Source organism: Lytechinus variegatus, chromosome 16 (genome assembly GCF_018143015.1).
Source record: "Lytechinus variegatus isolate NC3 chromosome 16, Lvar_3.0, whole genome shotgun sequence".
In the NCBI taxonomy this organism is placed as follows: domain Eukaryota; kingdom Metazoa; phylum Echinodermata; class Echinoidea; order Temnopleuroida; family Toxopneustidae; genus Lytechinus; species Lytechinus variegatus.
In genome coordinates this window covers 27,283,579-27,355,667 of record NC_054755.1, presented here as the reverse complement: position 1 = coordinate 27,355,667, position 72,089 = coordinate 27,283,579, and the positions used below count along the sequence as shown (strand labels likewise).

The 72,089-nt window shown below is 36.1% G+C and overlaps 3 protein-coding genes across 4 annotated transcripts in view; 1 reads left to right on the top strand and 2 right to left on the bottom strand.

Moving 5' to 3' along the window:
- Positions 1 to 3,816, bottom strand: part of LOC121429850 (guanidinobutyrase-like) — a 7,157-nt gene extending 3,341 nt beyond the window's left edge. Inside the window, exons 1-3 of the mRNA XM_041627095.1 lie at positions 3,458 to 3,816; positions 1,043 to 1,165; positions 1 to 54 (exon numbers count right to left, since the gene is read on the bottom strand). The exon at positions 1 to 54 is cut by the window's left edge and continues 131 nt beyond it. Coding sequence (XP_041483029.1) covers positions 1 to 54; positions 1,043 to 1,165; positions 3,458 to 3,686 — 406 coding nt within the window. The 5' untranslated portion in view covers positions 3,687 to 3,816. The remainder of the gene's footprint in view (positions 55 to 1,042; positions 1,166 to 3,457) is intronic.
- Positions 3,817 to 15,746: 11,930 nt separating this feature from the next.
- On the top strand, positions 15,747 to 41,440 carry LOC121429440 (remodeling and spacing factor 1-like). 2 transcript variants are annotated; one of them, XM_041626436.1, is made up of 14 exons: positions 15,747 to 15,898; positions 22,264 to 22,355; positions 22,953 to 23,045; positions 23,528 to 23,659; positions 24,656 to 24,732; positions 25,795 to 25,943; positions 27,648 to 30,091; positions 31,144 to 31,248; positions 33,659 to 33,738; positions 34,320 to 34,380; positions 35,085 to 35,466; positions 36,769 to 36,985; positions 38,367 to 38,605; positions 39,616 to 41,440. In XM_041626436.1, the coding sequence occupies exons 1-14, from the start codon at positions 15,769 to 15,771 to the stop codon at positions 40,350 to 40,352; spliced, it is 4,938 nt and encodes a 1,645-aa protein (XP_041482370.1). In that variant the 5' UTR covers positions 15,747 to 15,768; the 3' UTR covers positions 40,353 to 41,440. The 2 variants fall into 2 exon arrangements, with proteins under 2 accessions (XP_041482370.1, XP_041482369.1); XM_041626435.1 differs by having other exon boundaries at positions 36,766 to 36,985.
- Positions 41,441 to 58,263: 16,823 nt separating this feature from the next.
- Positions 58,264 to 64,411, bottom strand: LOC121429931 (tumor necrosis factor-like). The gene is made up of 4 exons (XM_041627191.1): positions 63,412 to 64,411; positions 61,794 to 61,959; positions 61,225 to 61,394; positions 58,264 to 60,643 (listed from the first exon to the last, which is right to left on the bottom strand). The coding sequence occupies exons 1-4, from the start codon at positions 63,751 to 63,753 to the stop codon at positions 60,413 to 60,415; spliced, it is 909 nt and encodes a 302-aa protein (XP_041483125.1). The 5' UTR covers positions 63,754 to 64,411; the 3' UTR covers positions 58,264 to 60,412.
- Between the last annotated feature and the right edge of the window lie 7,678 nt (positions 64,412 to 72,089).

Genomic DNA, 72,089 nt, shown 5'->3' with positions numbered 1-72,089 from the left:
TAAGAGTGACGTCCCCGATGTCGGCGACCTGAAGTGACTCAAACGGGGCAGCACCTGTCATATAACGGAAGCATTGCATTTTTCTTCTCTTCACAAAAGAGTAGCTCTTTCAAAATACTCTTTAAAAGTGTCTTGCACATTATATTTAAAACACACATTTACTACAACTGGTAAAGTCTGTCTAAACATGGAGCAAACTAATCAACATTCCAAAAATACATCTGTTTAAAAAAATATTTTTCATTTCCTTGATTCTTTGTGAAAAATTGAAAGTTTAATTATACTCTCTTTCTCTTAATACATTTCAACTTCTTAAAAACTGATTTAAAGGGGAAGTTCACCCTGACAAAAAGTTTATTGTAAAAATAGCAGAAAAATAATAAAAAATATTGCCGAAGGTTTGAGAAAAATTCATCAAATAATTAAAAAGTTATTAGAATTTCAATTATTTGATTTGTGACATCATATGCGAGCAGCTTTCCTCATAGCGAATGGTAAAAAATCAATGAAATGTCATTTTCTCAGAAAATCGAAAATGGTTTTCACTGTACCTTTTGTATCAATAGACAAATCGTTTCACACCCGATCATCAATAGAAAACAAAATTAAGTCATCAGGAACCATGCAAAATTTAAAATACATGCATATTACATTACATAACACATGGGGCAGCTGCTCGTTTATGACGTCACAAATCCAAAACTTTGAACTCCAATAACTTTCTTACTCTTTAACGGATTTTCCTCAAACCTTCACCAATATTTTTTACTATTTTTTTCTGCTATTTTTACAATAAAGTTTTCTTCAGGGTGAACTTCCCCTTTAAAAGACTTCTTACCAGTACCCAATTAACTTTGCACAACAGAAAAAGGAAACTTGGCTAGGAGTCGCAAAGGTTTGCAATCAATTACAAAATAGGCAATGACCAAACAAAATTAATGGTTAATGTGCACTTGGAACAAAACTCGGCACAAAAAAACAATCAAAATTATTATTTCACATCTGCAATCCATGGCAAACCTAATATGGGGCTTATCCTCACCAATACTGCTGTTGTTTCTCAAAAGAGCCGACTCTGTGCGGATCTGTCTTGGTCCGAACCTGGTTCCTGATTTATTTGATGTTCCAATATCCAGTGGAATCCCAACAAAACAGGCATCCAGTCCTAATAATACAAAGAAATGTATCAAATCATTTCTTGGGCAGATATACTTTGTAAATCAATGAATTACTTCTAATTAGGCCTTCATCAGGTATAGAGCAATGTTCAATGAGGAGATATAGAACACTTCAGTTGATTCTGCTATCAATTGCTTGCAGTCTCTTAAAGCCTGTGTATAGTTTTGGTAAATCCACCAAAATGCACCCATCACTATTCCAATTCATTGCTAGCTAATATATGAATGGATATGCCCTATAACAATTATGATGTGGAGGATATGAAATGAAAATGTGTTTTACAGGATAAATTTTGCGATTTTACATGGAAATTTAACTTGATCGGGTCACCCGATCAAATTAAAATATCTGTGTGTTTTTGTCTTTCAATTAAATCCTATTCCAAATCATGGAATGGGCTGAAACTTTAAAGATATGTTCTTTGTCTGTAACTTTTGGATATCTAATCACTAAATTTATAAGATAAGTGCTTTAATGCCCATTTTTTTAAATTTAAAACAAGCATCGCCGAGAGAGGGTGCTATATATCCAAGATTTGAATATTTGAAATTTTCTCAGAGAAGTGCAGTTGGAAAAATATCTAACGGTCGCTACGCTTCAGTAAGACTGTCATAATTAGATGATATTCGATTATCAATCACATTATTGACCCCTTACCAAAGCTATACACAGGCTTTAAAGATAAATTCCAGTTTTGGTAACGACCTCAAAATGACTTTTTACAGAATCTAATTCAATGACCACTGAAGTGTCTGTTTGTATGAATAAAAAATATGTACCAAAGGATTCTGGAAGAAATTGTGTAATTGCTGAGAAATAAGCAAAATAAGCGCGGATTCGGTCACTTCCGTCGGGTCTTTATTCCAGCAATATTAATACACTGTCCCACATGTGCCTATCTGTGTTGGTGATCTTCAGTGTGAACATTTTTCAGCGTAGATTTCAAGATTTCACAAAGTTCAGTTTATGTTACTCTACCAGATCTAGATCCTCGATGATACACTGACAATTAAGCCTTGTTTTACAGACTTTCTCATGAAATCAGTGTTCACTGCAACTACTGGAATTTCTCTTTAAGGATTATGACAATTTCAAAATGAATTCATACAAATGACCAATCATATGCAGGAGCATGTATACATGAATTAAAGAATATGTACCAAATTTAGGGTAATAACACTTGTTCACTGCTACCACCCTGCCTGTGGGGAATCTACAGGTAGGACTATGGTATGCCAATGTTGTACAGAGCACACACTTTAAAAAATCAATAAAATATCACTTTTGTGACCAAAATTACTAATTTCCATACAGTTGCAATTGATTTTTCATTAGTAACTTGGGAATAATTTTTGTATTCATCAGAGCACTCAAAAACTTTAATTTTGGGCATATTTTTGTGTACGCCCTCCAGTGGTGGAAAGTAATATGGCAAGAAAATTTTCATTTTTTTATCTCTATTTTTAATTAAGAAACAATTATTTAAAGAATCAAATTTAAATAAGAGCCAAGTTGTATGAATAATAGGGGTAATGAAAACTGTCAGTGTAAAAAATCAAGCATTTGCCCCACAGAAAAAGAGAAAATAAACCAAACATTGCCACCCTTAATTTGCCACACATGGAGATATAACTGAAAACAAGGTTATATTATAACCTTGTTCATTGAATGAGTGGGTAATAAAGGATCCGATTTGCAAATAAATTGTATAATTACTGGGATATTAGCATACTCTGCAGTGCATGAAAGTCATGCATCACAACGTTTGGTCTTTTTCCAAGCAACAACAGTTTGTTTCACACAGTCAGACTTTCCCAATTACGCATACTCCAAATATTTTCAAGACATTCTTGAATCTTTGGCCAAGTAACCAATATTGACATTTTTCAGTTGTTAAATTGATTTCCTTGAATTCCGGGTATAATAAAATTAGACCGCAACCAGACACGTCTGTATGGTAAATATGTAAATATGTAAATAGTCTACCTTGAAACTGTGTAGAGCGGACCAGACATTGAGGCTTGTCTTACTAAAAGTAAGAGTAAGACAAGCCTCAATGACATTGTCTGGTCTGCTCAACACAGTTGCAAGGTAGACTATTTACATAGTCTCAAGACTCTTAATTTAATTTTGACAATGAATACCAAAAAACTTGACTTTGTACACAGTGCAACGTTAGTTAAATGGACCAGACATGACAATCATATTATTTTGATAAGCAATTTGACTTAATGCATAATAAAAAAGTTAAAAAAAACTACAGTACGCTTTACGGTACCTTCAGAATTATTTTGATATGGGAGTCTCATCATTGTGGCTATTCCACCAGGCCGCGGCATCACATTTCCAGACAGCGGTTCGTTGAAATTTCCCATGCCGGTAGATGTCCGCATACACGCAGGATGGTGCGTGGACAGGGGCTGGGTCAACTGTTGTTGAAATACAACCGTTTTCGAGGCAGATGGGATCATTTGCACCCCTAGTTTTCTGATATGCCTTGAAAGCATTGTCGAGACGCAATCTTGTATTGTTTTAAGAATGAAAAAGATAACACTAGGTGTAAAATCAGTAATTAAAGCCACAGACAGTAGACAGCTTTGTAAACTCGCATCAGCGTAAGTGGGCGTGACCAATAAAATGGACCCTGGATCGATCAATTACCGTACGCCCGGAATTAAAGCTACCGGAAATTATGAGAGGAGATAAGTGCAGATAATGATGTGTGGACCCGGGGCGTGGTTCAGGCGATCCCTGATAATATAATAAGTATATTTGAATAGAAAATAAGATGATATTTGATAAAGATTTATTAGAATGAGGGTTAATTAAGGTTGAACATATCATTGACAATGGACATGTTAAACCAGTCGCATACTTTTTGAACCTTGGTATGGGAAGTGATCTTTTGTTTACAATATAGGTGAAATATATCATGCAATTCCAAGTGATTGGAGAAATGATTTAGGTTCGATACAATTTTGTGAGATATACTTAATTAACTATAATATAAACTTGCTTCTTTTGGGGAGGGAAATTAGCTTTAACGAGGTACCATCAAGAAAAATATATGAAAATTTTATTAAAGAACTGCAAAAGTCATATGATTTACAGATAAGAGATGGACAAAATAATTATAATTATACAGAGAAAGAAATTGGTGAATGTTTTTTTAGACCAAGAGTAACATTATTAATTGGAAGACAGAAGGAATTTCAATTTAAGCTTCTGCGTGGGGCAATTTACACTAAAGTTAATTTGTTTAGATTTGGATTTGTTGAAGATAATCTCTGTTCGTACTGTAAACGTGAAACGGAAAAATATTCACATGTATTTTTGTCTTGCTTAAACAAACTGATATGGGAAACTTTGATTCAGCGCTTTGAATTAGATGAAATAAAGGACTTGAATTGGCGGTATATATTTGTTGGTTTGTCAGGCAATACAAATAGAATAAAAAGTTGTAATACTATTATCTTTATGGGAAAATATATATTATTTATATTTAGAAAGGAGGGGGTTTTACCAACCATTGATGATATACATAAACTTATTTTAGAATATAAGGATCAAGAAAAGAAAATAGCTATTAAAATGGGGAAATAGGGCGGCACAGGCTTGCAAAAATGGGAAACATTAAAATTGTGACAAGGTTAAGTTGTAAGTCTTTATTTACTTTCATAATTCAGCTTTTCGTTCACACACTGACCCACTATTTTTTGATAGCAAATTGCTGAAGATAAGCGACCTATACTTATTTCATTTAGGACAATTTATGTTTAAATTTGACAAAAACACACTTCCACGTGTATTTGATTCTATGTTTCCTCTTAATCGGTCTTTTCATAATTACCCTACTAGGCAATCTAACGAATTTCATTTACCCCGTTTTAGAACTTTATTGGCAAAGAGTACATTTATGTTCGATGGTCCTAGATTTTGGAACTCCCTCGACATTAACATAAAAAATTGCCCTTCCATACATTCTTTTAAAAGAAAATTGAAAAACTTCTTACTTCAATCCTACCGAGGTCTTCATTACTAATTCCCGCTCGTTATCATCTCCTCTCAGACTTCAAGTTATGTTTTTGTCTTTATCATTTTGTTTTATCCTCTCTTTTCGGTCGTAATTTGTCCTGATTCTATTTTACGTTTATTCTACTTTTGTCGTCCTGTTTTGTTTTTTCTTTTTATTTTTATTATTTTTTCGTTTTGTCTTGTTCTGTGAGTTATCCTGTTCTTTTTCATCTATTCTGTAAATCTTCGTAGGCAAATAGCAACCATTGCGTCTCTCTCTCTCTCTCTCCTCTATTCTCTTCCTTTAGGGGGGTTCACATTATACAAGCGATGCTTTTGAGTGAATCCCCCATTTCCACAGATACTTTTCTTTCCAAAGTATAATTTTTTCTATAAAATATTTTGTATTTTTTTATATGTTATCATTAATGTATTGTAAATATTTGTTAAAATGTATGAAAATGATTTGTATATTTGCTATTTCTGTTGGAAATAAAATCTGAATCTGAAATCTGAATCTGAAAAATATACGTTATGCTTCTCCCGTGAGCTTGTTATATTCAAAATTTTTCATCGAATTATTTTGTACTTTTATGATTTATTTATATGATGAGTGTGAGCAGATCTTCTGGACAGTGGTGTGATGTGTGTGTGTGGGGCGGGGGAGGGAGGGGAAGTTTGGTGTTTAAACATTTTATAATAACTGATTTCAGTTTTTTGTTAAAGATTTATATGACTCATGATTTTATTAAGTTAGTGAAAAAAAGTGAAAATATGAAGTGTAAGTATTATATATGATTTGAAATGTTAAATTGAAATGTTATGTAAATTTTTGTTCATGAAATCAGAATAAAAACATAAAAAAAAGATCCCCACAAGGGTATATTAATTGCCCGGGATTAATTGCCTATTCGTCTACAGCCAACTCGTCTACTCACCAAATGGTCTAATTTCATTAAGTCTAATCATAGACCTACTAGGTCCATGGTCTAATCATACCGTCCATCTACATTTCGTCTTACAACCATTTGGTCCAATAACCATTGGGTCCAATCATGATCACTTCTTCTAATCACCATTTCGCCTTTGACCATTTCGTCTCATATAACCAGTTGGTCTATAATATCCATTTCATTTTCATTCATTTTGCACAATAACACTTAGTCCAATTAGACCAAATGGTATGGCTATTGGACCAACTGGTTATTAGACAAAATGGGTGACTGGACGACCGAAATGGCAATTAGACCATGCGGATAGTGGACAAACTGATATGGGAGACCAAATGATAGAAGACGAGTTGGCAATTGGACGAATCGGTATTAGAATAAATTGAAATTACACCCACACTGGGGCCGGTGTTTTCAGTTGGTTAAAAATTTATTGTCCCTTGTGTTTTTGGATCATCGAGGTAAAATACAGATTCTTTGATTTCTATTATAAGCCGATGTGCAAACGTATTAGGCCTATATTTGGAAAATATTTCAAATCCTTAATGACAGTACAGGCCTAGCGTAACTGAGGATTAAAAAATGATGAAGAAAAAAAAAGATTGAGGGAGCCATGCTATATGGGGTAAAAGTTCGTAAATGCTGCGAGAGAGCAAAATTTTATTTAGCAACTATATATTTTCCGAAAAATATGTGAAATTTTAAATGTCATAATTAACTTTCTTAAAGGCTGGCGGCCAGCAGTAGCGGATCCAGGGTGGGTGGCACATCCGGCCCGTGCCGCGCCCCCCCTTGAGAGTCAATACTTTTAATGTGAATATAGTGCCCCCCTTTTTTTTTGGCTTGTCAAATCTTCGTTACGGAAAAGTATGCCCCCGGCCCTTGAAAATCCTGGATCACCGCCCCTGCCTGCCAGGTACCCATTCACTACACTTAATTTGGTTACAATACTGGGGCAAGTGAAGCATTCTTTCTGAAGGAAATAGTTTAATGCAGTGTTTGAGATTCGAATTATTGACTCTCGAAAAGCTAGAGGCAAGTTTTGGAATAAAGCGTTGTAACATTATAGTGCCAAATGATCTCGATATTGAATAACTTACACTGCAAATTTCTCGATAATCCTAAAGTACACTTATCTATGGCAACTAATGAGCAGTGGCGTACCGTGGGTCACTGCGGCATTGGGGGGAACCAGCAAAAATTTTGAGTCACTATGAGCGCAGTTGCCAGGTATACTGATCTAATAGAGACATTTTAAGGACAGTGCCATTACATGGATATGTCTCTCACTGGTCAAATAATGCGAGCGCTAAGCGCAAGCTTAAAATATTTGATATTCAGACATAAAAAAGGATATTATAATCAATCTTTTGTAATTATGATACGTACGTGTCTCGCTAAATAATGCGAGCGCGAAGCGCGAGATAAAATTTTTGTAAATATTGACCCCCAAACAGGAAGATTTTAAGGACTATATTTTAGGAATCCATTAAGAGTATACCCATCTCACCATAGTCATCTAATGCGAGTGCCAATAAGCGCTTGCTGATTTTGCTAGAATTCCATCTAAACATGAACATAAAGCACTTCTGATCATGATTAACATACCCATCTCACTAATCAAAATCTTGCGAGCTGAAAATTTAAGAAATGCAAACCTGAAGAGGGGCATTTTAAGCATGTTAAGGCTTGTTTGTAGGAATTAACGAAGACCATACGTAGTTCACTAACCAAATGATGCGAGCACGAAGCGCGAGCTGAAAATTTTTGATATTCAGATTAAAAAAAAGGGACATTTTAAGGACTGATTCTAGGAATTAATGGAGAGCAGACATATTTCACAAATCCACTACTGCGAACGTTAGCACAGACAGGAAATGTTTTATATTAAGACCTTAAAATGGGGCAATCACTTTAAGTAGTCATGAAAAAGAAGCATACTATAATTGCATAAAACAATAATAGCTCGAAGTGCGAGAAAATATATTTGGCAGTTTGGTGTATATTGACTTGAAAACGGGAGGTTTTAGTACAACAGGATTATTATATCTCGGTAAACAGACAATGCGATCACAAGGAACAATGAAGACATATGCCCTGAGCAAATTATGTTTCATAAAGTTATGAAAAAAATGTTTCTTATGTAATATAACATAACATAATTATTATATAATATTATAATGAACAATAATGTCTTCTTTCCCACTACGTTTCTTTTCCTTTCTCCCTCTTTTTCTCCTTTTCCCCGGTTTTTTTTTGGTCAGTCGATGGGGGGGGGGGGACGTGCCCCCAGTGCCCCCGTAGTTACGCCACTGCTAATGAGTCCCGTTAAATAGTTATAACAATTTTATCTCTAAATGCATGTACTGTTAGTATTAATTTATCAGTTAATTTATATCGTGATATTATAAGTGTATTTGTGGATTTGTATGCTTCACGTCTTGCGGCCAGTTAACTGAAATAATGTTCACCTTTTATTAAATCATTTAAATCTACCAGGAATTATGATAGTAGATATTCTAATAATATATTGTTACACTCTCTCACACACACATACACACTTTTTTTCTCCCCGCCCCCCCTCTCTCTCTCTCCTCCTCCTCATCATCTTTTTGTCTTTTATTTATTCCCATCTCTTCAATGCTAATTTCTGGTTCGACAGAATTCATTGTTTTTATGTTATTATTTGGCCGCATGTATATTTTCAATTTCAATTTTGGTTTATCATGATGGGGATAAATGTCGTTACATTACATGCACCCCCAACATGATAAACAACCTTTCTATGCATGTGTTTTGATATTTCGTATGATGTAGAATTTTTGCAAATTGAGTCTTTTTTGTTTTGATATTGATTGTGTTTTTATGTAAATGATTGTAAAGGGTAATGCAATTCGGCAATCAGCTGCTATAAAAACCCTTGTTGAAATAAATAAATAAAAAAAATAAATAAATCACAATGACGTCACAGCAATCGTGCGACATGCATGCAGGCTACGATTTGAAAAAAAATTGACCTTTACTCCAGAATAAAGGCTTGCAATCATACAAAATTTTGGTATTAGTATAGGCCTACTATAAAATTTAATTTGAACTTCATAAAATATTCTATGTACTAAAGTTTTCAGAAAAAAAGTGAGATTTAATTGTTCAAAAATCGGATTGTAGTAGGCAAAATAGAAAAACATGTACCTTCTCTCATGATAGCGAACCATAAATCCACAGAAAACTTATCAAATTTACCTATTTTTTCATATTGCATGTTCATTTGTTGATTGGTTTTTAACGGCGCTTTCATTAAAAAAAAGAATATTTATGCTCCAATCAAAATCATTTTATCATATAAAAAAATGTTTTTATTTAATTATTTTCAGTAGATAAGGTCTTTAAGGCCGTTGATTGGATAGAAGAGATTTCGCAAGCACACGCAAGATTTGTCACACTAAAAATGTTTACACACTGTAAAAGATTTAAGTGCAAAATGGGGTAGGCCTATAAGTCGAAAAAATTATCAACAGCATAACGCATCGGTATCACAGCCCCGTCCTTCAAAGAGTTTGATACGATCAATCACAACTATGGACGGCCAGCAACGTCAGCATCTATTTTGCATGTTTGTTCAAAATATTTTCTAACTATTCATGCATTCAATGTTTTCTTGAAAATGTACTGTGCTTCTTTTTGTTTACAAAAGACATTGTGCAAAATTCCTATAGAAAAAAAATATGACACTGATGGATTTTTCGTAACTCTTTGTAAGATGGGGGCCCAGAGGCCATTGGCGGCGGAAGCCACCTAAATCTTAAGTGGGGGGACCGTCCCCCCACCTAAGATTTAGGGGGGGGCATGTCCCCCCCGCTTCCGCCGCCTATGCAGAGGCCAGATGAAGACCGAAAGGGCAATGCAATACACAGTTATTATAATTAGATAACAATAATGGCGATGTCCTATAAGCAGTAATATAAATAAAGCTCTGAGAAGTCTTCGTCATCATGATTTGTGAGATCGAGAAGAGGAGAATATAATCTCGGACAGAGGAACAATGCCTGAATAGCAAAAACAAAACAATAGTTAAATTGTTTTTACATTTCAGAGCCATGGGTTCTCTTGGTTACACTTCGTAATTCCGAAGCTTCGTAATTCCGAAGGTTCTTTATTCCGAAGGTTCGTAATTCCGAAACACGTAAATTGCCTATACCTCGATGTTCGTTAATCCGAAAACGAAAAAGGGTTCGTTAATCCGAACATTTGTGGCGTTATTCCGACGGTTCGTTATTCCGAAGGTTCGATAATCCGAAAACGAAATAAGGTTCGTTGTTCCGAAGGTTCGATAATCCGAAAACGAAATAAGGTTCGTTGTTCCGAAGGTTCGTTAATCCGAAAACAAAATAAGGTTCGTTGTTCCGAAGGTTCGTTAATCCGAAAACGAAATAAGGTTCGTTGTTCCGAAGGTTCGTTAATCCGAAAACGAAATAAGGTTCGTTTTTCCGAAGGTTCGTTAATCCGAAAACGAAATAAGGTTCGTTAATCCGAAAACAAAATAAGGTTCGTTAATCCGAAAAATGAAAACCGGGAAAGCAGAGGCAAGGGGAGGGGGGCGGGGACACTGTTGCCGTTCAATTGTTATGAAGATGGGGGTAAAGCCAAAAAATGAAACTCATACGTCAAAATGGACATTTTGGTGATATTTTCCCCTTAAGATTATCATCTGCTTGAAGTCATTGTGTGTTTGATAGTGATTAAGTAGAGAAAAACCTTTTTTGAAGTGATTTCTTATTATGGCAAAACGTATATTTAGGCTTTATTTTTTGGGAGAGAGTGTAATGAGCGAGCGGCTTGGTAAAACAAATTTAAAGATGAAGTTGTAAAACGTTCTTTGGGGTCAATTATTCATAAAATGGCATAATTGCGAGGTGTTGCGAGCGTGAATCACAAGCTAAAACTTTAGGGTATTTCAATAAAAAATGAAAATAAGTTTTTAAAAATCCGAGCAGATTTCTGCTGTCATTAAAAAGATGTGCATCTAACTAAAAAATTAACACGAGCGCAAAACGCAGCTTAAACATACTGACCAGAAAAGGAACCTGTTAAAGAAAGCATTTAGTGACCTCTTTAGGATGCATATTTCACCAATCGAATGAGAGTGCGAAGCGCAAGCTGAAAATTTGCAATATTCCAGCCTGAAAACTTAACTTGTATACTTTAAAAAGAATATTTTATTTTGAAAAAAAAACACGAAAAACGGCATATTTATTTTTGAAAAAGGAACTTTCCCATTTTGGAAAATATTCATTTCCCTGTTTTTTATTTCATTTTTGGGGTGCAAGTCCCCCCTGCCTCCCTCCCGGCGGATCCAACTTTCGTCAAGTAGGGGGGGGGGGGCAATATTTTTTTCAGCCACATTTTCCTCGATCGGCAGCTTAAAGTTGATTTTTGTTTGTTTCTTTGAAAGGGTAGTCCTAACAGTCAATAATTAGCTTTATACTTATCAAATAAAGTAAATATGTAATAGCATGATAAACCCTTTTTAAATAATGCGAGCGCGAGCTATATATTTTTTTTAATATGATGGGCAATATGTTTGTGATCTTCAAAACGAGATGCCTATGTAACTAAATTTAGATAATAACTGCGAGCAAGATCGCAAACAGAAATTTTAAATATATAAGCTCTGACCTGATATAAAGGGGACATTTAAAGAACTTTTTGCAGTTAGCCATGAAGACGATGCGTGTTTCAACCAGTGGCGGCGGAATATATTTTCCTGGGGGGGGGGGCAAAGCCAAAAAAAGGGGCCAATAGGGGCAATTTGGTGCAAACGTATATTTTCACCTTGAGATTATCATCTGTGTAAAGAGGTTGTGTGTTTTGTAGTAATTGAATTGAGCATAAAAATTTAAGTGATCACTGATTGATAAATTATATATTTACGTTTCATTTCTGCGAGCGTAGCGAGCAAGCGGTTTGGGGGGGGGGGAAAGAAATCGAATCTGAAGATGTAAAATTCGCCTTTTTGGTCAATTACTGTTAAAAGGGCATCCTTGTGAGATGTTGCGAGCGAATCACGTGCTCAAACTTTTGGAAATTTCATGTAGGCCTAGAATAATAATGATATAGATATTATTTACCCAGGGAAGCCACTTCAGTTCTGAAAACTGTTCTCCCAGCTATTATTTTTTTAAAGAATGCTTAGAATGTCCAGTTTTCAGGTTGGAAAATCGGAAAATTTTCGCTCACGTTTCTCGCTCGCATCAAGTATTGTTTATTGAGGAACTCATTCTATTCCTGGTTACAAAAAAATATAAAATGTCCAGTTTTCAGGTGGAATATCACAAATTTTAAGCTTGTGGTTCGCGCTCTCATTATTTAGTTCGTGAGATATATATTCTATTAGGTAAAAGGTTTTATGCAACGGGCCCCAGGTCAGTATATAAACAAATTACAGCTCGCCCTCGAGTTAATTCTTTAGAAAGATACACATCTTTCTCACGATTAAAAAAACTGCTCAGAATGTTTAAGTTCACGTCTTGTTACATGAAATGTCTACTCGTTTGAGCTTGCGATTCCCGCTTTCAACATCTCACAAGGATCATTATTATAGTATTATTTTTATTTTTATTACCAGCAGAAGCTGTTATTAAAAATGGCATCCCCTCCAATACAAATCCTATTATCTAGAGGTTACTCGCACGCGACCAACACACTTGATCCCCTGCATCTTTAGACCATTTGCTTAGGCAGCAATTGCTCAGATAAAATCGACATTAGCCTATATGCTTGATCAGGGCGCCTATTCTTAATGAAATACATGCTTTTGGCCACAACACATGCATGTATCATCGATCGTCATTGCATAATATCGTGTAATCTTGTAATGACAACACTGTTTTTGTTACCAAAATGAATAATTTTTCATTTTCGGAAATACGAACCTTATTTAATTTTCGGATTAACGAACCTTATTTCGTTTTCGGATTAACGAACCTTATTTCGTTTTCGGATTAACGAACCTTATTTCGTTTTCGGATTGACGAACCTTCGGAATTACGAACCTCATTTTGTTTTTGGATTAACGAACCTTCGGAATTACGAACCTTATTTCGTTTTCGGATTAACGAACCTTCGGAATTACGAACCTTATTTTGTTTTCGGATTGACGAACCTTCGGAATTACGAACCTTATTTCGTTTTCGGATTAACGAACCTTCGGAATTACGAACCTTCGGAATTACGAACCTTCGGAAATACGAACCTTCGGAATAACCGAACCTTCGGAATTACGAATGTATGCGGGTTCGGTTATTGTCTGCTATATATACTGAAATTGAGAGAACGAGAGATAAGGAGGGGGTGGGGGTAGTGCTAAAGTCTATATAAGTTTTACTAAAAATTTACCTGTTTATACAGAGTATAAAAGCCTAAACAAGTGAAGCGAGACCTGTAGCTTATGTTTATAGGAATTAAATCATGAGGATATGTAGAGCTAAATAATCGGAGCGCGAAGCGCGAGCTGAAATGTTTAGAAATGTTTGGAAAGACATATTACCTAAAAATGAGACATTGTAAGGACTTGCTGTGATTTGAACATCATTATCGATATATACCGGTATATATCTCACTAAACAAATAACTTAAGCTGCATATAGTTTCGGGTAATTTTGTCACGTACCCCTCAAGTTAAAAGTACTTGTAAGGCGCACGTAGCCCTATAGGTTGAAAACAGAGACTCCAACCCCAAGCACCTTCTGATCTGGAGATTCTCCCGCCTGGATCCCCAAGCAAACTGGAGATTTCAACTTGATTTGCGCGAAGCGCATATCACGAGCGCGAAGTTCCTTGTGGTCGGGGTGAATAATTACAGCTCTACGGGGTCCTAAATGCTCTCCCAATCTATCTCAGGCTTATTTTTTATGATGATGGCTCTAATTGAATAACAATTCAATCAATCAAATCGTACATTTTGGCTTTATAAAACTTCTTTTCATATATCATTACTCATGTATGCATATGAAATTGATAAGCATCTACAAAACCATACATTTTTGCGATAACTTTATTCGTTTTAACCAGTAAAGACATATATACTACCTCACCTTAAATTGACATTTCCATATCCATCTTGTCTCATATCTGGCATGTCCACTCTGGGACCTGTTTTTAAGGACTTGCACGTTACTTTTCCACATTGGCAACCACCATGGTAACAGGGCTAAGCAGCCAATCGTAATCAAGGTTTCCATGGTAGTTGTAATAATCATGATAATGGCAAAGTTACAACAGTTGCGAGTCCTTTAATTAAACGGGCCCCTGCCTGATGATTTTTGGAGCAAAAGATTGCTTAAAGTTGGTTATAAGCAATCCTAGAAACCAAAATGAATGAATTAACTCACTTTTTACATTCTAATGATTTAGTCATCAATTCATGATCAATATGCAACGTAGGGGGGCCTAGGAGGGATGATGGTATCTTGATAGCTCGCCATCGCTACATTAACGAGATTGCACACATCTTTGACGTTTTAAAATTACCATGCTTACCTTGAAATCGGCTTAATTGGATATGAAACTAATTCCAGTCTTTAAAAAGTACGTGTTTGGGCGGGAGAAAGATCATTTTAAAGGGGAAGAAAATACACATACGCGGAGAAACAGAGCCTGGGCGGGAGATATTAATTAAATCTCAAGTGGGAGAACTTTACGGGAGATTTGGGGAAAATGATCGGCTTTCGGCGGAAGATTTTCAGGCCAAATTGATGCGCCTATTTAATTCGACATCACATAAGAATAACATTAAATATTAAGACAAATTTGTGCCCCCGATTTTAAGATCGAATATTGACGCCCCTAAATCAATTAAGGTCAACCGAGCTGGTGCTCTCATATGCCACCCCTATAGATGGAGCCCTCGTGTGGAACATACAGGCTAGGCCTATATACTTCAAATCAAATCGGCGTCTCTTTCGCCATTCCTCTCAAATCAATGCTTTTTTCTCCCCTTTCTCATTTCTTTTACATTTTTTCCCTATTGTTGATCCGTCTTCAATCGATTCGTCGTCTTTTCCTTGTACGTTCTTTTTCCATTTCCCCTATTCGGCCCCTATTCCCCCATATTCCTTCTCTTTTTTTTTAAAGTTTCTCTCCCCTTCTTTCTCTAGTTAATTATATAAATGATAATGATATATAATGAAAATATATATGAACTTCTTAATAGAATTTGCTTTTATACTTTTTTTTATTTTATTTCTAATCCCTGCTAAAAACTTACTACTTATATGATTTATTCCATAGAAAAGAAAGTAGGCTACTGTTTCAGAAGAAGAAAATTGTATTTCTTCATGTGAAAGCACAAATGGCTTTAATACATGAAGTCTATAAAATGATGAGGCGCTCACAATTATTTCTAATTTTGTCTTTCATACTTTGAAACATCAAATATGTATTTAATTTAAATTTTCAATCAAAGAAATTATTCATAATATTCAAAATTTGATTTGAAAATATTCATTGATATTTAGTACATATCTTGATAACAAAACTATGCGATTGTACATTTTACTGTCTAAAACAAGACTAATTGTCTAATAAACATGCACAATAGCGATCTAAACGCTAGGTTCGATGAGCAATGGCGTCTGTGCACAAGTTCCCTGATTTCGCCGTAATATGCTCCTTTTTGGAGCGTTATGGCGAAATGTTGCAGCTTCCCGACCTCACAATACCTGAATTACAAGAAGCTATAGAAGAAACAAAATGTGGTAACTAATATATTTTGGCTTTTTAAAATGAAACAGGGCTATTTTATCGAGATTAAGATTCGAGATCATCCATTTTTTTCGCCTGACTGAGCTGTGGTTTGCTTGTCCTGTGTGATTGCACTTGCAGTGAATGCAGTGCAAGTGAGTGGACTGGTCATTGGTGTGGTGGCCTGCTGCCGTGCTGGTGATTGTCATAATGATTGATGGAGTTGGTTTTACTTTAGTTTAACTTTTGGTCAAAATATTAGAGAGTGATGGTTGCTTGCCTTAAAAATGAAATATTTTTTTGCCTTATAGTAAAGTAACGCGCCTGAATAAAGTTTGCATTCAATCATCGTCACACATTTTTTTTTTACCCTCAAAAAACTTTCAAAGACCAAAGTCAAATTCTTTATATTAAGAATTATATTTTTTATCTAACGTTTGGCCCAAACCATTCTAATAAATTTGAATTAGTTTAACGTATTTCCATATAATATGATGTCACAAAGATTCCATAATTTTCGGTAAAACATTGAAAAAAACTGCTCTAGAATTACGGTAGTCTTAATTTTGAAATGATGCAGTCGATGTACATGTATGTCATGATATATAGACGTCTACGTCTTGTGATTCAATTGAGTTCAATTCATTTTATTTCACATTACAAAAATATACAGTGACAATATATACCTGTTTTCTTATTTTTAACAAAACTGCTAACTGCCAAATTCTAATATTCAGGTTCATTGTAAAAAAAATCATTCATTTTTTTTCAAATCAACTTGCAACTTTTCCCCAATCAGTCAGATCTTTGCATGTCAATGCTTTGAAAAGTCACAGTCAAAGAGTTAGTTCTAACTATAGCTCAAAGAACAAAGGAGGTTTAAAGTACTTTAAACAAACAAAAAATAAATGCAGTTTTCTTTAACATGTATGTTTATTCAGTCCTTGGCTTGAAAATAAAAAATACATTGGAATCATTCCAAAGAAACTGATCCTCATTTAGGGACAGTGATTTTCCGTTTCAAAAAATGGCCTTTTCCGTTTCAGAAAATCACAAATTCCGTTTCAGCACGTCAGAAAACGGAAATTCCGTTTCCCCATAGACGTTGTACACACGGAAAAGTGACAATTCCGTTTACACATTGAATAGCAAAATCAAAGTGCATACACTCGCACTGGCCAAAATTTGTATCTGCTACTGTACCAACAACACAATAGAATCCGTTCTAATCGGATCTATGCTGATGTATTTAATGATTTTTCAAACTGATTTAGCATGCATACATCCTCACCTTTCACATAATTAGCATTATTTTACGGTGAAATTAAATTTCATCGATAATTTTATGGTTTTTTGGACATCGTTATCATCAGTCAACGACTTTCGCCAATCCGCCATCTTGGATTTTAAGACCACGATATCGTGCTGTTACATCTTCAAACGTAGAGGGCAGCAACACACGACCGTGCAGTTGAGCGATCTGAAGCGATGTGAAGCTCAACCCGGCCAGCCGGGTACGATCGCGGGGTACTATCGAGTGTGCTGATGTCGAGAGCAATCACGATGTGTGAATTGTCATGATTGTAGCGAAGTGAGATCGTGTTTTCTGGGGTTTTGTGGCCATTTAATATTCTAATTTTGTTGTTATTTTGGAGTAATTTCTGTTGCTATTCTGTGTATTTTGAGGGAAAATACGTTTTCCGTGATTTTCCGTTTGAAATGCCACTTTCCGTTTCAAAAGGCCTTTTCCGTGAATTCCGTCCGTTTTCCGCGATCGCGGAAAATCACTGTCCCTACTCATTTCATGTTAAAGGTAAAGGCAGTAGTTTTATGAGAAAGTCTTTTACTTCTTTTTTTATAAATTACCTTTTATTCATAAAAAAGGAGTCAATTACAAAAATGGGCCCAGGTTATCAGTTCTAAATGAATGTAAAACAGAGCAACATAAATTGAATACAGTATAGGTATACATAAACAAACATAAAACAAAAGATAATTATTTACCGGTACATATCAAACGCTTCAATTCATAAAAAAATTCATACTTGGAGTGATGAGAAGGGGGAAGGAGGGGATATGCTATCATGTGGTTTACCTTAAAGAGAAATGCCAGTAGTTTCAGTAAACACTGATTTCATGAGAAAGTCTGTAAAACCAGGCTTAATTGTCAGTATATCATCGAGGATCTAGATCTGGTACAGTTACATAAACTGAACTTTGTGAAATCTTGAAATCTACGCTGAAAAATGTTCACACTGAAGATCAACACAGATAGGCACACGTGGGACAGTGTATTATTATTGCTGGAATAAAGACCTGATGGAAGTGACCAAATCCATGCTTATTTGGCTTATTTCTCAGCAATTACACAATTTCTTCCAGAATCCTTGGGCACATATTTTTTATTCATACAAACAGACACTTGGGTGGTCATGATATTAGAATTAGATTCTGTAAAAAGTCATTTTGAGATCATTACCAGAACTGGAATTTATCTTTAAGTTGTTCTGATTTTAAAATGAGTTCATTCTCATTGTACTAACATATGTTATTACAAAAATATATTAATTATGCAATTATAAATATATGATCAGATAAGGTGTAAATTCACATAAGTAGGCCTAAATCTTGAGTTTATATAAAAAAGGTGTGATTTTGTTTTGCAAATTATATGATATATTACAGTCTGGCATACATAAATGAAACAAAAATGGTTGGAATGAAAAGAGATTACGGTGGGAAGAATGAGGAAGCAAGGGCTGATGGAAAAGACATGGTGTGGAATAGGATGGGAAAAAGAGAAGAAATAGGAAAAAGGGAGAAGGGAATTTAGATAAAGAGGTAGAGACGGGGTGAAGAATAAGGAAAAGGGAAAGAGAAATCAGTCCTTACGCCATAATAATCTGAACAGCATAATAATGACAGGAAAATTAGCAAATAATTATCTCTAGATGTCCAACAATCATATTGGGGAAATTCAGAATGAAAATAAGTGAAGAAGTGTCATGCCAGTCCCCTGTGGTTTACTCTTCGCATTGTAGATCACGTATGATCCAATAAGTGCTAATTTAATCATTGTAAGGATAACATCTTTGTATTTCCTTGAACCGACGTGGTGAAAAATTGTCTTAATTTGCTGTTTATTGTCTCTGGTAACCACCCCTCTACTTCGACTTCAAAACATCTCAGATGCGACTCATAATTATTAGATATGATGTCCCTATTCAGTTGAACGTACCTCACCTCCTTACGTTCTCTCGCCTTACAAATGTTAGGTTCAAAAGGAACTGTCAACTCAATAAGTACATGTACAATCTTTGGAGGGTAGATTCTGGGAAATAGAGTTATATCTAAGATATATCTGGTTTTTCTGTGGTGACATTAGAAGGAATTGTGCCACCATTCTCATCCCTGGGAGGTCAGGATACAATTGTTAAAGGTCAAGTCCACCTCAGAAAAATGTTGATTTGATTCAATAGAGAAAAATCAGACAAGCACAATGCTGAAAATTTCATCAAAATCGGATGTAAAATAAGAAAGTTATGACATTTCAAAGTTTCGCTTATTTTCAACAAAATAGTTATATGAACGAGCCAGTTACATCCAAATGAGAGAGTCATGATGTCACTCACTCACTATTTCTTTTGTTTTTTATTGTTTGAATTATACAATATTTCAATTTTTACAAATTTGACGATTAGGACCTCCTTGCCTGAAGCACAAAATGTTAAAACAATGGAATTCCACATGTTCAGGGAGGAATGAAACATCATTTCACATGACAATGACGAGAAAATAAAAATATTTCATATTTTCATTAATAAAATACAAAAGAAATAGTGAGTGAGTGATGTCATCAACTCTCTCATTTGGATGTAACTGGCTCGTTCATATAACTATTTTGTTGAAAATAAGCGAAACTTTAAAATGCCATAACTTTCTTATTTTACATCCGATTTTGATGAAATTTTCAGTGTTATGCTTGTTAAATTTTTTCTCTTTTTATTTAAATCAAGTTTTTGTTGGGTGGACTTGTCCTTTAATTGTCAAAATATTATCATACATCTAGATCTGGTATATTGATGTAAACTTATCTTTGTGAAATCATGAAATCTTAGCTCAAAATTGATAATTCTGATGATCACTAACACGGAAAATATGTGTGTTCCAGTGTATTAATATTGCTTCGAAAAAATACCTGACATTTGAGGGAATTCAGTGCTTAAAATTTTGCTCATTTCTCAGCAATTGCACATTTTTTCCAAAGCTATTTGGCACATATTTTTAATTATACTCACTGTATACAAACACTTTGTTGGTAATTTGCAGCCCCCAACTTGTTTCCAAAACCGTACGTACAAAAACGTAAAAATTACCATATGATTGTGATTTTTTTGCATAGTCAGCCCCCCCCCCACTTTGAAAACCATTCTGCAACCCCTGATTTGAATGGATTCTGTTTGAAATCATTTTGAGATTGTTTGTATCTTTAGGAGCTTTGAATAGGAACAACTACTATGCAGTATTAGCTGTACCAAGATAGTTCATTGTCTTGGATTGTGTTACGATACTGCAACAAATAACAATTAGATTTAAAAATATAAAGTTTTAATTTTCCTTTTTTTTATTACAGGAAATAATTATACATAAATAAAACAAATAATGATCTTACATAAATCTCTTGAAGTGTCCGATGTAAAATCCCGAAGTGATAATGCTATATCCAAGTAATAATCCAAATGATAAAAATCCCAGTTGACTGGCGAAAATTCACAATGATGGTGACGATGAAACTGATGTTGAAGTCCGATGAATAATAAGAGTCACTGCAACGAGTTGAAATGTCCGTGAAGACGATGTTGATGATGATTAACAGTCAATTTCAGCAATCCATGGGTTGAAGCGTGTTCATTGAACAGGTTGATGATGTTGATGATCTCGATGAGAACTGATAATTTCTCTCTCAAGATAATTGCAAACAGTTATCTGATGCATAAACTGCTTTGATCTGGTGAAGTGATCTCATATGGTGTGATGTGATCTCCTGCTCTCATATGATGTGATGGTGTGATGATCAAGCGATCTAATATGATGTGATGATCATCTTGAAGAATCCGCCAGCTTTATATAGTTTGCAGCTATTCTTCTAGAACTCACTATTAAGGAAGGTTCTAGCATTTTCTTTAAAAAAAACTTTCTCCTTTCAGGAGCAGTCAAAATCCAGAACACTCTTGAATGACCTCATTGAAATCAAGAGTGTCAATAGCATAGCTAAGCCTATTGTTCCTAATCTCTATTCAGAAATAACAATACAACTCCTTGGCCTTTTAAATAGGCAAGGCCTGCATAATAAAAAGACATTCTTGAATGTTCTTTACAATTCTTGGCTATCCTTAAAGGGAAATAACTAATAGATTAATGTAACTGCTTTCACAATTCTTCTACAATTATTCTTATATGTAACAATTGACCCAGCATAAAATGTCAGCATCTTCATGATGTTAATATTTTCTATAAATTCTATTTTGACTTGATTTACCGGTAATCATGAAATAGAAAGCTAAGAATAATTTGAGCAGGGACTCAATTTTATAATTAGGCCTACAGTATGAGGGGAGCAATAAAAAGCTCTTCTTAGGGAGCGGTAGGAGAGCACCGCAAAAAGCTGCTCTTTGACATACAAAGGGAACTTTTTGTCCGATTACAAAATGGATTGAGGAATGTACATTAAGTTACAAACCACTTCATGTAAGGAGACAAACAGATATATCCAACATCTCATAGAACTTTTGATTGTCATTCTTGCAAATATTGCTTTTTGTGTCTTATTTGACTAAGATTGAGGTTTTCAAGGTTGGCTCTAACAGTTCAAGCATTGACGGGTACTCCTATTCTACATTCAGGTTAAGTAATGTCAGAACAGAGATTACATATGGAAATAAAATGTATAAACAATATAATATGTATGATGTTGCCTGTTTTCTAATTTTTTTGCATTTCTGCATTTATCATTTCATATCACAAAAAGATCCTATTTGCTGAGGCGAGTGATAAATCGCTCGACCTGAAATGACTTAGGGCAAGCAGTAGCAAGTGATCTTAAAACTGAGTCCCGGTTTTAGTATGATTTAAAAAATTAGATCAGTGTAAAGGATTATATTTTTTGGTGTTAGTGCTTTGTTTTAAAAATGTATGTTTAAAAAATATTTAAAAAATCTGATTGAAATATAAAATGTCTGATTTAAATCAAACAAATTGCCAACTATGAAATCACTGGTAAAATTTACTGCCTCAACCTGGTGGAATTAGACTTTGTATGCATAATGCCAACTGTCTCAAAAATTTGTTTTTGTAATTTTGTCCCCCCTTCCCTCTGTAGAAGTTCCCATTTTAAAAGAGATGATCATCAAGCTGATGCGTCGTCTGATAAAAAATGTGAACGCTGATAAGTGGGAAAGACATTTAGTCAAGGTAAGTTGGTACTGCCAAGTTTCTATGCATTCATCATTTTAGATGAAGGGGTTTATAATTGATATTAAGTAATATTTGTTCTTAAGGAGTAAATAAAAAAAAGATTTAAAAAACATCAAAAAATTGACAAATTAATGAAAGTCCCTGTTATGAAACAAAACTGTATATATCCCCTTTAAGAGTTTTTTTCCCCTCCAAATAATTTGATACTATTTCTATGAATTCTTTGGGTAGTGGGGAGGTACTGTATTTTTGTTTGATTTAAAATTTATTTCTTACAGGATGATGAAGATAACCACACAGGTTGTGTGTGTATATGTGGAACTTTTCAAATACTGTTATTTAATAATAAATTAAGCTCTTATTCTTGTAGAGTGGGTGTGAATATGTACATGTGTAAGAAAAAAATAAATATAGATTTGTGCCAAAGTAAAGTATAACTGCGATTGAATAAATCTAGATGTCAATGAAGTTTTCATTTTACATTTATTGTACTTGTCAGTGAGTTGAGAGAAAGCTGTACATGATATTTGGAGTAGAATGCTACTGTCGATTCTAATAACTATTAAATAATTGTTTTTGTTTGTTTTGCTACAGATAAGTCGTTATTATTCTGGTATGGCAGCGTGGGAAGTGGATACTCTTGGATATACTCAGAGTAAAACTGAAACAAAACTAGGTCTCCTAAAGGTCAGTGTGAACTCCCCCCTGCCAATCCAACTTCTAGAAAGTATATTGCAGCATTATTTTGAAGAAAACGTAAAGAGATCATTCTCAACCATGTTTTACTATCACAGTGTAACACAATTAGAGTTGGATCCTACTCTTCATTTTGAATGTCTTTATTAAAAATCTATTCATTTTATGACATTTTATCCTGCATTGGAGTAGATGAGAAAAAATGGTAGTTGATGGGACAATTTCATAATGTTGTTTTGAATTTACACATTACTTCACTTCAAACAAAAAAGGTATATTTTGAGAAAAATTGTCTATATGTCTCTTTGCTGTCATGTGTCAAAGGGATAAGAAAATTAGAACCTTGCTATATATACAACCCATTGGAAGGGATAAGAAAATTTTCTCTGTTATTCTCTTTATTGTCACGTGTCAAATGCTAAACCTATGGCGTAAACTAACCATTAATATTTTCTTTTCGGATCTTTCCACAGTTTCTTTGTGATAGTCAGTTTGACGAACCCAAGTCCAAATTCAAGCTTGCCGTGAATGAGTTAGAACCAGAGACGTTGCGTATACAGCCCATTGGGAGAGATAAAATGGGACTCGTCTACTGGTTCCAAAAGGTAACACATTTAGATTTTTTCTGATGATGAAGATTATGATGATGATAGTAGTAATGATATAGATATACATTTGTAGATTGCTCAAGGCATTTTCAGGAAATTTTAAAGTAAATTATAAAGAAGAATTGAATTGAATTGAACACTGCATGCTCCCATGTGCATATAAATACTATTGTACATCTTTGTGATTGACCACCCATTGCGATCTATCATTTTAGCACATACAACTGGCCCATATGTAGTGAGTTTGCCATCCATGATTATGAAAAATGATTACCTTTTCAATTGCTGTACTATATAGTGTTCACTGTGGCTCATCCTGATCAGTTGAAAACATTTTTTAGGATGATGTCTTTCAAGTATTTTCATCTCTGTCAGATAATCTGTAAGTCGGTATTCACTCATCATCTTCGGAGAGGACATTACCCTTGGATACCAGTTAATGTACTTCCACTCCTTAGCAATAAACATGCCAACAAGTGGTCAATAATGACCCTCAGCACAGCACATTCACCTGTGGCTCACTATAGTTTCTCTGAATTGGTACCTCTCTCTCCCCTCTCCCTTTGTTTACATCCTCCAACATTGCTACCACACTTCTCAAAGTTTTCTACTCTAGTAAACGTGTGTTTTGTTTTGAGAACGTCGTCAAATACTTAATACTTTTGTGGACTTCCATCATCTCACTTGGAGCAAACTTCATCCATTGTATCTTCCTCTTCATCTCACATACGAGTTATCGTACTACCCTTTTCCTCCATCATTTTTACTAAGAGAAAAATCCAAAATGCCGCTTGTGCTAGCCAAGTTAGTTTTGTGATAATATCTGTGATTTTGTGTCAAATATTGGAATTGTGCAATAGTTGAAACACTTTGAATATATTGGATGATTGTCTGTCGGATGTCTCTAAGTCGGTAAATGGAGATTGGCTTATTACCATTCATCTTATAACCAACCCCTGCTTCATAATCATGCTTTGTTATATACCAATTTAGGATCATGATGCCAACATCAGGGTCTACAGGGAGGAACAAGATGATATCGACAACTCAACTTGGCAGATGGTTTCACAGTAAGTAACCGTGAGAAGTGGAGAACCCCTGGGAGAGCAATTGGTTTATTGTTGTGGATTATATAATATACAGTTATACTTTGTCTTGAAAGTTTCCTGTTAGAAACTATGGGTAGAGGTGCATCTCTGAGCCAGTGAAGGAGGCGGCACTGAGACCAAGGCCCGTATTCTGAAGTCAGGTTTACATGTAACTTAGACCATGGTCTAAATCTGTGCTAAAATTATGAGAAGCCAAAAGTGTCAAAATATTTATTAAGTTGTATGTTTCTTATGTTTACTGTTCCGTTTCCGGATTTATCGTTTCAAATTTCCTACACAATTATGAATGATTTTAGAGCTGAATGAGGTGAAATATTCTGTAGTGATTTATGTAACAATTGGCTATCCATACTTAAAGCACAACTTTAAACTGGAGAAATACATAAGAAATTCATAAAACAATAAAAAAAAAAGAAATTGATTTCCAAAACGAAGTTTTTTTTCAATTGCGATTGTTAAGAATGCTACAAAAAATATTTTTACCAAAAATTAGCATTCTAGGAGCTTTATTTAGTGAATTAGAGCAAAAAGTATGATTTATGCATAAATTAGCATAATTAATTCATATAAAATAAGATCTCATTTTTTTGGAAAATTTTACCATACAGCCTTGTAAATTACATCGCACACAAGCAGCATGCAAATTTTTGCGGGGCTCACGCGATGGGCGGACGAGATCTCAAGGGGGGGTTGAATCAACCCCCTCCCCCCCTGGCCACAGAACAGCCAAAAAAGCCTGGCCTAATTAGGGTTAATTGAGGGGCGCAACCAGAAACTCTCAAGACAATCTGTATTTTTAACTATACTATTAGGGAAATGCCGTCACAAAAGTAATGTTATTTTTCATATCATGGCGAGCCAATCATAATCACATCCTGAAATAATAGAAAATAGCCAAAATCACCTGAAGATCTTCCAACCAATCACTGCAGGGTAAATGTTTAATTTCAACTACAATAACATTTAGTATAGGCATGAAAAGTTTTAAAGTTTACTATTAAATAATTATCATATAATACCCAGGGACCGAGACGATCTTGCTGGACTACTGGCAGTGCTCAGAAAAGGAACCAATAAACTCAGCTCTTTAGACCTCAAGACAGATGACTCCGAGTCGACCACGACATCCCTCACAAACGAAGAGGAGACAGATCTTGACATCAAGGAAGAAAGTAAACAAATGATTTCACAATCAATGTGTTCCTCTGCATAATGTTGATGGGCTGTAAATACCATCGATCTCGAAATTTAGACATTAGGCGATGCTGCACCATCCCGAGTTTGCTCAATCTCGAGATTTTAGCCCGATCAGCCCTCTTCGCGATTAATCTCGAGATTCAAGAAACCCCGTCTCCACCATCGCAAGAAGAGCGATTCTTGCTCGAGCGAGGCAACAAGCCTGATATTCTGAGCATGCGCACTTTCGATCTTGGAGTTTCAACGGCCCGCGCTTTTGAATAACTTCCCGCGATATGCAATCAAGTACATGTACTCTTTTCACTTGCACTTTCGCCGAATTCGACCGTTGTTATGCAACAATCCTCTCAGCTCAGCCGCGCTATAATTATAAGCGAGTGAAGTATTCTTCGTTTAATATGATGGCGGAGGAGGTAACGACAGAGGGGGAGAGAGAGAGGAGGAAAGAAATGCTATTTGCTCACATTTTGCGAAGGAATAAGACGACACTGCTGTCAGTATTGTTATTGACTATGACCATCGTCGATAATGAGCGCCTCCCCCATCGGTCTGGTCTCTCCCCAAATCCATTCACTGGGGGGCTGGACACCATCGTTGCTGATTGGGGAATTGATGAACGCTATTTGCGATAAAGTTGACTTTCGCATGCGTTCGGTACAATCGCGATGTGTTTATGTTTTGACCAAGGCGGAAATGGAACGCGAATTGCATTATGGACTGAAGGTCATGAATAAATTAACCCGAGTCCAAACCCGAGTGCGTCTGCACCTACGAATTAGCGCGATAATTCGTAAATAGCGCGCTATTTTGCAAATAAACCCGAGTTGACTTGGGATTGCAATCTCGAGATTAATCCTACGAACTAGCGCGATAATTGCGTGTGCATTACAAACAATCTCGAGATTTTTCAGATCGGGATAATTTGCCGGATAAGAAATAGCGCACTAATTTGAAAGCTCAGGATGGTGCAGACGGCCCTATAATGCGGGCAGCTCAGAAAAAGCAGCAGTTTAGAAATAGGCAGTTGGTGCAATCTCACATTGTCTGAAATATTTTCTAGGGGCCTAATTCATGTAGAGAATTCTTTCTCGGCACAAGGAAGTTGCTGCTAGTGTCGTAACATAAAATTCAAGCTTTTGCTGCGCTCTCCAAATTTTTTGTTGATTTAGGGAGCCAAGGTTTAGCCAAGTAACGATGTACTTAATGATATTTTTCTTCCAAATTCAAGAAAGGTTTTGTTGAATCTGGTCTTAATTTCATGTGTATTGTTTGACATTTAAGACAATAATGATGACCTTGCATTATCATTATCATGTTAAGCAGGGCCCGCTGGGAGAACAGTTTTTGGAACCAAAGTAAAACAGGAAATTATTATCATAAGTGCTGGGTAATATTTCAACATTATTAAACTTATGTGATATTGGAAAAATATTAAATATTCGAGAATGTTTTAGGATTATGCCGATGTATTGTGTTGCTGCGATACAAACAAAATGTTATAAATCATGAAAAGTTTATCATTATTTATTCAAATTACTGCAAATTGTTTTATACAAGCATAGAAAGTTGGTAACCAAATACATTCTTTCTGAACACTAATTTTATTTCAGTTTTCTGTTTTGTGAAAAGCTCTCTTATTTCTCTAATCTGTACTCCCTTTTCTGAATGCTCTTTTACAGTTGCCAAGCTTCGCCTGAAAGTGACCTTCAAGAGAGAAACTGACTCCAATGGTGTTGAAATGGAACCCACCATAGAGGCTGAAGTGAAAACAGAAGCGGATGTGAAGGCGGAGACATCAAGTCCGTCAATGAAAGATGAGCCAATGGATAGTGCGGATGGAGGGAAAGGAGAAGGAATGAAAGAAGAGCGAATGGAACCTTGTGATTTTAAGGAGAATATATCTGAAGTGAAGACTGAAATGGAGACAGAGAATTCAACATTAGACGATATTAAGATCAAAGCTGAGGATATTAAGGTCAAAGCTGAAGACGTTAAGACCAAAGCGGAAGAAGCAGTAGCTAGTGATGACATGGTAGATGTAAAAACAGAGGAGTTGAAACCCAAACAGGAACTAGCCCCCTCTAGAGGGTCAGTGATTGTGAAAGTTGAAGATCATGTCAAAGGTTACACCCCAGTTCCAACACAGACTGCGGCAGAGAATGAAGCAGTGGTCACAGAAGGTGATGGTGTTGAGAAGACTGTTCCTGGAGAGGGCAGGTTGAAAGAATCTGCAGAATCGTGTACGATTCAATCACCCGATCAATCTAGGGTATGTGATAAAATGGGAAGTAGTGAGATGGAACAATCAAAAGACGTAAGTAGTGAAAGGAAAATAGATGAGCTGAAGGATAGACCTGAGACCTGTCCAACCTCTGCAACTGTTTCTGAGCTAAAGGAGTCTGTGGAAGTCACTGGAAGGGCACCCAGACCAGCTTCTGCTCCCGACCTGACATCGTCTGGTGCTCCTACGGTGACTGTCACACCTGCTAAAGCCCTTGCAGCAGAATCAACGGCATCCTTATCCACACCATCCCTGATTCCTAGCCAAGCATCTCCAAGGGCCCGGACGCCCACCACGAGCATGTTCATGAGACCATGGGAAACCACACCTACTCAGCTGGAGAAAGAAAAAGAGAAGGAAAAGGAGAAGAAAGAAAAAGAGGTGGAGGGAATATCGATAGATTCGGTTCATAAAGAAGGAACTGGTGTAGAAATGCAGCCTAAACTTGGATTAGAAAAGACAGGCTGCACAGATGGACAAACGCTACTGAAACCAGAAGGTGAAGGATCAAAGGACATAGAGGACGAAGGTAGGGATGGCAATTCTCTTGCTGAGATAAAGAATTCAGAAGATGTTTCAAAACAAGATGAGAGCAACTCAGTATCACAAAAGACTGTTCAGGTCACAGAGACAAGCAATGAGCAAGAAGACGGTTCAGCAAGGGCAGAAACTTTAGAAAATTCAACTTTGTCAGATACGAAAGAGAATGGACAGACTACGGATATTCCTAAGGATGTCGCAGATAAGAACGAAGTAGCTGAATCCAAGCCAGATCGGGAGGCACAGGAAACCAAATGTGCTGTCTCGAAGGAGGATGATACTGCTCCTGAAGCATCTGTAGAGAGAACAGATGGTGAAGAATCAAGGGAAAGGGAGGATAAGCAAGTGGAAGACAGGGAAAGAGAAGAAGAAAAACATGAGCAGAAAGAGGCTGATGATAAACTTGCCACAAGTGAACTTGATGAAAATCAATTGAAAGGAGACTGCAAAGAGTCTGATATTGTAATTCGTGAAGAAGGGGAAAGCAAGTCTGTGGATGTGGAAGGAACCGATCCAAAAGACCAGACAGATGGGAAGGAAGCAAAAGTAGATCAAAAAGAAAAGGAGTCCACAGTTGATGAGGTCACAACGGACAAGCCCGTGTCAGCAGAGATAGAAGAGCCTGATGGAGAAGGCACAACGGAGGAAGCGGAAGACATTGCGAAGAACAAACAGGAGAAGAGTGATGAAGATGGGAAAGGAGAAGGGCAGGACACAACGGAGGATAATGAGAAGGAAAGCACAGAAAGAGAGGAATCTGCTCCGGTTCGGGGGTCTCGTTCTCTGAGACCAAGAAGAACTAAACAAAAAGAGGAACCCGAGGTCGTCAAACCCAAACCAGCTCCGAGGAAAAGAGGGAGACCAAAAAAGAACCTCGAAGCTTCAAGTCAAGATGAGAAGACCAGTCAGGATGAAGGTTTCAGCCAGGAAGACGAGGAAGAGAGCAAACAAAAAAAGAAAAGTGTTCCAGAAGAGTTGATGGAAGAGGAAGAAGAAGATGAAGAAGACGAGGAAGAAAGTGAAGATGACGACGACGATGATGACGATGATTACGGGAAAAGGAAAGCTCCCCAAAAGAAAGGGGTGAGGACTGCCAAGAAGAAGCGGAAGAAGAAAAGAATGCGGTATACCCCAAGAAGGAAAGCGTCACAGAAAGCCGTCAATAAGATAGTAGAAATGGAGGACGATGAGGAAGGCGACGGGAAGAAGAAGTCGATGAAGGATGATGATAGCGACTGGATTTCGGAAGAAAATGATGACACCCCTTGCTGTAAATGCGGACTGTACAATCATCCTAGATGGGTAATTATCCTACTATTTATTTCTTTCTTTACCCATTATAGACTGGGCCCTTATATGTGTGGGCTTGAGTCTATCAGGGGTGTGAGAGTTCAGATTTTTATCTGATTTCAGATTTTTTTTTTTTTCTTGATTTTCAGCTTAATTTCAGCTTATTTTTGGCTTTCCTCTGTGCAAAAAGTATGAGAGGTCTTTCTTTTTCAGACTTTTTCAACACTCTTCAGCTTTTTCAGATTTTTTTTTTGTGACCACTCACACTCCTGGGGTGTTTCACAAAGATTTTAGTATGACTTAAGTCGCACTTAAATGCCGACGCGTACATGATATGCAACGCGCAATCTTAATGATAGATACGCGGTAGTGCGCGTCCTCATGGCATGATCTGACCAATGCGGTCAAGCCTTTCATACCGTACGCAACTCGGCATTTAAGTGCGACTCTAAGTCATACTTAAATCTTTGTGAAACACCCCCCAGGTCTATGGAAAACATTTGATATAGTGAAATCAATCAGTCTCCAACGGGTTAATGTATTGATAACCTGGGCAATGTGTACACTTCCCGGTTTGGGATATAGAAAAGGGGTGTTTACATTGATAAGATACTTTAGAGATTAAATTGGAGAGATGAAATGACTAAGCAAGAAAGAAAAGGATTCTTCCTTAGAATTGAAATTGATAATGACTGTACTTCTATTGAGGAGACTTCATATTCCAGGGAGGTGATGTAAGTTTATTTGACACAATTTAGGACGGTTTCAAAGTGAAAAGAAGTAAAGAAAATCAGAAACGTGTTGACATTGGCTCAAACTCAGGAAGTGTTGACTGAATCTGTCAATCTTATTAAAATAAATTTAGGGGATAATGCAATCTCTCCCATCAATGCACAACATGCACAATCTAAGACACACAAGGTCAAGGCGACGGAAATGGTTAACTTTTATTTCAAGAAAAGAGTAAATAAGCGTTACGTTTCTTGTGTAATGATATTACAATGTCCACCAATGAAAGTTATTGATTGAAGGCTATATTTTGTCTCTTTTATATACCATTTCAGATTCTTTTGTGTGATAAGTGTGACTCAGGTTTTCATACGGCTTGTCTCCGTCCACCTCTCATGGCTATCCCAGATGGTAATTGGTACTGCCCTAAATGTGAACATGTGAGTAGAAGATAAACACCCATATTCTGAAGTACAATATAACTTACATGTAATAGGCCTTGGTCTAACTCTGTGCAAAGACTATGGCAAGCCAGTATTGGCAGAGTATTATTTACATTGTATGTTTCCTATCTTCACCAGGACTTTTCCCCATGCTACAGGTGTGAAGAAAACTATTTTAGCTATTATTCCCAAACAGTTATGAATGACTTGTCAATAGACTGATAAATCGAGTCTATACTGTTCAAAAAATTTTTTTTGTGCAATTGGTCATCCATAGTTAGACCAGAAATATGGACAAAATTTCAATGTAATATGAGTACAGAATGCGGGCCAAAGAATATATCAAAGTTGTTGTACGTCTGACCCCCATTTTTCTCAAGTCTTACTTCACTTCATAAACTGACCAAGTCATGGTCCTTTGGGAACATTACAGACTGTCATAAGAACCAGAAATCAGAGACAGAAAATTTCATTAATTATGTACGTCCGACCCCCATTTTTCTCAAGTCTTACTTCACTTCATAAACTGACCAAGTCATGGTCCTTTGGGAACATTACAGACTGTCATAAGAACCAGAAATCAGAGACAGAAAATTTCATTAATTATGTACGTCCGACCCCCATTTTTCTCAAGTCTTACTTCACTTCATAAACTGACCAAGTCATGGTCCTTTGGGAACATTACAGACTGTCATAAGAACCGGAAATCAGAGACAGAAAATTTCATTAATTATGTACGTCCGACCCCCATTTTTCTCAAATAATACTTCACTTCATAAACTGACCAAGTCATGGTCCTTTGGGAACATTACAGACTGTCATAAGAACCGGAAATCAGAGACAGAAAATTTCATTAATTATGTACGTCCGACCTCCATTTTTCTCAAATCTTACTTCACTTCATAAACTGACCAAGTCATGGTCCTTTGGGAACATTACAGACTGTCATAAGAACCGGAAATCAGAGACAGAAAATTTCATTAATTATGTACGTCCGACCCCCATTTTTCTCAAATCTTACTTCACTTCATAAACTGACCAAGTCATGGTCCTTTGGGAACATTACAGACTGTCATAAGAACTGGAAATCAGAGACAGAAAATTTCATAAATTATGTACGTCCGTCGTCCGACCCCCATTTTTCTCAAGTCTTACTTTGCTTCATAAATTGACCAAGTCATGGTCCTTTGGGAACATTACAGACTGTCAAAAGAACAAGAAATCAGAGACAAACAATTCAATGAAGGTCCCATATATAGGGGGTTGGACATACACATGCTATGGAATTTCCCTATCGCAAAGCGTTAGTCAGACTTGATCTTTGTAAAGGAGAAGAAGAGAGAGAGAAAGAAAAAAAAAGAATATTTGCCTCTTTCCACACCAGGGAAAAAATTACACAGGGGGCTTTGGGGGTTTCGCCCCTGAAATGCTCAAATAGCTGTGGTAAATAAGAACAGGGGCCCGTTGCAGAAAGAGTTGCAATCAATCGCAACTCTAAAAATCAGGCGCAACTTGATTTTCAACCAATCAACAGCGGGCATTTGTGAGTTGCGATTGATTTTTTTACTTGCGTTTATCCCCATTCACTGTAATGTTAAAGCTTATACAATGTTGAAAATTTATGTAGTAGGTTAAAGTCCACCCCAACAAAAACTTGATTTGAATAAGAAGAGAAATATTCAACAAGCATAACACTGAAAATTTCATCAAAATCGGATGTAAAATAAGAAAGTTATGACATTTCAAAGTTTCGCTTCATTTCACAAAAACAGTTATATGAACGAGCCAGCTACATCCAAATGAGGGAGTCGATGATGTCATTCACTCACTATTTCTTTTGTTTTTTATTGTTTGAAATATGAAATATTTTGATTTTCTCGTCATTGTCATGTGAAGTAAAGTTTCATTCCTCCCTGAACGCGTGGAATTCCATTATTTTAACATTTTGTGCTTCAGGCAAGGAGGTCCTAATCGTCAAATTCGTAAAAATTGAAATATTGTATAATTCAAACAATAAAAAACAAAAGAAATAGTGAGTGAGTGACATCATCAACTCTCTCATTTGGATGTAACTGGCTCGTTCATATAACTATTTTGTTAAAAATAAGCGAAACTTTGAAATGTCATAACTTTCTTATTTTACATCCGATTTTGATGAAATCTTCAGCATTGTGCTTGTCTGATTTTTCTCTATTGATTCAAGTCAACATTTTTCTGGGGTGGACCTGACCTTTAACTGTGAAAATTAGTCCACAAAATTGATACTTTTATTTTTGGCCTTTTCCACATTAGGTTCATTTACACATATTTCTCTGTAGTGTTTAGTCAACAGGTATCTATTTGCTTTTTAAATCACCTTTCAGAGACAAAGTATTTTTTAATGCTGTTATTGTTCTTTATTTTGAAGGAGGAGCTGATCGTCAATCTAGCTGCTAAACTGGAAGATCTAGATGCCGATTTGAAAAAGAAAGACAGAATAGCTAGAAGGTAAAACTTTGATGTGTTTTATTGGGGTTGGTTTCCTACAAAAATAACTCTACTCGTGTGACTTGTATGGAGTTAGTGTATTTTCATTGTTTCTTCCTTAGTTATGAAATGAAAGCTTCAGTAAATAGAAGATAAAATCGTTGTTTGGGAAAAAGGATCTTGATTACTTGATCAAGGCCCCAAGAATCATGTTTTAAATTGGTCTGGACATGTTCGTGATATGACAAACCCTTCTCTCAACCCTACATTGGTGATGAACCTGTCTCCTTAGGGACATACTTGTTCTTTTCATAGACTTCATTATTATACCACTTGATGTGACACAAAAGAAATCTGCCAAAATTTTGACTCTTTGTGAGAGAAAACAGATTTTTGAGGTTTATGTTTTGATTTTAGAATATGGAAGTTCTGGGGAGAGTTTCATTAAAGAAATAGTGATTTTTCACCTACAATATTTATAAGCTACTAAAATTTGTGCATCTGATTTGCTAAGCACAAAGCAATCACTGACTAATTGCTTTGTGAAACACTCCCCTGTTGATGAGCTAAACCTTCTGACTTCTCTTTTGTTCTTCTTGCAGGGATGAACGAAAACTGAAATATAAATACACTGATGTGTGTGCCATCAATATATTGCCAGAGGTATGTGTTAATTCTAAATAAATCTTGTATAGGAATGGCACCAGGATATTTTGATGGGGGGGGGCAAGGCAACCCAAAGGGGACATTTTTTTCTTCCTTAATTGACTAATGGGTGTAATATAGAGTTATGTTGCCTGGTGGGTGTTTCATAAAGCTGTTCGTAAGTTAAGAGCGACTTTAAGAACAACTGGTGATCCTTTCTTGTGGTAAATGGTATATACATTGGCGATGGTTAAGCGCATAAGAAAGTTTCACCAGTCGTTCTTAAAGTCGCTCTTATCTTACGAACAGCTTTATGAAACGGCCCCCCGGATCTTTATTTTAGTCATATTTAAGATTATTCAACTTTGAAGTGAGAGAATCCTATATGCATGCAGTCCTTTGGGAGGTGATATCTACCTCGAATTACCAGTATTAAGTCAGAGGGCATTGTCCAAGGATTGACTTAAAATTCATAAATCAATATAGTTGCTTTTGTTGTAGTTTTTATGGCATATATCATTCAGGTATAAATATTTGTGCCTGAAAAAAATTGAATTCATATTCTGATACATACAAAATAAAGTTAAGTTATTTCCTTAAATCATACACCCAAGAAATGCATGTCCTAAGAATTTTTTATATTTTGAGATATATAAGCTTTGAACAGCCTAGCGACGATCTATCATTACCTACTGGCTTTGATATTGAATTTATTACAACAGGAAACAATGATAGTTGCGAAGAAGAAAAGGAGAGGTGAGAAGAGGCGATCACGGCATGATGAATATGAAGAAGAAGAAGAGGAGGAAGATGAAGATGGTGTCGAATACGAGGAGAGACGCAAACACAGATCCCACGGCTCACGATCCCGTCGATCGCACAGCTCACGAAGCAGACGATCGAGAAGATCCAGACACCATCGATCTCACAGAAGCAGACCTCGCCGATCTCGGCAAGACGACGTTGTGCCGGACTATGAAGACGATTACGAGGTCGTGAGTCGAAGGTCACAAAGGTCACGTAAGACCATAGACTATAGCTTCAATGACTTTGACTCGGCCATTAAATCAGCTATCGATGAGGAGGTGGAGGAACATAAAAAAGGTTAGTTTATTTTCTTTGTATGAGATTATTCCACCCCTTTTTGTTGTCATGCAGGGCTCTACACTTAACCCTTTTTTCTACTGGTCCAACCTGTTCATGTCGGACCTGTAGATCCCATATTTTTCAATTTTTTACTGGTCCAAACCTAAAATTTACTGGTCCTCCAAAAGGAAAATATAAAAAGAGACTTCGAGTTTATTTTGCTGACTTTAATTGCTTTTATCGCCCCCCACAACATGATTCATGAGAGACATTTCTCAATTTTGGGGAGCCATTTTTGAAGATGCCAGACCCATTTTTGTAATTTACAAATGTCATTTGTATCAGTTTGATATATTTTTACTGGTCATTTCTGACCAGTAAATCTGGCTATTTCTGAAAAACTACTGGCCTGACAGCAATTTTTACTGGTGTGGGACCTTCGGACCAGTGTCATGCTCTGCTGTTGTGTCTGGAACAGGGTTGGCCATTCCAATTTTTCGTTATATTTTCCAGACACAGACCGATATGAATTTGATCTTTAGTATAGTTAGACTGTTAATATTTCCTTCCCAAATGTCTAGGAAATATGCCAACTCTCGTCTGGGCTGATGACTTTTTAAAGATCATTAATCATTAGATGATTGTCTATACCCTCTCACGTCCCTGTCTACACCAAGTGGCGATTCATTAAGCTGTTTGTAAGTTACGAGTGAATTTACGAACGACTGGTGATCCTTTCTTCCAAACTTAATCAACATCAATGAAAATCTAGCGTGTATCATTTACCACAAGAAAGGATCACCAGTCGTTTGTAAAGTCGCTCAAATTATGAGCAGCTGTGTGAAACACCTACCTGGTGGGCAATTCATAAAGCTGTTCATAAAGTTACGCACAAATTTACGCACGACTGGAACATGATCTTAGGTGCTAAGTGAGCTACATAGGGAGAGTGTTGCACAAGAAAGGTCACCAGTCGTGCGTAAAGTCTTGCGTAACTTTACAAACAGCTTTATGAAACACCCCCATAACATATTAGTAGAAGGGCTCATATTATGTGCTACACATGAGAAAGAATTGCTTTTATATCGAGGAAAATCATGCAGACAAAATAATGCAATTCCAGTGCTTCATTAAAATCTCTAATACAGACAATGATAGAAATGACAATGATAGAGATTTATACATGGTATGAAGTCAGTACTAGTTGGACTACTAAATGTACATGTATTACTGCACTTGTGTAATCTCTGATTTGATGATAATCATAGTTATGTTAAGACTGATTTTAATCGATGCTAATTCATTGCTTCTTTCAAGCAGCGGAGGTCGAGTACAAATCAAGGTGGGGCGTGAGCCGGGGGAAGGACATGTCGACCATCATGGGAGCGGAGGAGGAGGAAGAAGAGAAGAGGAGAGAAGAGGAGGAAGAGGATGAAAGGGGGAGAAGACAAGATAGGAGAGGGAAGAAGAAGAGAAGACTCAATGATCTGGAGTGGTCCAGTGAGGAGGAGAACAGTGAAGACTTCAAAGTTGAAAGGTAACCAATCTTAAATCTCGAAGCAAAGATTTTCAGAGGATACTCTGCAGGCAAAGACGCTGCTTGAAATTTTATCAGCAAATAGGAACCTTCTTTTGCTTTTTTTCTTTGTGTGAAGGATATACAGGGGTAAAAGAAATATAAAATATCTTAAAACTACTCAGCTAAGAATTATAATAAAGTGGGTAGAATATCTTGGGACCACATAAATCTGCTTAACTTTGACAAATATTGACTTAGAAGATGTAAATACACATGTTGTGCATATTCTGGTCTGAAATAATTATTTGACTTGGCTGATTATTTGATTTATGGAAGGTTTACTCATGCAGACTGTACCTTGTCATATTATCTTTAATGAATACAAGGATTAGCCTTGAGAAAATGGATGCAGGATTCCTTTATGAAAGATGCAGGTCAGACATTTGGTAAGGTGTCTACACCATTCTCTTAAGGCCACCGCACACCTTACGACTGTTCGCGATCTGATTTTAGAATGAATAGCACTTTGCTCATTTTCTGAAAATGTGAATGGAACATATCATTTTATTTCAGGTTAAAGTTACTTGAAAGAATACTAATATAACCATTTTGAAAGATTGCAGGCCTTTATTTTGGAGTAAAGGCCAAATAAGTTTCAAATCGTAGCCAATCGTACGACTGCTATGACGTCATTACGACTAGATATTAAATTTGCTTTTATTCTAAGAAGGATGATAGCAAAGTCACAGATTTGAACATGGGTATTTTTACGATGATTTAGAACATTACACAGTAAGATATTCCAAGTTTCATTATTACCATCAAATTCTACTACATTTTATTCTGAAATTGAGTCGCAGACCAATCGTTAGGTGTGCGGTTGCCTTTACCTTTGCATTTATTGGTACATGTGCCCTGCCACCTCCAAACCAACAATAAGTCTCCAGGGAAGTTTCTCTATAAATAACCGAAACAATTATTTGATCTTCAAAAAGTAAAAAAATGAGAAATTGAGCTCATCTGAAAATGTACCGTAACTTGTCTTCTTTATAGTAAAAATTTTAAGTTTTATAGTTAAATGAAAGATCAAATTATACAAGAGTTTCTTTGATACCAGTTTTTTCAGACTGCTTGGGAGTTTCACTGAGATATCACAGTGTGCACATTTCATGCTTGAGTGAACCCCAAATTTCTAACCTAATCTCCCTATTCTTTGGAGCTGTCAGTGAATTTCTTTTACATTCAATGAAGTAATTGTGCAGGTTATTGTTGTTATTGGTATGGTTTTTCAAGGTATAAAATATCTTATTTAATTTTGACAACTTATAGTTGGTTTTGGGATAACAGGTCACCTATTATGAGATTTGTCAAATTTATCTTGTTGCCTTTCCTTCCAAAGTGAAAACGAGAGCGAGTCAGCTGCAGAGGGTAGTAATTACTCAGACGCAAGCGACGACAGCTTCTTGGGCTCGAGACGACGATCATCAAGACGGCGTGGACGTTCGAAGAGAAATCGTCGCTATGCCAACATGCCGAGGAGAAAGAGCGAGAGGGGTCGAAAGAGAGTGAGATACTACAGCTCTGCGGAGGATGACGAAGGCAGTTATTACTCAGGAAGCTCATCTGGAAGTTTCTCCGGTAAGGATGCATGTAATAACAGGATTGAATAATTTCAAAATGTGGGCGCATCGTGGTCTAGTGGTTCTGACTCTTGCCTTTCAAACAGAGGGTTGCAGTTTCGAATCCTAGCCATGGCATGATTTCCTTCAGCAAGAAATTCATCCACACTGCTGCATTCGACCCTGGTGAGGTGAATGGATTAATTCCTTGAATCCACGAGCGCTGAAAGGCAGCTCGAGTTAAAGTCGGGGTAATAATAATGATAACAATACACCTTGGAATAGATTGTTTCTAGACCCTATACAAATGCCCATTATTTTTATTATTAATATTAGAAAATATGTATCAATAACAAATAATAATAGTATTCAACATTCATATAGCACTTAATACAATGTTTCTAAGTGCTATTACTTTTGGCTTTAGCATGGCTACTTTTATCGGACGATCAAGCATTCAAGGGATTTCTTCCTACCGGGTACTCATTTACTACATCTAGGTGGAAAATGGCAAATGCAGAAATCGCCTTGCCAGAGGATGTGAGTGCCATGGTAGGATTCGAATCCGACTTTACAAATGAGTGGTGACCCTTCCTTCAGAGCTCAGTCAACACCAATGAAAATGCAAATTATATAATTTTCTTCAAGAAAGAGTTGCCGGTCAGTCATAAAGTCGGTCGTAACTTACGAACAGCTTTATGAAATACCTACTTGGCTCACCAAACATCCTTGCATGGTGACACAACATTTGCTCTCCCGGCGATTGCTCCAGGCTCTATTTTATCGAAGACATAGGGTTAAATAAGGATTGAAGTAGGGTTTTATGTTAGGTTAATAAATAGGTTCAGGATAGGGTATAGTGTTAAATCCAGGGTTGCCTTTGGATATTCCATTAGTAAGCTGAGCAATTGTCGCAGGAGAATATTTCATGGAACTGTTTTAAAGACTTTTTTCGTCCTTGTGTCACTATATCATACGAAAATATACTTTTGTACTAATAAACGTGAATGAATTCTTTTGCTTTGACAGGGAGTGGTTCTTCTGAGGAAGACGAATGGACATCGGGTGGAAGACGAAAAGCTGCTGCTAAAATCATCTCGTATCGAGAGTACTCCAGCGATGAAGCAAAATCAAAGAAAAGAAAAAAGGCAGTTCGGACGCCAACACCCTCCCCATCATCCTCTTCGGACAATGAAGACTACACCCAGCGGAAAAGAAAATTCCGCATTGATAGCGACGATGAGGATGAAGAGGAAGAAGGGGAAGAGAAGACGAAGTCGAAGCGAAAGATCGAAAGCGATAGCGACGACAGTGACATTGGAAAGAGGAAAAAGAAGAAGAAAAGCATCGAGCTGCAGCGGTCGTCGCTGCGGAAGTTCTCCACGCGGATTGATTATAAGAAAATGGCGGGTGAGAGCACGGAATCGGACGAAAACGATAGCAGGAGCGAGCAATATCAGGACTCGAATAAAGAGAACGAGGATGAATCGGGTGAGGAAAGCAGCGAGGAGGCTGTCAGCCAGAAAGTAAGAACTAAAAAACAACTTCCTCAAACCGGGAAGTCATACATTCCAACGACTGTCAATGGTGATAGCAGTACAGAAGATGTCCATGATGGTGGTGCGACGGTTGGTCGGAGGGGGGCTAACGGAGAGGGGGCTATAGGGGGGCAGAAGGGTGCTAACGGTGGCACCGTGAACGGAGAGGAAGAGGATGACCTTCTGCAGGTCACGGACTTGATCGACTATGTCACCCAAGACATTTGAGCTCAAAGGTCAAAGGCTGTATCTGTTAATCTGTATATATGTATTGTGGGCGGATACTCAAGTGTCATTTTTGTTTTGTGTCTACATGTACATGTCAGATTGTAATTATTTTGTCGCAATCATGTTGGGTTTTTAGATCGTGAGGCGGAAACGCCGATAGACGATTGAAAATCAACACACGATACTGCCAATTAATCATGGTCTTCAGTAATCAACCTAACTACTGGGTTAATTTTCAAGATTTTCTATACACAGGCTGATTTCAGCTTGATTCCATACTATCAGTGTGTGTACGCTCTCTTTTAGCCCCTTCAATGAAGAGGATTGTGAATTTAAAATGAGTAATGGATATCGGCTGTATTTACCAATAATAGTTTGTCGTGTTTGGGTTCAAGAATAAAAGCCCTTTAGTAGAATTGTTACGTCAAAATTGCCAAAGTATTGTAAATCATTCCTAAATTTCATTTCACAATTAACATCTCAATTCATTAATTTAATGACAACAAGGTATGTTATCATGAGGATGAAAATATATTTTATACCAATGTTTACAAAAAGCTGCTAAATTTATACAAACGCTGTATGATCAAATATTGATGATAATTTTGTTGTCTTGAAGGTCCAAATACGTCTTTGCGACTCTCTACATTACTACATATGAAAATTGAACCAAAATAATGAATCATCTTCAAATTATGCTGAGTTCATTATGAAAATGAAGTTCGGATCCGCAGATAACATGGAAATTTAAAGTGAAATTGTCTTTTGAATTTTATTTATGATGTATCATCATGCTTCTCATCTATAATGCAGAAATAGTAGTGAGTGGTGAAGGATCCCAAGTCGCTAATTGTGATAACTGAGCATTATTAAGATGTGTAATTGTTGAGAAATTTACAAAACAGCATTGCATTAACAGCCAGATGTCTGGTTTTGCGCCCGGCAGGTGTTTCATAAAGCTTTTCATAAAGTTACGAGCGACTTTATAAACAACTGGTAACCATTTCTTAGGAACTACATTAAAGCCGATGGAAATCTGGTGTGTATTTCTGACCACAAGAAAGGATCATCAGTTGTTAATAAAGTTGCTTGCAGCCAAGGCCCGTTTTGAAAGTCCATTTTTGATGCACGTGTACACGGCGTGTTTTTCGGTCGTGTACACGTGTACACGTTGTAAACACTGAGTGAGAGTTAACCCAGGGGGCTACGGTATTTTTTCAGTGTTTCCTACATGTAGCCTAAGTCACGGTTTTAAAGCTTACCTGAGAAGTTAGAAGTATCAATCCACAAAATTTGGTGCAATTAAAAAGTTTAGCAGCGCATTAAATTAATAATGAATGCAAAAGTAAATCAGTGCAGGGCTCTAGTTAGCGCCGACGTTCGTTGGATGCGCATTTTGCATACTGTACCGTACATGCATGCACAGATCGCTGCAGAATTAAGTGTAACTGAAGTTATCGATTGATTTTCATTATTTTATTGCCAATTTGAGGAGCGTGTGTTTGTAGGCTTGTAGCACATGTTTATGAGCGTATAACACGTAACTGGAGCAATGATCGCTGTCGCAATTGGTGATTCTCAAATTGGCTCTAAAAGTGATTGAAGAACTCTTTCGAGAGTCTCCAGTTACGTGTTATACGCTCATACACATGTGCTACAAGCCTACAAACACACGCTCCTCAAATTGGCAATAAAATAATGAAAATCAATCGATAACTTCAGTTACACTCAATCCTGCAGCGATCTGTGCATGCATGTACGGTACAGTATGCAAAATGCGCATCCAACGAACGTCGGCGCTAACTAGGGCCCTGCACTGACCGGAGCATACCCATTTCGTGTGGTACAAAAACTTGAGTCTCCAGAATAAATGTGGATTAAATCGGCGATTTTGGAAGTAAACTCACTCTAGGTTAATTGAAATATATTGACATATTAGTGATTAAAACATGTGCAGTGTCTGAGAACTATAAAGAATTAATGTGAGGCTGTGAGCTTGTTCACTGACTTTACAGTCCCACGCAAGCTTTATGCAGATGCTACCGTGTACACGGTGATGGAATTTAGTACACGTGCACTGACTTGACCGTGCGTGTACACGTGTACCCGTGTACCCGAAACGGGCCTATTGCAAACAGCTTTATGAAACACCCATCGGAGTCAAATAATACACTGTCCCACACACGCTCATCTATGTTAGCTATCTTCAGTGTGATTATTTAAGATTTTTCAGCTTAGATTTCATGATTTCATAAAGTTAGGTTTACATCTAAGATGATGTGACGATTAACCTTGATTTTAAAGAATTTTTAATTTCATTGTTTGCTGAAATTTCACTGCTTAAGTTTAAAACATTGGCTGAAAAGGTTTAAAGGGGAAGTTCACCCTGACAAAAAGTTTATTGTAAAAATAGCAGAAAATGTAGTAAAAGATATTGGCAAAAGTTTAAGGAAAATCTATGAAAGAATAAAAAGTGATTAGAATTTCAGTTATTTGATTTGTGAAGTCATAGATGCGAGCAGCTTTCCTACATATCGTATGGTAAAAAGTCAATGATATGTCATTTTCTCAGAAAATTGAAAATGGTTTTTATGGTTCCTTCAGTATATCAATACACAAATGATTTCACACTAGCTCCTACCAAGGAAATAAAAAATAAGTCATCACGAAGCATTGAAAAAACATGAAATCTATGCATTTTATATAACGTTATATATGGGGCAGCTGCTCGTTTATGACATCACAAATACAAAAAATGAAATTCTAATAACTTTACTAATCTTTAGTGGGTTTTCCTCAAACCTTCACCAATATTTTGTATTATTTTTTTTCTGCTATTTGTACAACAAATTTTTCATCAGGGTGAATTGTTTGTTGTTCACATAGAAACATCTTTTTCACTGCCAATGTTCAGCCTTCAGTCTACAAAAAACATGTCTGCCAGACAGCTTTGATAGAGTGAACTTTTAAATCACCTTTCTGAGAAATGATTGGAAAGTGATTGTTTCTTCCTGTTAGCTAGGAATAAAAACCACTACAATGGAATAGGTCAAGATAATGGATCAGTCAATGTGGTTCCTTATCTGGAAATACATGTAGAATGTGGTCATGCGACCAAAATAGCTTTTGCTCTGCACTCTTGGATTTATGTACCGGTATTTAGTTTTGATTTGACTTCTCGGACTGCATAATATTATACATGTAACATGCTGATTATTCTGCAATTGCGAGATGTAAAAACCGCCATGTGGCTGATTGTCAGCCATGAACATTAACAATTTAATGTTAAAGGGATGGTCCGGGCCGAAAATATTTATATCTTAATACATAGAGTAGAATTCACTGAGCAAATTGCCGAAAATTTTAACCCTAAAAAGACTGGGGGGGCTGATTCAGCCCCCCCTCAACATTTTTCGCGATAAATCCACTGCGCGAAATATTTTGACCGCGTCGCTCGCTGACTTTTTACTTTCAAGTCTCGCGCAACTTTTGAGACCAAAATTATGACCCCCGGGTACGCGGTTCCAAAATTACGCAACGTTTCGTAAGTGCATGCAGACCCAAAATTACTCAAAAACGTGAATTTGTGTACAAATCCAATGCAAATAGTGTTCTTAGCCAAAATTCATAAATGTTTCATTATTTTTCCTTTTACTGCTTAAAATCAATTAATTTTATCTTGTTTATGGTCAAAATAAAGTCCCCGACAATTTCCATTGAAAAAACAATAAAAAACAAAAAGTCGAAAAACAAAGAAATACATAAGAAATTTAGAAAACAATAGAATACATAAGAAAATAAATTTGATTTTGAAATTTTTTTTAAATCAATTTGATCAGATGCCTATCTAGAATATGTGAAACAAAAATTAGCATTTCAGGGGCATTATTTTATTAATTAGAGCAAACTTATGATTTTATGCATAAATTAGCATAATTAATGAGACATGAGATTTTTTGCAGAATTTGATGTTATAGTTTTGTAGATAATGCCATGGGTAACGCGTGTGCCAATTTTCGTCGCGATCACGCGATCAACGGCCGAGATCATAAGGGGGGGCTGAATCAGCCCCCCCCCAGTCTTTTTAGGCATCGAAGTAGCCCAGTCTATTTAGGGTTAACAAAATTGGATAATAAAGTCGTTGTAGTTTAAAGTTAAGCAATATTTTGTGAAAAATGAATATTCATTTGGTGAGCTGATGATGTCACATCCCCACTTTCCGTTTTCTCATTTTATGACATAAAATCATAATTTTTTCATTATTTCATACTTGTGTGGATAATATGTCTCCCTTATAATGAAATAAGTTGCAGCAATAAATATGCACTAAATCAGTTATCAATCCAATTTTTTGAATAAACCTAATTTCATACTTGTATAATAAAATACAAAAGAACAAGTAGAGATGTGACATCATCAGCCTACCTAATGGATATTCTTGTTTTTCACAAAATATTGCTAAACTTTAAAATTTAATAACTTTGTTATCTGATTTTGTTGAAATTTTTGGCATTTTGCTCAGTGAATTCTACTCTATTTATCAAGCTATGCATAATTTCAGCCCGGACCATCCCTTTAAACTGGGAAATTGTCAGTCACTAAGGATTCCTGAGTTAAATCGACAACGTTCCCTTACCACTTTGTTCAGCTAAGATTGCAGATGCTAGTGTCATCACGTCGGGTTGTCGAATTGGGTCAGGCACTCGCGTCCTTCGACCATTCAAGAAAAGGGCCATCTAAATTCCCGAAAGGTCAGGTCTAGTTTACCCGATGTTTTGTGAAAATTATTGTAAAATTCTTGGTCGGGTAAACAGGACCCAACCTTTTTGCAAATTTAATTGAGCCATTGACCCATATTCTGAAGTCGAGTAACTGTTTAAATTATGGGAAGCCAAATATGTCAAAATTGCATTTACATTATGTGTTTTCTATCTCTACTCGGCTCTCTCCTCATGTTTTAATGGCGAAGAAAGCTATTTCAGTAATTATTCTCAGTTGGTTGTGACTGTTATAAGTGTCAAATGAGCCGACAAATTGAACTTGTACTGTTAGAGACACCTGTCACAATTGGCTATCCATAGTTAAACTACACCTTTAGACCAGAGTTTAAAGTAAACCTGGGTTCAGAGTACGAACTGATTTTATCTATTTGAAGTTTCAGTGTCACAATGTTTTTCATATTGTTCAGTCCCACTTGCCTCCCGATTCTTTTCCATAGTCCCACCTATTCATTTATATATTTGTATTTGATCGAGTCCAATTTTCATTGATAAAATGTATCATTATTATGCAATTAATCATTTTATTTTCAAATGTCAAATTTTGAAATTGTTTGTCAACAAATCAAATTTATTTTTTAGATCAAATATTTGCAACTCAGAGTATTCTTTTGCATTGTAAATGCATGTTTTAGGCTGTTTGTTATATTACATGGGCAGTTTAATCTATGTAACAATTTAATTTCCTAGAAATCTAAACATCAGATATTAAAATCTAGTGGTAGGCAATGCATCAAACTAGTAATAATTCACTTATGCTGCAATTTCCCCTACAGTAATGTGAGTCAAAACAGCTGTTTTATTCAAACCACCTATGTGTAGCTGGTAAAATAAATGTTAAAATGGTTGTTTTCGACTCGCTGTACAGCCGCTGTAGGGGAAATGTGACTGGGGTATTTCATAAATTCTAGTTATAACAAATGCACAATTTCTATAAAAAATGTTATTATCAGCTGATCATTTTGAATTATTTCAGTGCAGTGTGAATCTCAAACCAGCATATTTCAGTAAATTATAACCTACACACATTTCCTGTTAACTATATATTTCTTTTTCTTTTTTAAATTTTCATATTTTTTCTAATTGGGGGAGGGTGTTCTTCTTGAGCAGTACTAATGCTACAATTTTTTTTTGGGACACTAAGTATTCAAGATATTCATAAACTTGTTTAAACATGATGGAACACTGAGTTTGACTGCACAAAAAGACAATTGAACAAATCCAAAGCCGTACATTTTGAAAATATGAAAATTCCCTTTATTGTATCACAATTAGTTGCAAAGCAAATTTCTTCATAGTATTGTTAACAACTTGACTTTCTGATGGTGTGTTCCAATGTTATCTGTTACCTTTTCTGATTGTAAACTTCAACAAGAGTAGCCTATTGGCATTGTATTGTCCTTCAATTCAAATCGATTTTCCTTAATTGTTGTACATAGTGTATATGAACAAGCTTTGTACAAACATTTGCAGTAAAATATGGCTTTCATTTTTGTTCTGAAAGAAGAGAAAAAATATGATGACCGAACTAGCCATTAAAATGTACATGTATTATGTATATTTATGCATTGAAATTATTGTTGTCCATGTATTGTATTTTTTTGTGGTATTTCATTATGTGTGATGAGTAGCTAGATTTTCATATCTCACGCCCTCTATGATACATGTAGGTGATGGCTGGAAGCATTGTAATGTTTTTCAATCTGTCTGTTCGTCAGTCTGTCTGGTTTTCGTTCTTACAATAACTATAGAACCATTTGGATGTAGAGGATCAACTTAAAACTAAAGACAAGTTTTCATACAGTAGCAGACATGCCAACCATTCCCTTTTTAGAGTATTTGTTCCTCTTTTTTTTGCTACGAATACGCCAATACTTTTTTTGAATAATTTGTTGCTATTTTATAAATTTCCAATCATGTAGTATGTATTATACACGGCGTCCGACACTAGCGCCGGTTCGACGGTCCCAGACTGGTAAAAATCACTGTCGGGCCATTAACTTGTTACATGGAAAGAACAAGTAAATTCTTGCCTGCGAGCACATGTTTAAAATGGCGAATTTTCAAGTTTTCAAGTGAGTCATTTCACATGTTTTTTTACTAGAACAGGCTGGCGATTATTACGTTGAGACAAATTAAAAAAAAATCATCTTTTTTTTAGTCAAAAGATACTTTTTTTTTCCTTCTAAGAATTCATTTTGTTGAAGAAGGTTGGTCTGCACTCTGCAGTAGGGGAAAGAATCTTATTCGTCTTTGCCATATCAAGGTGATGGTGAAGAATTCCAAGTATGTATAGGCAAGTTAAGGCAACCATTATTTAAACATCTTAGAAGTTTAGTGTGTAATATATATTCAGGTCTGGCAATGGTCGAGGCATGCTACAGTTTGACTGCGTACAGTCGAGAATAGATCTATTTTACATTTGATTTTATTTTTATGCTGGTATTATCAACCTTGCCTTTATACTGTAGATGAAGGTATGATTTCCCCTATGTTGCAACATAATATATAGGGGGAGCATAAGAGAGGGAGAGGGAGGGGGTCCATTTAAACATTGCTTGTTAATATTGTTCATGCATATATAATATGTTTGTTTCTTTATCTCTATTTCCTTGTTTCCTCAAAGACAGAATCTTTTTTTCATCCCCTCTCTTCATCGAACACACTGACCCGTATTCTGAACTCGGGTTTAAACTAAACCCTGGTTTAAAGTTTTGTTTTAACTATGGAGAGCCAATGGGGGCACAAATCCTAAACAGTACAGCACTTTCCATTTATTAACTCATACGACACCCAAATTGTTCATAACTTTCTGGGAATGATAACTGAAGTATTTTTTCTTCATTATGAGAGCAAAAGGAAACAAAATAGTAAACATGATAAATATACAATATATACAGAATTGTTTAAAGTTGGCTCCCCACAATTTTAGCTCTGCAGTGTTAGACTGTGGTCTAAGTTAAAGAGAAATTCCAGTAGTTGCAGTAAACACTGATTTCATGAGAAAGTCTGTAAAACAAGGCTTAATTGTCAGTATATCATCGAGGATCTAGATCTGGTACAGTTACATTAACTGAACTTTGTGAAATCTTGAAATCTACGCTGAAAAATGTTCACACCGAAGATCCCCAACACATAAGCGCACGTGGAACAATGTTGCTTAGAGCGTCGGGCCCGACGCTCTACCCGAATCCTGTGCTTATTTGCTGATTTCTCAGCAATTACACAATTTCCTCCAGAATCCTTTGGCACATGCGTTTTATTTATACAAGCAGACACTTTGGTGGTCATTTCATTGGATTCTGTACGAACTCATTTTGATATCGTTACCAAAACTAGCATTTACCTTTAAACCTGACTTCAGAATACGGGCCTCTATCTCTCTCTTTCCCTGATTCTGTACTGACATTTGCATGTATTATTTTCTCTCTTTATCCTATATGGCTCCTCTCTGTATGTCTCCCGCTCTACCTGTCTTAATGTCTATGTCGGTCAGTATGTCTGTATGTGTGTACGTATGTATGTCCGCTTTTCTTTCATTCTCCTCCCCCGCCCCCCTCTCTCCTTTTCTTCCCACTCACTTTCTCCCACTCCTTCACTTTTAAACACATTTCCCACTCATAATCATAGACTAGGTTTTTTAGACACCCATATCTCTCCAATTCACAACGTTCATGGAAAAAGTAATGTCTCGAGTTACTTTGCGTCATGATCTAAATCAAACTTACATCATATAATCCAGCATTTCAAGTATGATTCTTTCAAATTTCAATTAAATTTGTAATTTTATTTCATTTGTCATCAAATTTTTCTCAAACTTTTGTATTGTAGGTCTCTTTCAAATTTCAATTCAATTTAAAGTTTATTTTATCTATCATTTTTTGGTCAAAATTTTGCATATAGGTCTCGACCTACATTACTTTTTTTATTTATTTCATTTTTTCTGGGGGATCACGTTTTTAGGTTTACATTACCCCCCCCCCCTAATCCCCTTCTTTGTAACACTCATTTACCCTTAACTCATTCAAAAGAGACTGAAATAAATGTGATATGCACAATAAAGATATGGGAAGTATTTCGTGAAACAAAATATGTTGAAATACTGACATCTGATTGGTTCAGAACTAATTAGGTCTGTGAAAATCGCTGCTTTGTGAAACAACTCCCCTGCTTATGATCTGGGGAGCGTTTCATGAAGGGAGTTTGTCCGACAAGTCCTGTTTTATCCGACAATTACCATAGTAACCATACCTCTCAGCCAATCAGAATCAAGGAAAGATGTCAGATCTGACAACTTGTCAGACAAAAATGTTGATGAAACTCTCCCCCGAATGGCCCGTAGTCTGAATTCGGGTTTGAATTAAACCCTGGTTTAAAGTTATGGTTTTACTAAGGAGAGCCGATTGGAGCACAAATCCCTAACAGTACACATTCAATTTATGAACTCATAATTATGACACCCAAATTGTTAATTGTCAGGGAATGTCCGAAGTACATTTCTTCATTATGAAAGCAAAAGGAAACAAAAAAGTTAACATGATAAGAAATATATAATATAAACAGAATTTTCGAACTTTTGACTGCCCATAATTTTAGCACAGAGTTAGACCGTGGTCTAAGTTAAACTTGACTTCACAAGAATCAGGCAATGACGTAAAGGGTAATTTATAAATGCACAGAGCGTGAAGCTAACAATGAGTAATGATTTATTGATGTAATGTTCAGTATCTATATCGGTGTAATCATTTCACAATAATTTACAATGTGGGTATTTCCTTTCAGTCATTCCATAAGCAAAACACTTGTCAAGCCTAACTTAGAATCAAATTCTCCACCAATCCAACTTCGTAATTGTAACTTTATCGAGACCTTCAAATCTAAACTATAAAGACCCATCTTCTCCAGCAACTTTGTGAATAATGTGTGTTACATTATTGGGGAGCCGGAGTCGGCGCTTTTGATTTTTTTATACAGATAAATGGCGCTATATAATCATCACCATCATCATCATCAAACGGATTTGAATGACATTCACTTTCTTTATCCAATCTTTTTAAAGTTTTCTTTTCATTCTTTCTTGAGCTCAGCAGAATATGTAGCCCGCATAATTCATTTCAAGAAAAAAATATGCATTTCACTGAGCAGTGACTGAACACATTTTGAACGGTGTGAACATGAATGTTATATAATACGTGTGCATTTATTGCATTTCTATTTTCCTGTTTATTTCATCAAGAATCCTTCCTTCGAGCAATAAGGTGTGTTGATCACGTGACTTGCGGGTATTCCCCATATAGGTATACAAATTCAATAAATTACAATAATCTTTCTGGTTTTCACACTCGGCTTCAACGCACGGAATTTCGTCAACTGGCCCAATAATTGATTTTTATAAAAATCAAAGAATGAATACATGGTACACATTAGCGGAGGGAGGGGTGTGTAGGGGTATGCCTATATAACCCAGGTCCAAACGTAAGTATCGTATTGTATGGTATTTATTGTATCATGAATCGCAGTTACAAAGACTGAATTGCACATGGATATACAATATCAAAAATGTCTTAAAACAGTGTAATTATAAAAAGTACGCATATATCACACACTGAATGCAATAAATAACATATTACCGCGTGTTTAACCATACATATTATTTACAATAAAAAGGGTAATGTGAAACATACCAATAATTAGTCCAAGGATGATATCATAACACATAATAATAGTTGAAATGTTCGTTTCCCTCACAAGCCACACAAAAAACACAAACAAATAAGAGCTCTGTTGCGAGTTGGTCTGCGTGTAAGGCGATCCTTTAAAAAAAAAGGTCTGCAGGAGTTTCTGCATTAAAAGTCAAAATGAATTTAAAATATATGAATATAATCGTGTGAAGTGTGGTAGCACATTTTCTTCTATTTTTAGTGAATTTCATCAATCCCTATAGTACTTGACATGGAAAACAATAAAATAGTTATACATTTTGTAATGTGAAAATTAAATATTTAAGGATTTCAATGTATTCCCCACCATTCATCTAGTCACCTCTAAGAATTTATGGATTCATATGTAAATATCTCTTCCTCCTCCCCTTTTCTCTCCCTCTTTCGCTCCCTTTGCTCCCATCCTCCCCTTAAAATTCAGAGCAATACTTCATTAATTTGTTTTCAACATTCAAAGGTTTGGATCAAAGTTTATTCAAATTTTTCGCATCTGACACGGAAGTATCCACTCGAGCAACGATTGAAAATTGATTTTAAAATACAATTGAGTCACTCTCTTATACATGCTTGAAAAGTTTCATTACCGCTGGTTTTTTGTGTTTTTTTTTCTCTAATTTTCTTGGTTTTCAAGATATTCATGTAATTACAATAAGAAGAATTACGAATCGCAGAGGAGGGTGAAGGTTCGTTTGAAGTATCATCTCTAAGGCCATCAGGATAAAGAAATTAATATGACAGCAAATCCTTAAACGATAATTGCTCTTGAGAAAAGAACAAGTAATTTCATGACTGAAAGTAAGATTTATGATAAATTAAGTTTCATTTAATGACTAACGTATCAGTTAGCAATTGTGAAATGCGTCTCTCATAATTTGACATTTTAGTTGGAGTGGGAAATTTTTATCTAAATTTGGTTACACTTCGTAATTCCGAAACACGTACATTGCCTTTACATCGGTGTTTGTTAATCCGAAAGTGTAAAAGGGTTCGTTAATCCGAACATTTGTGGCGTTATTCCGAAGGTTCATTAATCCGAAAACGAAATAAGGTTCGTTGTTCCGAAGGTTCGTTAATCCGAAAATGAAATAAGGTTCTTTGTTCCAAAGGTTCATAAGTCCGAAAACGAAATTAGGTTCGTTAATCATTTCGTTTTCGGATTAACGCACCTTCGGTAGGGGCGGATCCAGCTTTCGCCAATAGGGGGGGGGGGCCGAAAAATATTTTGATCAACATTTTTCTCGATTGGCCGCTACAATCTGGCTTTTTTTTTGGTTTTTCAGGGGGTAGTCCTAACTAAAGACTGAAGTTTTAAGTATATGTTAGTTTTTATTGCTATAAATAATAGAAGGTATCTCATGTGGTCTTAACATATAATGCGAGCGCGAAGCGCGAGCTAAAAATCTTTGATATTTTATGTCCTTAGAACTGAAGATTCAGAGCAGTTCTTATAATCATGAACAAAGATAAGTATCCAACTAAACAATGCGAGCGCGAAGCGCGAGCCGAAATTTTATCATATAGTAACGTGAAAAGTGACTCAATTAGGACTGTTTTTAGTGATTATTGAAGAGGATACAAGTATCACCAAATAAATAATGAAAGTGCGAAGCGCGAGCTCAAAATTTCTGATATTCCGACCTGAAAAAAATGAGTCTAAGAGCGTTTTTATTTAAATAAACAAGCTGTGTGTCTCAAACAATTAAATGAGATCGCGAAGCATGAGCTTAAATTTTTGATATACTGACATGATAAAGGAGCATTTTGACAAATTTTGGTAAGAATTTCCAAAGAGCATAGGTATCTCACAAATTAAATAATGCGAGCGCGCAGCGCGAGCCGAACATTTTGATACACATTAACAATTTGTGTAAATCAAACAAAATAATAAATGCTTGATGTGCTCGAAAATTGTGTGCAAATTGATATCAGAACTGGATATATTTTATACATATTAGTGTCATTTAACCCTCTTGAATGGGATTCATTACACAGGCAATGCGAGCGCGAAGCGCGAGCGATTTTTTTTTTATATAAAGTCTACTTTCCAATTCTTCCCCCTCACTTTTTTTTTTGTTTCCTTTCGGGGTCGGGCCGGTCGTTACGAGGCTGTAAATTACACATCATGGGTAAAATACCTCTTTCTTACTTTTCTTTCTGTTTTTCGTAGTTTCTATCAAGGTAAAGAGTAAACTTTTTTTCTGCAGGTTGTCAAAAAATAGGGGGGGGGGGGCCGGGGCCGGCTCGGCCCCCTCCTGGATCCGCGCCTGTTCGGAATTACGATTCTCATTTCGTTTCCGGACTAACGAACCGTCGGAAATAGGAAGCTTCGGAATTACGAATGTATGCGTCTAAATTTGAACATTAACATAGATTATGTTTTCGTTACTTTTTTTTCTTTTTAATTGTTCTTTCTTTCTTTCTCTCCCTTTCCTTTCCTTTCTTCTCCGTCTCCTTCTCCTCCTCCTTCTTTTTCTTCTTCTTCTTATTATTCTCTTCTCCTTATTCTTCTTTTTCTCCTCGTCCTCCTCCTCCTTTTTTTCTTCGTTTTTGTAATATAGACTTTGTATTTGTGGTGATAAATTTTAAAAATCCAGTGAAAACAAAATGCTGAATATTTTAAATACGGCAACAGCTCGTTTATTTTATTCGAATCAACGGGAGTTTAGAGTTTGTCCTACTCCCTCCCCGAAAGAGACATTTATTGTGAGAAAAAAAACACTAAAAACCCTCAAAAATAAAATTCGTAACGATCTTTTTATTCTCTTTTCGATATCTTTGGCACTAAAACCCATAAAGGAAACCAATTAGTTTATAATTTATTGATCCTTTTTCAGGATGTTTTTGATCGATTTCCCTTTTATCGCTGTGAACTCGTTGTTGGATTTCCTAATATAATCAAAATCAGGATTCGATACTTAAGTCGATTTTGATCCCTGCGTTAGTGACGTCGCGAACCAGGATACGCTCCGATCGATATCACTATTGTAATGATGGATAGGGATGCGTGTGTTAAGTGAGCTTTTCATTTGTGTTAATTACTTTCGCTATTAATAACATTCATTATTGTGTTTAATACTGATAAACAGGAAGTCAGTCAGGTTAAAATTAGAAAGTCAGTTATTGAAAGGAAGGGGAATTGGATGTTTTTTCTTTTGGTTTGCCAATACATTATAGTCCAAATATGAAAGAAAAGTGTTTTGCCTTTTAGTTTGCATGTAAAGAAAGTCAGGATAAAAAAAATGTCAGAATGAAATGTTTCGTTTTTGCTGTCCTGTTTTTTTCAATTTTGTGAATTAATGAAATTAATGAATAGATGAAAGACAACACTTTACAATCTTCAAACAAAAGTTTATTTTTTATTTTTATTGTCTGAAGATTTGTCTTCAATTTGACTGTACATAATTGACATTGTTGATCCAGTGACTTTATCAATTCATTTCCTTCCTTCACATGTAGACCCTACAGATTCTTGACTTCATTGTCTTCTCTAGTCCACTTCACATGAACAGTTATATTTCCTTATAGTGCCTATATTAGGCCTTTTCTAATTTACTAAGATATCTATTTCCACCGTTTTTAGAAAATGTTTTTCATCTCTAAAGATTGTTTCCTTCTTCTTTCGTCTTGTTCTTGTTCTTCTTTTTCTTCGATATCATTGTGAAAGAGCTCAGCAACCGAGCCAAAAAAAAGAAAGAAAGAAGAAAAATTGTTGCTTTACCCAGTATTTTATATTTTTTAAACAGGGTCAGTTGTTTTAAATAAAGTATGGAATCGAAGGTTATTTTCGTTGTTTTCACCAGTGAAAATAATATTTTATTATTTATAAAAACACCATTTGGGTGTATAACAACCAAGTGGATGGCATCTTTGTGCGAGGGAAAGTAGCGACCGAATGAGACAATTTGCCATACCAGCGAAACATAGCAGCATTCTGTATACTCATAACATGGTATTCAGTTAAATATTGTAGTGAAGCTATATTATGATTGCGAGGGAGAGTATCAACCGAATATATATTTTTCTGTTTTCTCAAGTAAAACTTATCATTTCAATTACACGCACACATATAACAAAATTATGTCACATTGAAGTGGAAAGGCCACGTGTATGTTATCACCAGTGAATTTAGCCCAACCCTTTTATCCCACGATGCAGTATTAAAACACATTTACATAAAGCAGTTATATTATGTCTTGTAGTAATTTGACCTTGTTATGTTATGTTTATCATATTATATGTTCAGTTGTGAAAAAAAATCAATAAATCAAATCAAATATTCTTTTTCTACTTTCCTCATTATCATTGTGTTTCTTTGTTTGTTTGTAGTGATTATTTTTCTTCAATCAACATGGAGACCGCATGGCCCCTGTGTGCGACCTTGCCTTCGCCAGTGACCCTTGTAAATGCGGAGTGCCCCAGGGTTCTATGCTTGGCCCATTTCTATTTTTATTATTATTTTTTTATTATAATTATTTATCTTTTGCATGTCATTTTATTTTATTCCTTTAAAATGAATTTATTTTAAAGGTCCCAAAGTTTGGAATAATATCCTAAGAGTTGAAAAAGTAATTCAAGTCCCATCTTTTTAGTTTGTACGCATGATTTTGATTGAGCTACTTGTTGTTTTAACCATTATCTTCTTTGATTATCATTACTTTCCCCCCTCCATCCGTCTGTTGTTTATTTATTGATGTTTTCATTCTGTCATAATTATATACAATTTGTTTTTACTCTTTTTGCAGGTGTCGGGCGTTTTATAAAGCTTCCGGCATTTTTTGTCGTCCCCAATTCCCATAAAAACATTTGTTGTATATTTTCTTGTATTATTTCATTACATTTAATTGTTTATACACGTGTAGTTTTTATGATCAATGAAATACATGGAATAGAAGCCTACTTAACATGAATTAGCACATCAAACTTTCAAGTTTTGTTACGTCACTCTCGATCTCCAACAAGCCCAGAGTAATGTCGAGCTTCCGCTCAACGAGCTTCTGTATAATGAAAGTTTGAGGGCTCTAATATCCTGAATATCAAATTTTTGAAACTGAAATGAAAGAGAAAATAATTGCATCGTCCTTCAAAGGGGGGCACATGCATGGCTGTATTATTTCTAGAGGGGGTGGGGGGCATGGCGCGCAGATTTCTAAGAAAACGACAAGCTCGTAAACCTAAAAAGGGCAAATGTTCATGAAAATAATTCAAAGATGCAGAGGAAGTAGTGGATTTTCTTTTTACAACTTTTTACAATTTTGAATCGGATTTTTTCCATACACTTTTTTAATATATATTTTTATTTTGGACCATACCATGATATATGAAAGTGTCCTCTTAACTGACTCAGAGAGAAATTCAGCTGTGTATCTTTGGCAATCCACAACCTCACATTAAACATAAATGTCACTCAAATTACTTTTAAAGAATAGTATGTAACGTCCCATATGATATTACCTCAAACGAAGGGAGCGAGCGCTTTCAGATACACTATAAGAAATGTTGGGTAAAATTTTTACCACCACGAGGGTAATTATGTGTCCAACCAATTTGGGGCAGTATTTTACCCAATGCGGGGAGCATATTGCCCAGGAAGGTTAAAAAATAAGCAGAAATTACTATAGAATGGGCAAAATTCACTGGATAAATAAAAAATGCCCCAGAGAAATGCCAAGTGTTGGTTGGACACATAATTACCCCCATGGAGCACTTTTACCCAATATTTTTTAGAGTGTGCACTATTTCATTATTCCCTATCCTTTTCCTATATATCTTTCATTCCTTCTCTATTTCATCTCTCTCTGCCCCCCTCCCCCTAAGTTTACAGAATACACCCTGTACAACCATAATTATCATGCGTTTAAATAGTTTTGGCCAATTATAGACTCTATACTTTGTTCATGATTTTATCTTTATCATCTTCATTTCTTCGAAGCCGCCTCTTATATACGAGCGGATTACAAAATAATCTAATCCTGAAACGTACTTGACCTAATAACCATTGCACTATGATTCCAATCAAGATTATATGACCAAGTTTGAATGAAAATATTAAAATGAGAACCGTTATGACCATGCGCGATTATTTCGTAAGATATTTTGTTTGGTCCCTCTGGGAGGGGTGTGGGGTGGGGCGAGACGACCCTCTCCCATAGGACGCTGCATGTGCAAAATAAGGGATTGAGCACTCCCCGCCCCACGCCGGGATCGCCGCCCCTATGGGTATGCTATTCGGAAACTTGTACCTGAGATTGTACCATATACATCCAAAGTCTCAGTTATCGACCGAGGTGCATTTTTTTCTATTTGTTGTTGTTGTTTGTTTCAAATATTGAAAGACTACATCGTATATAGGCCCTGCAATGGTGCAAAAATTATTTCGAAATTTCAAGTAAAACTCGAAAGTATCAGCAAATTAAAAAGGGCATGATAAGAAAATAATCGTAAAAATTATCCTTAAGTCCCTTCTTGCAGGAAGCCGACGTTAATATCAAGGGGGCATAAAATCAGTTTAATACTAATGGGAGGGGCAAAGGAGCATAATCGGCTAATGCACTTTCAGGGGTAGTATAGTTAAACGACCCAACGCATAATATAAGGGGCGGCGCCATGGTATGTTGATGGGAAGGGGGGGGGGTGCAAGAGACCACTTAAAGGTGACGTCATCCTTTTTATTGAATGAAAGGGGCGGAGCGTTATAGTTTTACACGACCCCATACCTCTCTTTTTGATAGTCTGCCCTTTTTTGTTTTGCTTCTCCTTTCTCCTATATTTTCCAAATGCTTAGGAATTCATGAGGGGCGGTTAGTTTACACTTGCAGCACAATATTTTCAGCGCTTTTTATTGCATTATTTTCCCTATTTCCTACTCACCTTTTCTATTATTATTGTTGTTGTGTATTAGAGGCTGTTACACTCTAAAAAAATATTGGGTAAAAGTGCTCCATTTTTATTTATCCAGTGTGATGAAAATTTTGCCAATTTTAAAGTAATTGCTGCTTATTTTTATCCTTACTGGACATTATGCTTCGCGCATTGGGTAAAATATTGCACAAAATTGGTACACAGTAAAAACGCTGTTTCGCTGTTTACTATGAACCTTACAGTATCTGTTCAACCGTTTAAACAATCATGTTTAATATATTGAAGATTAGATTTTGAAAATTAAACTTTGTTGCTTAAGATTTAAACACTTGTTTAAACTGTTTAAACAATTACGGTAAGGTTAATAAAATTAATAGTAAACAGCGTTGTGTAATTATTTTTTTTACTGTGTATGACTCAATGATTACCCTCGTGGTTGTAAAAAAATTACCCAATATTTTTACATTGTACTCCTCCCCCTTACTGTATAGTGCATGTTTGTGCGTTACTTAATTATCATACATAAGAGAAGAAATATCAGGAAAGAAAATGATTATCTTTATTTTCACATGCTTTTATTGCAAAAACACCTCTTCAATAAATTACTACTAACAGGAAGATAAAAGTATACATACATATAAGTTTACAGGAGATTTACATACATAAAGTGTCATCTTCGTGACATGAATTATCTTGAATAATAGAGCGCATATACAGATTCAATGCGGAAGTGAAAGATCTGATGAGAGTCTGAAACTCCCACTCTTCGGCCTGTCTTACAATAAGAAATCATGTCTAGAGGCGAGCTGAATGAAAGAGCAATATTGTCAGACGACAATAATAATGTTGTCATTTATGGTGGTCGCTTCAATATTTCTTTTTTGCTGGAGTTCAGACATGTAAATAAAACAAAAAATAATTTTTGAATTATTCATTGAGATACGAAGACCCCTTATTCTATCATTTGCGTGAAAAGAATTTGGTGAATGCTTTGAGCGAACAGTTTTGCGTGCAATGCAGGTGATTCTCTCAAAATATCGATCGTGATTGTGTAAGAACAAACTTAATCTAAAAGATAGACTATTTCCTTGATTGAAGCAATAGATAATTGGAGTACACAAAATTTAGTACTTGTCAAAAAAATAAAATATCTATATATACAACTTTTATATGTACAATCATTTACACAACAAAATAATTATACATGATTATACCAATGATCATGACTTTTGGTCATAGTGGTAGTGGTCTCAATGTTCAATGAACACGTATATTTTCACAATGTTTCACACGATGATATTGGTCAATATTTTTGTACATTTCATACAAAACAGTATAGCTGATAAGAGTTGACCGCTGTGTATATAATAATTTACTCATTGATACTTTTACAACATCGCATATATATATATACGGCAGTATATACTTTGGCAAGACTGTGCACATTTTATCATGATTATAATCAGGATAATTAAAAATTTATCATCTAAATGGATGTGTCGGAATTTACACGATTTAAAAGCTCGTTATATCACAGGCCACCCCATTATTATATACGATCACCGTTAAAAATGATTTTTTTTTTAATTATGCAATTTAATCAGACCAACTTCTGGAATGTTTTGAAATCATCATGAACATTGTAAACTTTAATTCTTCATAGCGATTTTCATGAATACCCTACTTTTTTCACCCAGGCGCGTACGCAGGGAGGGGTACATGGTTCTTCACGATATACAATGTACATTAAAAGCATGGAGACACCAAGCTCACGTGAATGTTACTACAATTTCATTTACTCTGCTTGAAAATGATTTTGACAAAAAAAAGGAATCTTAAAGCCTGTACTTCCCTGTATACGGTTGTCAGATTTTGACAAATATACAGCGTTCTTAAACAAAACCATACAACAATAATTATAAATCTGAATATCAGATCACAGGTATAATATTCACCGTTACACAGTGAGAGTTTCTAAGACGGGTTAAACCCCATAATAATAAACAATCAGGTTCAAAATGCAAATAAGATTCAAGTCTCCTCAGAAGTTCTCACTAATGCTTAACCTCTCAAACTGTATAACTTATCCGCATTTTTATTGTTTTCCCCTCATTCTAAACAAGGTATCTGTAATTAATTTCCAAAAAAGGAACAAGTCATAAACATTATCAACATTCTCGTCATTGTCCATCTTCAAAAGAATAAAAAATAGAAAAAAAATCCTTGAAAATTTAAAGCTCTATTTCCCATTTAAATCTAAATGGGTATACCATCATAATGTGACAAAAACCCTTTAATAACAAATGTCCCAGTTCATAGAGGTATTCTATTCTGGGGAAAGTCTGGTCTCCATCTCTCCTATACACTGCATCTTTGCAATTTATCCAGACATGTCAGAAGTCCTTTGATACTACCCTATAACCCCAATGACCTTCCCTTCCGGTTCAGCATGATTTTTTTTAGAGCATTATTTAAAGAGCAATAGAGTACTCAAGGGGATTCCCCATCATACTATTTCCGCGTGCAAAGCAAAAGTGCATCATATTAATAAGATAGTTTGTGCTAGATGGCACATGTTATATCAAAATAACTCTGGATATTGCACAAAGGAAATCTATTCTTCTTTTCCTCACATTTTACTGTTTTTTATATAAATAAATCCGTCTTCCCGCGCGCACGCGCACGAAAGAGTTCAAAGGCAAGTTCATCTTTTTGTTGGTGCCCCATGATCTGGCACGGTTGACCCGAGCATGAACACACCGAAGAAAGTCTTATCACTACCGGTGTTGATCCGGAGATCATCATCCGATACGCTTACGGTGATCTTATCGCCCTTCTCTAGGTGGAAGACGCCGCCGTGGTACTTGGTCGAGTATTCGTTGAACGGGGCGACGCTCTGCATCAGTGGAACATGGTTGCGATTGGTTGTAGATCGCTGCGATGGAATAAAACAAAAGAAAGGATGATTTGGGTTATTTATTTATTCTAAAGACACAATCATGATGGATCTTCATCATCTATATCGGTATAAAAGGGGGCCCTATAGTTTCGTCAGAATATCCCCTAGATCCAAAGCATGATATCGATCATACGGTCACTGGTGAATAGATTGGGGCGCTTGGGGGCACTGGTAAGCCCCCCCCCAAAAGGAGAAAATAATAAAAGGAAAGGAGAGGGGAGACCGTGATAATGTTTTCTGAAATATTACACTACTCCAAGCCAAATCTATTGTCTACATTTTAAAAAAGTAGGCAATATCCCTCATTTTTTTTCAAATTTGATGTTGAGTAGATAAAAGCAGAAAGGGTTCCCAATATACAATTTAACATTGAAAGACATTGAAATATATTTCGCTTAATGCATCTGCATCTGCAATCCAAATTCCTTTGCAACAAATTTTAGAACGAATGCTATAAAAAAAAATATAAGTCAGAAATGACAAGGAGATTTGAAAATTTGGTGGTCCTCTATAACCACATAAATACAATGATGAAAACCAGAGGAAAGTAAACTTACCATGGGCAAATTGGCGCCAGTTCTTGAGTCGTAGGTAGCGTCGGTCTCTGGATCACTGAAATATATTTGTGTATAGACGTAATAAAAGCCGGGCTCGAGGATCTCAATACCGTAACTGCTCAAGAATTTCACGTTGTGCGTTGTGTTGACTTTCCATATATTCAAGCAACCTACAATAATATGGGGGAAATGATAATGAAGTATTTGTATGAACGACTTTATTTGAATACGAATATATTGAAAGTAAGAATAAGAGCTGTTTTTTCTTTTCGAGAACATTACTTTGAACCCTCCCACCTATGTTAGTACAAGGTTATGTTCCATCTCCATGCATACACAAATTATTATTATATATTAATAAATATATTATTTCCTTTAGTTCGATTATGATGGGGTTTTTTGTCTTGTTCTTGAAATACCTACCACTTCTACTTGTATTAACCTACTACTCCTCTACTTTGTATTTTTAATAGATATAATTCTGCGACATTTATAATAAATATCAATGATTATTAAACAAAAAATAATAATACAGAGCGATAATTTGCATTTTTTTTGCTGATACTCACCAAAATCTTCATCATTTTGCCTTGGTCCATCGCTAATGCCAACAATATGCGCGTATGCTGATTTCGCTGATTCCTCGTCATCATTCCCTGCACGTTGTGGCATCTCTGTTGTGAGACCATTGAAAACTTGGGGTGGGGGTGAATCCCTGTAGTGACTCGCTGAATGCTAAAACGAAATAAAACGAAAAAAATAGAGGAATATTGAGAGGATTGCTTTCAATTTCATCAGAATAAATCACAGATTTATTCACGAATGTGATTAAAAATTGATGGTTAGATATGCAACAAATTTAAGGTCGTTTCGTACCTCAAAAAATGTGACAAGCAAAAAAAAAAGAAAGGTCTTCAAAAATAATTTATGGGGGTGAATTCTCAGGGGTGCTTTATTATTTATGGGGGAAGTGGGTTGAACCCATAGATATGTATCTCTATGGTTGAACCCAGGTTGAACTCCTCAACCACCCCGTGTGTACGCACGGTACGCTGGATCACGAGTGCCGCGTTGTTCAATAACATTGTTAGAAAAAAAATGAACAATGCGGTTTGAATTTAAAACATCGATCGGTTCATATTTCTGACTAGAATATACGCCAGAAATGGCAAGACATATGAGTTGCACCCAGCTGACTACTGATCAAGTCAATTTGACTGTTTTTTTCGCATGTTGTTTATTTTTTGTTTTTACTGCGTTGTGTAGAACAGAAAAAGCATCGATTCAAGTCATCAGTCTGCTTTCAAATGAATGGAAATGCTATATGCATTATTGGTAACTAGGTGTGTACTTGTTTTTGTATAGTACGTAAAAGCATTGCGGAAATTTACTGATTGAGCAATGCGATATGCTCGATGCACATTATAAGGGATTTTCCACTCCATCTTCTTTCCACGATGTTTACTGAACCGATGAGCACAATACAAATAAACCGAATTCAGGAATTTACAGAGCTATTATTGCATTCAATCTATCTAAATGTAGGAAGGTAAACAATAATTTTTTTACTTTTACGAGGGTGCCTAGATTTCCGAGCATTATCGCAAAAAAAATCAACAGTCTATGCAAACACTAGTTTCTATGAAAAGATGTTTATGGATAACTGTTGATAAAACATGATAAAATAATCATAAATAACGTACTTTTACGAGGGTGCCTAGATTTCCGAGCACTATCAAAAAAGAATCAATAGTCATATACAAACACTAGTTTCTATGAAAAAGATGTTTGAATAAACATGGATAAGTTGATGAAAACATAAAGATAAAATAAACATAGATAACGAACATGTACATAAGAATAGACCAGAGTCTATATAGCGTACATTGTCAGATGATTGTTGAGGCTGATTATAAATTGGAGTTGAAAATATCTACATGAATTTGTAAATATTCATGCAGGTCCCCCCCCCCATCAATCTTTTTCTATTGCTTTTTTGTTTGGTAATACTCCCTAACTTTCTCTGTCCCTTCTTGTTCTCTCTCCACTTATGAATAGTTTCCTTATACTATCTTCCAGTAGTGAAGGAGGCATAGTCTTAATCTACAAGAATTAAAGCTTGGAAAGAAGGAAGAACAGAAGGAAAGGGAAAAAAGAGGGTACAGTTCAACAGATGACTAAACTTACCGGATTGAAAGCCTCCCTTGCCACCTCCATCTCATGCCCAAGTCCATGGCTTTTGACGTAGAGATAGAACGTAAAGCAGGACACGATCAGCGCAAAAAACGCCAAAATGAAACATACTGCAATGGCGCAGGCAGTCGAGTTGCAGACACCGAGCTGTTTGGCGCGCGAACTCAGCTTCCTCGATAGCTGTCGTCTGAAGCTCCGATGGCGTTCAAGGTGATGGTGTGGCGGTAGCCAGACTGATGAGGGGCTTTCGACGTCGCCCATGTCCATATTCGATGCAGGAGTCGTTGTCGCCGGTCGGGAGAGTTTGGACCACAGCTTGCCAAGCCACGAAAGCATTTGATTACGGTTTGAAGCTGGTGATAAGAAAGCTCGAGTCCACAAACTGCGATTGTTGAGGGTACCTCTTAATGACTCAAGAGAAGTGATTGTAAAGAGCAATAGACTGCTCTCGTGTTGTGTTTTAAGTAAGTTTCAGTTGATGCTCAAGTACAAACTGAATGATTTGAAGTGTCCGAAACTGATGTATGTGTTCTGGACATGCACGGCCGCTTGATGGTCAACTGTTGTTGAGGTTCGGTCGATGAATGAACTGATTAAATCGATCGATCTGGTCCTGGTCGTAATCCGCGAGATCTTGGTCTATGACTCATGGGGATCCCTCGATTGATCAGGATTACGAAACTTGTGACAAAAAAATGTGCTCTTAGACCTTCCGCGGGAAAACCCACAAACTCAATGTAGACCGAGTTTGGAGAGACAGCAAAAAGAGCCAACGCTGATTGAACTCTGGTGAAAGCTTTAAATGTATTTATATGATTACAATAAAGCCAGCTGTTTCAATTAAAAACGAAGGACTTTATGCCTGATTTCAAACCGTGTTCTGTTTGACTAATAATGAAAGTGATTCAAACGAAATTTTGACTTTGACACGATTTTAGTTGACTTCGATGTGCATGTGGTACTCTGATCCAAGTGACAAAAGATCAATGCTTTTATATGAGAAAGAAGCTTGGAAAAACCACGGGCTTGTGGAAAAACCAATGGGGATTCCCCGACTCGACGACCGGAGATCACTTAATTAGTCTACTAAACAGACATTCAAGGATTATTCATTTGGAGGTTGTTCTTTTAAAGAATACTATGTAGGCCATTATGCTAAAAAAAATTAGTAGTCTTTAGTCATACATAATAGAATAATTGTCTAAGGGGATTGCATGAGAAGTATTACAGAATTGTGAACAGAGTTTCAGCTCGCGATTACCAACAAAAAGCTTTCAGTTAAAGACTAATCATGACATCACTTCACTTGCAGGCCTGCTATTCATACATGCATTGTAAATTATGTATACCAGGGATCTTGCTTTTTTTAATACATAGCACACACACTACACAGAAGTTATATGTTAGCCCCCCCGGCCTCAACCCCCTCCCTCTCTCTTTTTTATTTTGTAATATTTATTAATAATTCAATTCAGAGTGGTGGTACATATTGAAATTTAAAAAACACTGTTCACAAAAGATATATAATTATCCATAACACAAATAATCGTACAAAATGTCATAATGTTCACACATACAGTGGATAAATTCAGTAACAACCATTAATATAACCAATATAAATTCTTATTTTTATTTTTTATTGAGTTGTTTTTATTGACAACCGACTTCATATACAAAATAAAATGACAAATATAACTTTGATGTCTTTACAAATACCTAGACAACTCTCTCTCTCCCTCCCTCGATCTCTCTCTCCTTGCTCCCAGCATCTTTCTCCTTTCTCTCCCCCTCTCTACAAAACACCATCCTTTCCCTCGTACCCTTTCTCTCTGTCACCCCACCAACATCCCACTCTCTTTCTTTTTCTCACTCTCTCCCCTCTCTCTCTCACTCCCTCTCTCTGGAGTCATAAATACAGAGCCTACGTCACTTTCAAGAGAGTATTTCCTTCCTCCGTTGGCTATTTTAAGCTGCTCATTACGGATAACATCCCAGGAAGTCCTTTTGTTTTTTGTTGCAACCAGCCAGCAGCCAATCGGAATCAACAAGAACGGTCATTGAGAGTGACGCGTTTTACGTCACAATAAGAAACACCAATGGCATTGATAATCGTCTAAAGGGCATTTTCACCCGACGATAATTATGCGTCTAATAACTCTTTTCATGCTCTTAATGTGGATCGAAAGCGAAACTCCTATCGAGTCCAGGGGCAGGGCAAAATAAAATAGTCTTGTTTATTCCGGTAAACTATCAGAACTTTGCTTTCATTTTGATGAGAATATTAGAATCACATTTTGAGAGCAATGAGTTCATATTGATGTGCACTTTTTGTCAAAGACAGACCATTTTGCAATCATCATTGTTAATTCTAAGTGAATACATACAGGATCAACGAACTTTAGTCCAGTTCACTTTAACTCCTTATTATTATTTTTATTATTATTGTAATTAATATTATTATCATTATCATTCTTATCACTATCACCATCACCACCACCACCATCACCACCATCACCATCATCATTATCATCACTACCATTATGATCATGATCATCATCTTCATCATCATCATAAATCACCACCAACCACCACCACCACAACCACCACCTCCACCACCATCAGCATCACTACCACGATCATTATCGACACGATGCACCACCTCCACCACCACCACCACCACCATCATCATCATCATCATCATCGTAATCATCGTCATCATCATCATTCTCATCATCATCATCATCACCACCATCATCATCATCATCATCATTATCACAACCACCACCTCCACCACCACTACCATTATCATCATCACCATCACTACAGCCATCATCATCAATATTACCACGATCCACCACCACCTCCACCACCACCATCATCATCACCATCACCATCTATCATCATCATCATATCATCATAATCATCATCATCATCATCATCACCATCTATCATCACAATCATCATAATCACCACCACCACCATCATCATCATCATCACCATCATCATCACCATCATCATCACCATCATCATCATCATTATCACCACAACCACTACCTCCACCACCATCATCATCATCATCACATTGATAAAAGAAGGTAGGTGAAGTTGAGAAATTGGGGTAAAAACTTTAGTAATGTTATTGGACCCAACATTGATTTGATTTGACTTTATTTTTCATATTTCACAAGTACAAACAACAAATATGAAAACTAATGAGAATACAAATCAGACAAGGCATAACAATTCATTCAAATTAAAGAAAATAGCGATTTGGAATTAAATACAATTTAAAAGAGTGAAATATGAGGGAACCTGCATAAAAAGCAAAGCTTGTAAAGTCTGCAGGATCCAGAAAAAATATCAGTCTTAATGAGGAGAGGACAGGTAAGTAAATTGATTATAACAAAGTAATGCCAAAATGTTACGATTGTGGATATGTAAGGAATACAAAATAATAAAATAAATAAATAAAAAAGAGTCTGCCACTGTATGACTATTATTCATTACTCATTACTCAGCCAGAGCGTATTAACAAAGTACATGAATATAAAAGTAACAAAGGGAAATTATAAGAATTGATAAGCATCGCTTACAATTTACGTTTGAATATATGAAGTGAGGCACTATGTACCATATCATGGGGAAGATCGTTATAGGTCCTATAGGACCTATAGGTCCATGGACCCATTAACCATTATTATAAAGATGATTATGACAGTGGTCATAATAAAATGAGGAAAGGTAGCATTTACCTTTGAAATACACTTTTTATATTAAGAAAGTTGTGACATTTTAAAGTTTTGCTCTATTTCACAAAACAGTATCCTGGCTGGTATGCAAATGGGGAGACTATGACGTCATCCACTCACTATTTCTTTTGTATTTTATTACATGAAATATGAAATATTCTCATTTTCTCCTCATTGTCAAATGATACAACTATTAATTCCTTCCTGAAAATGTGGAATTAGTATTGTTTAATACTACATGGTTCAGTCAAGTTGGTCCTTATTGTCAAATCTATAAAAATTGAAATATTGTTTGATTCAAAAAACAAAAGAAGTAGTGAGTGATGGACATCATCGACTGACTCACCTACAGTTGTGCATATCACTGTTTGGTGAAAAATAAGCGAAACTTTAAAATATCATACCTTTCTTGTTTTACATCCGATTTTGATGAAATTTTCAGCACTATGCTAGTTTGATTTTTCTCTATTTATTCAGGTCAGCATTTTCCTGGGGTGGACTTGACCTTTAAGACCAATTTAGATTTCGACACATTTTCTGAATGAACTGAGTTTAGATAGCCTTAGAACTGTTAGTAGAATGTTTGAAGCACAGACAGGGTTTTTTTCTTCGTTACTCCCATTTTTCGACCGCCAAATCGCCAGGTGTAAACAAATATCTGAGACATTCCTACTACATGAGACGCTATCTGATTGTCGTATGCTTCTTGACAAAAAGAGGGGCTGACTCATAAAATACTCATTCTTCGAACCACAAACCGCGGGTTCTTTTTGCACCGCAAACAGTAAATCCCGCAGTAAATGCAAAGAAAACCTTTTTTTTCTGAATGTTATACATCCCTGAGGTGGGCTTTGTTTCTGGGGAGGGGTGGGAGCGGGGCATTGTTATTACTCGTCTTCTGTTCGGAAAAGGACACCCATTCATCACATACAGTTTGCAAACAAATATGTCAAGTCCTCCATCTTTTCACTCCCCGTATATCAGTGAAAGGGATTAATACCTTTCAATAATCAGCTTTATATTGGTCAAGGACCAATAGAAATAACAAAAATAGTTATTTCATTAGATCCTCAATAAACAACTTCCGTAGTTAATCTTTAAATAAACAATAGTCTAGTCTACTTCATTTCCTTTATGCTTTATGTCATTGCCATTTTATTTACAATGATGTGCAGAAAAGTATAAGGTAATTACCTTTTTTTATACACCTGCATGAAATTTGAAATAAATTTTAGAACAGATGGAATAGAAGTGCCGGCTCTCCTACATCCAGTTTTATAATCCGTACCTTATGCAAAACCATTTTAGATTTGCTAAAAAATTATCAGATTACGAAATGTGCATACAAAAGAAAACAAACCCCAAAATACAGCATTAGTCTTGTCTCTCGAATGGTGACGTTAAATTTCGGCCCCATCCGTTAACAAACGTAACAAATATATCTGATTGATGCACGTCTGACAAAACTTAACACTAACATTGGACACCAACAATGAGGCCTACATATCAGTCATTGATTTCGAAACTATCGATTGTGATCAGGGCTTGTGCGCTTCGCTCGCTCCCATTAAAAAATAATTTCAAGGTCACATTTAAAACTCTGCTCTCTTATTACGGTTTATTTATTTCCCCACTCGAACCAATGAATACCGGGATTAATTAATCCAACCTCTATAATCGATCGGTTCGTCTTTTGACTACTGAAGAAACATGACGTAATCAATTACCATCGATCGTTTGGTTGACCGGGGGTATTCCCCTATTGATGCGTCACCACCCTATTGACAATTATGTTGTTTGCTTCGTACACAAACTTTTATATCCCAATATCGCGGTCATCAACAATGTCATCTCAGACTTATTATCCTTGCTTTTGATTGGCCATGTTGGCTGAGAAACACCGTTGTGTGACTGTTGCTATGGTGACTGAACTTCACATGATGACAACTTTCAAGAAATTGGTACCCGGATGCATGGACTGATTATCCTTGCTTTTGATTAGCCATGTTGGCTGGAAAACACAGTTGTGTGACTGTTGCTATGGTGACTGAATTTCGCATGATGACAGCTTTCAAGAAATTGGTACCCGGATGCATGGGCTGACACATAATCTGCATGCATATAGAATGCTTGGATTGCTATTGCCAATATCATTATCAAATGGCCATAATAGCAGAATGTCAAAGACCCCCGGAGCAGTTTCATAAAACTGTTCGTAAGTTAAGAGCGACTTTAAAATCGACTGGTGATCCTTTCGTGTTAAATGGAGTACACCAAAATGTTCATTGGCGATGGTTTAGGTCGTATATAAGAAAGGATCACCAGTCGTTCTTATATAAAGTCGCTCTTAACTTACGAACTGCTTTATGAAACGGTCCCATGCAGGCTCCGTAACGCAAAGGTCTGTGATCAATCACTAAAGAGGGATGGCCAATTCAGATCAATGTTATAATTTATGCGCGTTTTCTTTAAAGGACAAGTCCACCCCAACAAAAACTTGATTTGAATAAAAAGAGAAAAATCAACAAGCATAACACTGAAAATTTCATCAAAATCGGATGTAAAATAAGAAAGTTATAGCATTTTAAAGTTTCGCTTATTTTCAACAAAATAGTTATATGAACGAGCCAGTTGCATCCAAATGAGAGAGTTGATGACATCACCACTGATCTCTCCCCTAACTGGATATGCGGGGAGGGTCCTTTGTTTGAAGCCCGCGAGTTCTATTGTCCGCCATACCAGTTCCCCCAAAAGGAACGCGATCGCTCCATTAGCATGTGCATTGTGAGCGATACGCTAGCTGTCTGCACACTGAAGCACTCATTGCTTTTTATACAAAACTTCATATATTTAAGGTGCTAGAATTCGCAATTTTCTTGAAACCATGGTACTTTCCCAGTATACAATTCGGAAACATAATTTTGAAGGGGTTGGTGTTTTTCTCACCTACGGAAGAATGGATGAAATCCTTGACTTGTCTAGGGGTATTTTGGAGGTTTTCCAAATAACCATCTTAGGATCGATTTGGCGAGGACTTTCTAGGTTATGAAGGCTTATAACACTGAGCTTGAACCCCCCTTTAATTTAAGTCTACCCCACCCCCCACCCCCGAAAAAAAATCAAACAAGTGTAACACCGAAAAATTCATCGTTTTCAAACGTTGAAAATATAACTTTCATATTTTATTTCTGATTTTGATTAAATTTTGAGCATTATTGTGTGTTTTTCTCTCTATTCAAATAATCATTTTCATGAGGTGGACTCGCCCTTTAAAGAACAAGTCCACCCAACAAAAACTTGAATTGGAATAAAAAGAAAAAAAATCAACAAGCATAAGGCCCTGAAAATTTTATCAAAATCGGATGTAATATGAAAGTTATGGCAGTTTAAAGTTTCGCTTCATTTCACAAAACAGTTATATGCACATCTAGGTTGGTATTCCATTATTTTAACATTTTGTGCTTCCGGCAAGGAGGTCCTAAACGTCAAATTCGTAAAAATTGAAATATTGTATAATTCAAATTATAAAACACAAAAGAAATAGTGAGTAAAATCATTGACTCTCTCATTTTGATGTAACTGGCTCATTCATATCACTATTTTTTTTTTATAAGCGAAACTTTGAAATGTCATAACTTTTTATTTTACATCAGATTTTAATGAAATTTTCAGCATTGTGCTTGTCTGATTTTTCTCTATTGATTCAAATCAACATTTTTCTGAGGTGGACTTGACCTTCTCCCTCTCTCTTTCCTTCTGTCACATCGATCGACCCTCTTCAATTATCCTCTACCCAGTTTGTTCATATACACTGTAGGAAGCGGGGGGGGGGTCCTGTACCCCTAAATTTTAGGTGGGGGACAGACCCCCCAAAATTTATGTTGACAACTTTTTTTTAGTTCTTTTTGCTTGTAAATTTTTTTCCTGCATCCCCCCTAAATTCAGGTGGACCCCCCTTAAATCGTTGTGGTTCGGCCGCCCTGAAATTCTGGTTGATAACCCTTTGTTGATGCTTGTCAGATTATTTCTTTTGTTTTGCATCCCTTCCTAAATTTGGGTTGATAACCCTTTTTTGCTTGTCAGATTATTTTTATTGCGTCATCCCCATAAATTTCTGGTTGATAACCCCCCCCCTTTTTTTTGCTCCACCGAGACATTTTTTCTTTGAAGACATTCGGCATCTCAAAATAAGTTCTGTGAAATTTCTGAACTGGTCTGTAAATCCGTCTCTGTAGCTTAATGTATTTTTTACGTAGGCCTACTTAAAAAAAAGAGTTCTTGGAAAAAATAATTCGATCTATTGTTGACAGAGAAATATCACAAATTCACATGCAACAAGTTACATAAGCCCCCTAAAGTCCTAGTCCTATACCGTACATGTACCTATAGCTTGTAAATTTTATTGTCCTTTCACAAATAAAAGATAAACAATTTTCAGAATACCTTGTAGATCCAGTCCTTGTCCCAAAAATCAGTCTATTTCGGTCAGGATCTATGCTTGCAAAAATTTTTTTTTTTAAACTCCTCCGAAACGGCAGATTTTCAGTCTTAACTTTCTCAGTCGTGATATTCTTCTGTCCAAACATGATTGATAAACTCATAAAACTTGGTGACATTTGTGAATATTAATAAACTGTATATTTATTTGAATCATGGTTTGAATTCATCACTCTTCCAGAGAAATCACAACAATCGATAACCCCCCCCCGGAGTTTTAAAGTTTTGGAAACTTGCTCTGGTAATTTAGAATTACCACACATGTATTTGAGCACATGGGACTACATAAAGTCTACAACTATGCAGTTCACCAGCTTGTCTTATCTGTGAAAAGTAATCCCATTTCCTCTGTTTCCACGGTCGTCACAATAAGTGCAATTATACGTGGCACAGGACGACATCTTAAAATTTGTATCAGGTATAAAT

Excerpts from the sequence above, each read along its gene's own strand:
- LOC121429440 (XM_041626435.1), top strand. The coding sequence starts at position 15,769 with ATGGCGTCTGTGCACAAGTTCCCTGATTTCGCCGTAATATGCTCCTTT. Across the intron at positions 33,739-34,319 it reads AAAGACAGAATAGCTAGAAG|GGATGAACGAAAACTGAAAT; the intron begins GTAAAACTTTGA and ends TTCTTCTTGCAG. Across the intron at positions 36,986-38,366 it reads GAAGACTTCAAAGTTGAAAG|TGAAAACGAGAGCGAGTCAG; the intron begins GTAACCAATCTT and ends TTCCTTCCAAAG.
- LOC121429931 (XM_041627191.1), bottom strand. The coding sequence starts at position 63,753 with ATGCTTTCGTGGCTTGGCAAGCTGTGGTCCAAACTCTCCCGACCGGCG. Across the intron at positions 61,960-63,411 it reads CAAGGGAGGCTTTCAATCCG|CATTCAGCGAGTCACTACAG; the intron begins GTAAGTTTAGTC and ends ATTTCGTTTTAG. Across the intron at positions 61,395-61,793 it reads GCAAAATGATGAAGATTTTG|GTTGCTTGAATATATGGAAA; the intron begins GTGAGTATCAGC and ends ATATTATTGTAG.